This window comes from Leiobunum rupestre, chromosome 1 (assembly GCF_980474605.1).
Source record: "Leiobunum rupestre chromosome 1, qqLeiRupe1.1.hap1, whole genome shotgun sequence".
Taxonomy (NCBI): domain Eukaryota; kingdom Metazoa; phylum Arthropoda; class Arachnida; order Opiliones; family Sclerosomatidae; genus Leiobunum; species Leiobunum rupestre.
The window spans coordinates 66,321,152-66,393,240 of record NC_143384.1 but is presented as its reverse complement, the minus strand read 5'-3'; the positions used below and the strand labels follow the sequence as shown (position 1 = coordinate 66,393,240).

At 35.6% G+C, this 72,089-nt stretch overlaps 4 protein-coding genes across 4 annotated transcripts; all 4 read right to left on the bottom strand.

Moving 5' to 3' along the window:
• Positions 1 to 2,263: 2,263 nt before the first annotated feature.
• Positions 2,264 to 3,058, bottom strand: LOC149966175 (uncharacterized). The gene has a single exon (XM_090167473.1). It carries the CDS (start codon positions 3,056 to 3,058, stop codon positions 2,264 to 2,266), a length of 795 nt encoding a protein of 264 aa, XP_090023599.1.
• A 172-nt stretch (positions 3,059 to 3,230) lies between these two features.
• LOC149966174 (uncharacterized) lies at positions 3,231 to 7,739 on the bottom strand. Its single transcript, XM_090167466.1, has one exon. The coding sequence runs from the start codon at positions 7,737 to 7,739 to the stop codon at positions 3,231 to 3,233; it is 4,509 nt and encodes a 1,502-aa protein (XP_090023592.1).
• Positions 7,740 to 27,587: 19,848 nt separating this feature from the next.
• Positions 27,588 to 40,866, bottom strand: LOC149966173 (cubilin-like). The gene is made up of 10 exons (XM_090167457.1): positions 40,582 to 40,866; positions 40,299 to 40,464; positions 40,212 to 40,256; positions 39,477 to 39,682; positions 38,371 to 38,527; positions 38,120 to 38,295; positions 32,633 to 32,810; positions 31,510 to 31,754; positions 28,968 to 29,082; positions 27,588 to 27,682 (listed from the first exon to the last, which is right to left on the bottom strand). The coding sequence occupies exons 1-10, from the start codon at positions 40,864 to 40,866 to the stop codon at positions 27,588 to 27,590; spliced, it is 1,668 nt and encodes a 555-aa protein (XP_090023583.1).
• Positions 40,867 to 43,013: 2,147 nt separating this feature from the next.
• On the bottom strand, positions 43,014 to 70,525 carry LOC149966172 (cubilin-like). The gene is made up of 18 exons (XM_090167450.1): positions 70,335 to 70,525; positions 69,759 to 70,165; positions 66,238 to 66,447; positions 61,948 to 62,130; positions 61,075 to 61,256; positions 60,143 to 60,289; positions 57,719 to 57,921; positions 55,881 to 56,086; positions 52,603 to 52,812; positions 51,911 to 51,981; positions 48,523 to 48,691; positions 45,718 to 45,942; positions 45,456 to 45,578; positions 44,873 to 44,979; positions 44,297 to 44,707; positions 43,594 to 43,765; positions 43,109 to 43,258; positions 43,014 to 43,018 (listed from the first exon to the last, which is right to left on the bottom strand). The coding sequence occupies exons 1-18, from the start codon at positions 70,523 to 70,525 to the stop codon at positions 43,014 to 43,016; spliced, it is 3,372 nt and encodes a 1,123-aa protein (XP_090023576.1).
• Between the last annotated feature and the right edge of the window lie 1,564 nt (positions 70,526 to 72,089).

The following is a 72,089-nucleotide window of genomic DNA, read 5'->3' as shown; positions in this document are numbered from 1 at the left end:
CAGGTATTAGAAAGTATTTCATACAAACTAACTTCTAAGTTTGAAAAAAAAAAATATGGATTTAGTTCGTAAATAAAATCCTTTTAAAGTACTTTGAAGGACTCTTTATACGTTTTGAACTTTTATAGTATTTTTCTATGTATTTATTACTATAAATATCCCAATATTAAATGGGGACCATGTATGCGTAACAATTTCAATATGTAAATATAGGTATAAAAATATGATAATCAAATTTAAAACTTACGTGCTAATAATATTAAAATGAAGTTTAAAAATATTTCCATTCTACATCATTTTAACAACGAATATTCCATGACGTCAAAACACTCAAATCCGTGTTTTAAATTCAAATTAACCGCGCCGCGAAAACCACGCCCCGAGTAATCCACGCACGCGCGAGTTATCTCTCACCCAGTGAAATACTCGTGTGATAGGTTCAAGTGCCAAGCGTACTACAATGATATTAAAATGAAGTTAAAAAATATTTCCATTCTACTTTAACAACGAATATTCAATGACGTCAAAACACTCTTAAATTCAAATTAACCGCGCGCCCGGGCAATCCCCGCCTCCCAGGTAATCCGCGCACGCGCGCGCTATCTTCCTGCCTAGGTTATTAATCATACAACTTACATAATTTCCACTTATTTCGTACGATAAAACGCGATCGAGATATTCGTTTTAAGAAATACTCGTGAGATTGGTTCAAGTGCCAAGCGTACTACAATGATATTAAAATGAAGTTTAAAAATATTTCCATTCTACTTTAACAACGAATATTCCATGACGTCAAAACACTATTAAATTCAAATTAACCGCGTCCCCCGGGGTAATCTGCGCACGCGCCGCCTAGGTTATCAATTTTTACATCATTTCAACTTATTCCGTACGATAAAACGCGATAAGATATACGTTCAAGTGTCTTTCGCAATAAGCAGAGATAAATGAACAAGCTGGCCTGGACACAATATGTTGATATATGAGAAAACAAATCGTCGCGAGAAATACCCTAAATAAATTGACTTTTGGACGATTTTACCCTCATTTCACCTCTTAAATCCCGGACCCCGATCCCGAACCTGACCCCGACCCCGGGATCGGAGTGTCGACCTCACTTTCCTTCTACTTAGTATTAATAATTTAATTGAAAGGTGTTTTATCATTTTACATGCCTGTGTGATAAATATTTCTGTACTTGAGAACTATTTTTGGATTTAGTCCATATTAAAGTGTTTTTATGAAAATATAATATTGGATTATTTAGATGTAAATAAATAAGAGTTCCTATGGCACGCTATTCAGGGGTATTTTTTAAAATATAAATGCGTTTTTAAAATGTAAATGCGTTTTTAAAATAAAGGTGTTTTTAAAATATAGGGTATCTGGATTTGTCCTTTCTCCATTGGTATGCTTAGGAGAAATTATTTAGGGTGTGAAGAATACTTAGGGACTTTTCTTTATTTCCGCGCCCTAAATATTAATTTAACTTGTAGGGAGAGCTATGCATAATTAAACCCCCCAAACCGACTGAAAAATTTGTTGGGTTTAGTCTCCTAAATTTTCTAGATTGTAGATAACTCCTAATTGAAATTTGAAATAACGATACGATGTTATAATAAAAATGGATTTATTGCGGGTTGAAAATAGTGACCCTTCTCGTCGGGCCACTGGAGAATTCTGCCCGAAAGGAGGCAAACAAAAAACGTGGAAAACTTCGCTTTCCACAATATAACACAATACACAGTAGAAACAGAATAAAAATGGGTTTTATTTTACGCTAGTTGAAGGTCAGAGGGACTAGGTCGTGCTGGAGCTGGTATATAGTGGGGAGCTAGGGGGAAGTACCTGTTAAGAGGGGATTAAGAAAGGGGCTTCAGAATTCGGCCCAAGAACGGTTTCTCTCTTGGATTTTAGGCTATTTTTGAAGAAAAAAGGGGTCAAACACATTCCTTATAAAGTTACAAATTACACAAATATAAAGAAAAGAAGTACAAAAATTACACTAATAAATGAATATCAAAAATTATACACTGAACTTAAATTCAAATCTCCTTCAATTCACAATGATTTCACACTCCGCCGCGAAATACGTTAGTATTTACAACACAAATATTGTCCCGATTGTTTCACTTGAGTTTTCGATTTAATTGTCCGTTGGGTAGATGTTCAATTTTAAATTTAAAACACTTAATTTATGCACAGATAAAACAAACAAAAATGGTAAATTTCACATTTTAATTTTTTATTTTATTTTTACGATTCAGTGATCTGAATTTTCACGAACTGATATCGCGTCTTTCTCTAAGGGATACAGGAGTTGAATAGGCCTTCTAATTAAATTGCCATTGGAGGTTCTCAAAATGCAAGACCTCATTTGGCCGTCTCGGCCAACCAGTGTTTCTGTCACTACTCCTAATTTCCATAAGAATTTTTCTACACTTTTATCAAAAATCATCATTACATCTCCAACTTTAATTTTACATTCCTTGTTTGCCAATTTGATTTTATGCGCAGATCTTAATTCTAGCAAATATTCTTTTTTCCACCTGTTCCATAACCTAGTCATTAGAGCGGAGCGATATTTTTGTCGATTGTTAAATTCAAGTTGTGTTCTGGGTGCTTTTTCATTTCTAACAATTTGAGGTGGCATACTCGTAACACGTTTTCCAATTAGAAAATGGGAAGGGGTTAAGGGTTGGGGATCATTTGATTCGTTATTTACATAAGTGATTGGCCTGGAATTTATAGCGGCTTCCGCTTGAGTTAACAATGTCTCCATTTCTACAAAGGTTAAAGCTGCTTGGCTCAAATTCTTCTTTAGAATTGATTTCGTACTCTTTACTAATATCTCCCACCATCCTCCATACCAGGCGGCCCTCTCGACTATAAAATGCCAGCTAATGCCTTTTTTGCCATAGAAGTTTAGAATTTCTTCACTCTTCAGATTAGACCAAATTTTAGCTAAGTCTCTATTTGCCCGATCGAAAGTTTTCGCGTTGTCACTGTATATTTTGCGCGGTATTCCTCTTCTCGAAATCATTCGCGTCAATGCCATTAAAAAATCGCGCGCGCTCATTGACGTCACGAGCTCTAAATGAATCGCCCTAGTGACGGCGCGTGTAAAGAGACAGATGTACGACTTTTGCTTTTCTTTTTCGCCTCTCGCCGACTTGAGGTGGAAGGGACCGGCGAAGTCGACTCCGACCACTTCGAAGCTTAACGCTTGCTCAATACGATCTTGTGGGAGGGGGGCCGTGGGGGCGTCTCCTGGTTTTGCCGATTCGACATTGAAAGCAACCTTTGACTGATTTTCTTGCGAGCTGTCTTCCAGCGATTATCCAATAGTTTTCCCGAGATTGGGTTAACGTGCTTTGTATGCCTCCGTGCATCATTTGCGTGTGGCAACGATCCATAATTAGTCTTGATAATCTTTGTTCCTTTCGAAGGATGATTGGATGTTTTGTTTCGTAGGCCATGTTAGCTTCCGTTAATCGACCTCCCAAGAGTAAGATTTGATTTCCGTTTAATAGTGGTCTAAATTCGGCAATTTTGGAATCCTTCTGTATTTTCTTGTTATTTTTCAGCGCCAAGATTTCTTTTCCAAAATCTTCCATTTGAACGCACCTTATCCAGGTATTTTCCGCGCAGTGTAATTCTTCTGTTTTAATTACTCCCTCGTACGCTTTGTTTTTCTTGACGTAGTAGTCGATGAATCGGAAGACGTATGCCGTGATTCGAAGAGCTTTGTCCAGGTCGTTCCATCTATTGAGGTTCATGATTTGATTGATACCGCGTTTTTCGGTCGTTGCGACTGCTAAAATCGTTTTTCTTTTCTCCTTCTCCACCAAAGCCAGATTTGTTTCCGGTAATATGTCTTCTGGCCATTCAGATTTATCCATCTTGAGCCAGGTGGGGCCCTCCCACCATAATTTGCTTTTGGCCAATTCTTCGGCCTTAGCCCCTCTTGTTGGAATGTCCGCTGGATTATTGTTCCCTGGGCAATGCTTCCATGTTGCGGGGTCTGTCAATTTTTGAATTTCGACCGCCCTATTTTGAACGAACGGTCTCCAAACCTTTGTCGATCCCTTGACCAAGTTTAATGCGATGGTCGAATCTGACCACATGAAAATGTCCTGCTTTTCCGGTTCGAATACGCTTTTTATGTTGTTTACCAAACGAGCTCCCAGAACGCACCCCATAAGTTCCAGGCGTGGTAATGTTAAGTCATCTTCCGAAGGGTCGATCATTTTGAGTGGCGCTACCCTGGCCTTCGACGTCACCAGGGAGACTCCTATTTGGCCGTTTACCGTTACGTATCTCACGTACGCGACCGCCGCGTACGCTCTTTTGCTGGCGTCGCAAAAACAATGGATTTCTTTCCCTTTAATTTGATCAGCTTCAACTCCGTTGAGATAGTAGCGGGGTATCTTGATTTTCCTTATCTCTGGTAGCTCATTGCACCATTGTTCGAATTCGGCCGCAATTTCGCCACTCAATCTTTCATCCCATTTTGTTTTCTTCTCCCATAACGATTGAAGAATAAATTTTGCCCGGATGGTATATGGGCCCAATATACCGATAGGGTCAAAGATCTGAGAGACCGCGCTGAGTGCATAACGTTTGGTGAGCTTGATGTCCTTGATTATTTCGATTAAATTTGTCAGATCGAAATTGAATGTGTCCGTGGTAGGGTCCCATTGCAATCCCAAGATTTTTTGACCGTTAGGTGGCTGAACTTCAATTTTGGTGAGTGCTTGGGGATTGCCGGCTTCGTTTCCCCACATCTGACGTAATTCTGGCGAGTTGGTCTGCCATTTCCTAAGGTGCATCTTCGCTTCACTTAAAATTTCTGACATCCGCCTTGACAGCTGGAAAGCGCTCGCGACGTTTTGGTCTCCAGCTACTAGGTCGTCGACGTATAGGCTCTCGTTGAGAAGTTTCACGGCCTTTTCATCGTAAGTGTCGTTGTATTTTCTGAGGTGATGTTTGATTGTGGCTGCTAGTAGATATGGGCTTGAGGTCACCCCGAAGGGTACCCTGGTCATTCGTAACGGTGTGAATTCGTTCTCTTTCACTTTGCCGCTTGCCTCTTCTTGAACCCATAAGAATCTGCAGGTGTCGCGTTCTTCCCTAGCCAATGATACTTGAAGGAACGCCTTCTCAATGTCGGCGACAATAGCAATGGGGTAGTTTCTGAAGCTCAATAGTAACAGGAGTAGGTCCGGGTTGAGACTTGGTCCACTGGACAGACAATTGTTTAGCGATGGCACTCCATTTTCGTGAGCGGAGCCGTCCAGAACTGCGCGCAACTTCGTTGTTTGACTTTCGGCTCGACTGACGCCTTGATGTGGCATGTAATACGTTCCTGGTTTGCTTGCCTTTTCGTCTTCAGGGACGACTTCCACGATGCCAAGTTTGAGTTGCTCGTCTATGATGTCCTTGTACGCTTGGTAGTACTCTGGGTTTTTATTGAATCTTTTGGCTAAACTTGCGATTCGTTTCGTGGCCATCGGTAAATTGTCAGGTAGGATGTCCTTCTCGGTATTCCATGGAAACTTGACTTGGTACCTCCCTTCTTCGGGATCGAATCTGATGTCTTGTTCGAATCTGTCTAAAACCTCGTTGCCTTCCGATGGTTTTTCGGGTTCTGTTTTGATTCCGATGGCTTCCAAATCCCAGAAATTTTGGACGATTTTCGTTAATTGGGAGTCTTGACATTTGTTTGTCATTACTGAGATTAAATTGTTTTTGATTTCTAACTTCTTCACGTTTGTCTTCGGGGAGCTCATAGGACCTTCGACTGTCCATCCAAAAATGGTTTCCAAGGCCACTAATTTGTTTTGTAGCCTCTCCACCTTTCCGCTGACCACTTCCCAATAATAATCACCTCCTATCAATAGGCTGATTTTTGAACTGCTGATGCTTTCTTTACTTGGGTCGTCTGCTAGGGTGATGCTCGTTTTCTTCACGAAATTCCTGATTTCTTGACAATCCTCAGTTTTCGCCCTGCAAATGAAAGGTACCGCAACGGCCTCTACTTGAATTTGTTTTCCGCAGTCTGAGACGTTTTGAACCGTTAATCGTACGATTTTCATCTTTTTCTCCTCCGCGATTTCATTTCCGAATTCTGAGATGAGGATGTTAGTTTCTCCGATGACCGGAAGTTGTAGGTTTTCGGCTACCTCACTCAGGATGAAAGTCCCTTGACTTCCATTATCTAGGACGAGTTTGAGAGTACCGGATCCGCAGTTCCTTGGGTAATCCGGGTTTTTTACGATGACTTGAGCGGTCTGTAGTAAGACGTTTCTTCGTTCGAAGTCAAAAATGGTGTTTGTACTGATGCCTTTCGGTTCCTCGGCTCTCAGTTTGTGGGATCGATTTTGCTCGCAAACCGCTTTGTTATGTTTTCTTCGGCAGATCGCGCCGTTTTGATGTTGCGAGTCGCTGTTCCGCGCCTCGTGGTGGGGTTTTAAGCAGACGTAGCATCTTCTCTGATCTCGCAGAATTATCTTCTTCTCTTCGAGGGTGTAATTAGCGCAATTGAACGTCGCGTGGTCGGAGCTTTTGCAGAAAATGCAGAATAAACTTCGCTGATTAACGTTGGTTAGCAACGAGTTTGCCATGGGCGTGGAATTACGCGCGTGATCCGATCGGTGATTGGGGTAAGCATTTGATTTTCTCTCCGGCGCGCGTGATTGTGATTTTTCTTTGAAACGAGATTCCCCCAAAAGCGCGCAAGTTTCGCGGCCTTCCACTTCACTTTGCAAAAAGTCGGTGAACGCCTTTAAATTCCAGTCACCATCTTTAGAGTGTTTTCGACTATAGTCTAATCTTACGTCTTTTGGCAAGCATTCAATCAATCGAGGGCAAATAAAGGTACCACTTAAGGTGGCATCTACACCTAAACCCTTTAAGCATCTTACATTTAATTGGATCTTATCATATAAGTTTCGTAGGCCTGAAATATCGCTCGAATCCGACACTTGCTCTAAATTCATTAACCGCTTTCCATGAGTATGAATTACTAAATCCTTTCTATCAAATCTCTCTTTTAGAATTTTAACCGCCTCGTCATAATTCTCCTCGCTAGCTTTCATTCCTATTAACGCCTTTTTTGCATCACCTTCTAAAAATGAATATAAATAATTGAACATTTCTACCTTAGTGGTTTTCGGTTTGTCTTGAAATGTAGTTTGAAATGCGCTCCAAAACCCAGCCCATTCCGTGATGTCTCCGGAAAACTTCGGTAGATTTAGCGTCGGTAGTCTCGATGCTTCTTCGCGGATGACCGTAACGTTGCTGACTCCGCTCGCCCCGTTGTTTGATGGAATTGCCGATGCCTGGGCTCCGTTAGCTTTCTTCACCATCCTTTGCGCCTTTATTTTCAACAGCTCGAAGTTGATCTTGTCGTAGTAGCCTTCAATTTCGACGGCTTCTTTCTCCAGGGTCGTCGCGTCTGTAATTGTAGCTAGTACCGCTTTATCCAGATTGACCAGGATCGTCTCTTTTGATAATAGCAGCGTCAGTTGGTCTTCGATGTCTTCCACCGGTGTATTTGGATTACTGAATAATGTGGCCATTCCATTGGTTGCTTTGGTTACAGCTGTGCGCGCCGGAGTTCTTAATGACTTGTACTTTGCTACTTCCGCAGTCTCTGTTGTTTTGTCCTTATTTCCTCTCGAGTCTCCTTTTCCGTCCGCGCCGCTGGAGTTTTGCATGATTTGTTCGTTGGCCATTTTCGCTTATGACCGTCTCGATATTGATTCACTTTCACTTGATGAGTCCGTAATTGTTCACAATTAAATTGAAATCTAAAGTTCCGTATGCGTCCGTTTGTCCCGGGTTTCCGACACCATGAAGAATACTTAGGGACTTTTCTTTATTTCCGCGCCCTAAATATTAATTTAACTTGTAGGGAGAGCTATGCATAATTAAACCCCCCAAACCGACTGAAAAATTTGTTGGGTTTAGTCTCCTAAATTTTCTAGATTGTAGATAACTCCTAATTGAAATTTGAAATAACGATACGATGTTATAATAAAAATGGATTTATTGCGGGTTGAAAATAGTGACCCTTCTCGTCGGGCCACTGGAGAATTCTGCCCGAAAGGAGGCAAACAAAAAACGTGGAAAACTTCGCTTTCCACAATATAACACAATACACAGTAGAAACAGAATAAAAATGGGTTTTATTTTACGCTAGTTGAAGGTCAGAGGGACTAGGTCGTGCTGGAGCTGGTATATAGTGGGGAGCTAGGGGGAAGTACCTGTTAAGAGGGGATTAAGAAAGGGGCTTCAGAATTCGGCCCAAGAACGGTTTCTCTCTTGGATTTTAGGCTATTTTTGAAGAAAAAAGGGGTCAAACACATTCCTTATAAAGTTACAAATTACACAAATATAAAGAAAAGAAGTACAAAAATTACACTAATAAATGAATATCAAAAATTATACACTGAACTTAAATTCAAATCTCCTTCAATTCACAATGATTTCACAGGGTGTACTCCATTTTTCCTGCATTGTAGGAGAAAGTTTTTATTTATTTGCTGCTAATACATAGTTTGTAGGAAATAAACATAAAAGAACTATCCTTGTAGGCTGTAAGCAGTGGCGTAGCCAGAAATTCGTCAAAGGGGGTCGAGGAGGGGTGAAAATTTAGTACAGTCAAACGTAGGCCTAATGGGGGCGGTGACTCGGAAATCTTCCTTGTCTACACCCCTGACTGTGAGGTATGTGTTACTATAGTGCATTTCGACTACAATTTGCACCTTCCAGGAAGGTTGTGCATTTCTTATACTGGCCTCAAATGTCTTAGACGAATTCGCATTATATTTTCAAAAGTAATTTATATTTTAAAAATACCTTCACATTTTAAAAACCCCTTTATATTTTAAAAACGCCTTTATATTTTAAAAACACCTTTATTTTAAAAATATCTTTCTATTTTAAAAACACATTTATTTAAAAAAAAAACCTTATTATTTTAAAAACACCTTTATATTTGGAAAAAACTTTTATATTTTAAAAAATACCTTTATATTTACAAAAATATATATAAATATTTTTGGTTGAATTTTGTCCTGAACGGCGTGCCGTAAGTTCCTTTCTAAATTCTTATAAAAACGATTGAAGTTTTTAAAATGACAGACATAGTTTATACATGGTTTGGAGATTGTAAGACGCCTCATTATTGTGTCTAGATCGTAGGTGCTTCGAAGCCGGAATCCAACTACTAGAGGAGCTCTCGATTTTCTGACGGGGAGACCAACCGAAACTAAGAATAATCCCCCCTTGGCCCGGGCCGTATTCATTCCACGCATACCCATAATACTAACCGATATGCCATTTGATTTTAAACGCCTGCAATTTCCAATCAATCTTAGCTTCGCAATGACAATTAATAAAGCGCAAGGACAGTCACTTAAAACTGTGATATGTTAATATTGCACTATTAAACGTTTGCAATTTAAAAAATGCCTATTTACTATTTAAAAATAATTTAATTTGCATATTTAAAGTAAAGTGCATTTGGTTTTAAATGAAAATAATCATTTCCCTCAAAAAGATTTTATCATTGCTTTCAAAGAATACTTATCATTATTGCTACCCAGGCAGTGAAGGTGGTAACACAGGTCACAAAAGATTAAAACCTCCCTAACAGTGGCGTAGCCACGATTTTATTTGGGGGGGGGGGGGGCACACCATTGAAAAAAGTAAAAAATAAAAACTTTTGTACGTACGACCAAACGTTTCGGGGGGCCATAATTTTGAATATTCAGTTAGTCAGTTGAAGTTAAGCTGATCTAACTTTGACTTACTGCTAGTTTTACAAAACGTGATTGTTTTGTATAATTTGAAAAATGGTTCATTTTCGATTTTGTGGTTTCCCAATTACAAAACATTGTAACAAGTTATTTCTAAAATTCCTTATTCCGTTGAATGGTTGAAATATTTTTGGTGAAGCCAATAAAAATTCCCGTAAAGTATGCAAGTTATTTAGTGTGCGCTACTCTAACACAAATCATAGTTGTAACACAGTTTTTGGAGCTATTCGAGATGTCTTTTCTTTTGTCACAGGAGCTGGTCGCCAAAACATCAATGAAGAAAAGGATGTCCTAACGTTCTTTTTCTTCCGAAAACATTGGCCGCGATGTTTAATTTCAATTAATGTCTATCTTCTGTTCTTTTAACTCAAATCTTGTAAACATAAAATGTATGATGTTCATCAATCCGCTTCTCTAAAATGTTTTTCCTCAGTTTATTTCTGATGGAACTATGTTTACGTGATGTAGAGTTTTCATAATGATAATCCTACACTGGAAATGGAACTAACCCACAGAACACGACTTGTAATTTATCCTAAGCATTATCCATAATGCGTCTGGTTTTCCGTTTTTTTCGTGAGGCCATACGTTCATTTTCTTACGCGTTTCATTGGATAAAAAGAGAAAACCACTTTGTCACAATGAGAAAGAGAGAAAATGAAAGAAACAACGGAAAGAAAATGGTAGCGACCAAAATATCCAATAAACATGGGCGAAAATGAATTCCAAACCTTTAGGTCTTATAATTTAGAATATTGATTCCAACATGAATCGATTGTTCATGCATTCCAATACTCTAATTAAACCAGATAAATTTAATTAGAGGGTTTTTTATACCGCCGTTTTAACAGCCCAATCATAACGGTTCAACGCCGTTACTGACCCGAGGCCGGCGTGGAGACAGCTCCTAGGGCTTCATTTCAATTTGCCTTTGTGGACGTGGCAATCGAGTTAATTATTATTTTGGCCACCAATTTATAAAATAGTTACGATCATTTCCAAACCATAAAATCTCGTTTGGCCTAACATTTTCAGCCTTTACTAGGTTTACACGAGATCGGAGTTTTTTGACAGAGTGAAAATACCAACAGCAGTAACATTGTGGGAAGCCAATGGGAATTTCTGACATGGAAAGTGTTACCTAGTAATGCCTAAGAATAATTCCTACTAGTTGAATTACTTCAATTTCATGTCGGAACAGGACCTTTAAAAAGTTTCGCTAAGAAACTATCTTTAAGAATAAAATATGCCACCGAGTTAAGAATTATTTTTGCCGCCAATTTATAAAATATTTAGTACATTTTGATTATTTTCTGGAAAACCAATCAAAATAAACTAATATTAAAATTTCCAAAGCAATTTTATCGATAAATATGTTAAATTGATATCTGTGAGGCATCTATTTCTCGGATTACGATTAATTAAAATTAATTTCGGGTTTAAAATAACTGGTTTCCATTTCAACGAATCTAAAGAAAATCTGATCGTTAAAATCAAATAAACTGATATCTGATCTATCGTAAATATTAACAAAATGATCTCTTAGATTTTTTGGAATAATCTGTTTCCTCTAAATTAAAAGTATAAATATAATATAATTCTTGAGTTTGTGTATTTCGTTAACTTGTTGAAATTGCGCTTTATTTAATCTTATAGCTTAGGAAAGTCTCGAATTTTTGTAATTTGAAAATTAGTAATTTGGAAATATTAGACAATTATTGGAAAATTTTACTAAATTAGTTTTATGCAAATATTAGTAAATTAGTTATTTGAAAATTTACTCAATTAGTTTTATGCAAATGTTAGTAAATTAGTTATTTGAAAATTTTACTCAATTAGTTTTATGAAAATGTTAGTAAATACGTTATTTGCCAAAATTTGAAATTCATAATTTTAAAAAATCGGCCAATTAATTATGTCCATAAACGAGTCAATAATTTATTGACGGAATTCGTACTATTTTAATACCTAGGAAATTTATTATTTATGTATTTGAAACTTTGCTTCGTTAAAAAGTACTAAGAAATTTTGTAATTATTTGTAATTTTGAACTAAATTTTCTAAAGCCCGCATTTGCATTCGCAAGTGTAGGCTTTGTCCCTAACAGCCTGTCCCTTTACTTCAGAGAGTTATATCTTTGTTTTGGGCCAACGCTGCTGGGGAAGGTAGGGATGACTCATCGTCGCTCGTCTCGTCCACCTTCGGAATTCTCCGAAAGTGGCGACCTCTGACCCGAAGGGTTACGAGCTGGGTAAAGTTACCGGTGATACTTACTATTGCACCACAGTGAGACCGCAAAGATTTCTTGGCGGGCTTTCTTCTCACTCTTCTAGAGCAATTAACTTAGTAGACATGCCTTGTAACAATTATTATATATATATATAATTATAATATTATAATTTATATATAAAAAATATGAAAGTATCTTTTTTATCTCATACTACCAGAGGACTAAACGATCCAATAGAATTTGTTAAAGAATTACAATTAATTACGAATAGAAACATTTCTTTTTTTGCATGGCAAGAAACGTTCATTAATTATTCTCCTTTACCTCGTCCAATATAATTCCTGTTTTTTTACAAAATTTTGAAATTAATATTACCTTGTCAGATCTTAAAATTACCGCCTATAATTGTTACGTCCCTCAAAACGAAAGGGAGGCACTTGAACTCCTAGATAAACTAAGGCCAAAGAAAATGAAAATATTAATTACATTGAAAACCAATTAAAAAACATAAACTTACCTGAAAACGCACGGACTGCCTTGGAAGCGGAACTTGAAACAATACAACAAAAAACCGCTAAAGCTTTACTTGTTAGATGTAAACAAGAATGGAATGTGTTTTCGAACCTACCTAGCCATATTCTCCTAAATCCTGAAATCAAAAAGAGTGTAAATAATTTAACTAAAGTCAAGAAAAGAGATGGTCTACTTACCTTGGATCCAGTCGAAATTTTAAAGGAAACCCATTTTTATTATCAAGATCTGTTTAAGTCCGTCGAATGTAATGTTAGTAAACAAGCCGAATACGTGTCTATTCTTCCTCGTTTAAATCAACAAGATAGTGAAAAATTTAATTCGCCGATCACATTACCTGAACTATCAAAATCCTTAAAAAGTATGAAAAACAATAAATCTCCAGGGCGCGATGGATTAACATTTGAATTTTACGCCTTTTTCTGGCCGCTGCTTGGTACGATTCTCTTCGAGGTGTTGAACGTAGCGCTGTACACAAAAAAATTCCCAAAATCGATTAACGAAGCCATAATTACGCTTTTGTTTAAAAAGGGTGACCACACAGACTTGAGTAACTTGCGTGGTATTTCGCTTTTGAACTGCGACTTAAAAATTTTAGCAAAGTCTTTCGTTTTGAGACTGAGGGAGATAATTTTTAAAATTATACAAGAAGATCAAACTTGCTGAATAACTAACAGAAAAATCACGGACAATCTAAAGTGATACGCGATACAATACAATACTTCAATGACACAAATGGAGATTTAGCAATTGTGTCTCTGGATCCAAAGAAAGCTTTTGATCGCGTTAGCCACTCGTACCTTTTTGCAATTCTAGAGCATGCTGGCCTACATGGCCAATTTCTAACTTTCTTAAAAAGTATTTATAAAAAAGCCACGGCAAGACTGAAAATCAATGGCGTCTTAACAGCAGTGGTAAATATTAAAACGGGAATTCGTCAAGGCGATCCCCTCGCAAGTATCTTGTTCGTTTCATCCATAGAACCTTTTCTATGTCATCTGCGAGTTAAATTGAAATATTATAGCGTCAACTTGTGTTTCTTACATTTTAACTACAAGCGACTATGCGGATGACGTGAACGTTTTAGTAACCAACGAGAAGGGCTTCGCTGTGTTAAGCGCAGCATGCAGTAAATATGAGCAAATCAGTAACGCCGAGTTTAATATTAATAATAGTCAGGGACTGTGGGTTGGAAAATGGAAATACCGTACGGATACGCCTTTAGGAATGACTTGGTCCAGCGAAAGTATAAAAATTCTAGGTTTCACATACCACAACGACTCTGAAAAGAATTATGAAATTTTTAATCCAATTGTTAAAACAATTGAGGCAAATCTACAATCGAAAATGTTCTTCAGTAACCTGTCGCTGCGGGCTCGAGCAATTATTTGTAATGGTGAAATGTCGGCATTTTGGCATATCATACCTATAATCTCCATGTCTGCAAATGTTATAAAGAGACTCGAGGATGTTTTCTTGAATTTTATTTGGAGTAGTGGCAAACATTGGATGAACAAAGCTCAAGTACACGCTGCAGTTGAAAGTGGAGGTCTTGGTCTCTTAGACATAAAAAACCAAATCTCGAAAATGCTCGTCAATAAAGTCATTGAAATTTTACAATTAAAGGGAAATTGCACGGCACGTGATTTCTTCGTGTACAATTTAAGTTTGGCCAATGATTTATGTTATGATATCGAACTGTTTTTTTCAAACGATATTGATCTTTCGTACGACAACCTACAAAAAATGTATGAAGATATTATCAAGACGTGGAAAGCTTCAATAAGTGATATTCTCACAGTTTGTATAAATGAAAAATGTCTTCCGTACCAAGCTTTATTCTACAACTCTAATTTGAACATTGGTACTCTTTTAACACATAAAATTTGGAAAACAGTTGGTTTTACCCACGTTAACCATCTACTAGAACCTAAAATAAATTATAAAAAACACGAAGTAGCTCTTACGGAAAACAGAACCACGAAAACTCAGCTTTTAAATATACTTAAAAACTTGAAAAACCAATACCCTAAAGCCTTCAAAAAACAAATATCTCCGGAAAACGATATAAACCCAATTTCGAAATTTTCGAATTTGCCAGATATTTCGCTCCGTATAAATGGTGAGAACCACAACCTTGAAACGATTACAAAAGTACATATAAAAACAATAATATGCCAAATAAACGAGTCACAATATACACCAAATCATATAGCTGGTCAGTTTAATTTACAAACTACTCACAATCGTACAATATGCTGGAAAAATATTTGGCAAAGTAATTTCACTCCGAAAGAAAAAGACGTCATATTTAAACAAACATTTTTTAAAATTTTGTCTCCAGATGCGGGAAAATACGTTTACCCGAACCTAAACGGCTACTGTCCATTTTGTAATAATCCAAAAGCTTCAAACTTACATATTTACTCGGAGTGTGTGGTGGTTAGAGCGGTCGTCGTCGTGCTTAGTCAGTTTTTAAAGAAAATAAATCAGGATATAAATCTACAATGGACTAATTTTTGGCTGCATGACTTTGAAGAGTATAAACTTTCAAGGCATGAAAATAGACTTTTAACAACAGCGGTTATATGCTTAAGACTATCCATTTATTTTCACAGCTATGAACCCTTAATTCATGGTCCCCAGCAGAAACTATTGGCTTTTTTTAAGAAAAAGTTGTCAATTATGCTTACGTATGAAAAATATAACAGTTCCGATAGTATGTACAGTATCGCGCTAAATAGAAAAATGGTTTATGTGGTCAAAGAAGATATAAAAGTAATTCTAAGATAGATTAAAAAAAAGCAATTTTATAGAAAAGATATGCAAATGATGGTTTTTAAAGTTTTGTAAAAAAAAATATATATATATATATATATATTATTATTATATATATATTATATATATAAGATTATTTTATTATTTAACTCTTGTACATGGTTTATACATAAGCCGACAATTTCCAGGCTTCACAATTTTTTCATATTTTTTTTAAACTAGAAAATTATTAATGTCCTTAACAGTAATTTCTAAATTCAACAAAATGAATTAAAAGTTGTTATTAATTGAGAATACACTGTAATTAATTTTTTTTTAAATGAACCTCCTTAATGGGGCCCCGCATTTTAAATTTGCTGGCTTGGGCTAGGGTTCGATAATCCTAAAGCCTCTGCTGTACCAAGCATTTCCACCCTGTTCTTTCCGAAATTGTGAAAAGGTAAAAGTTCAACATATGAAAGTATAAAACGGAACAAGCAATAATCTAATCATCTACTAATTAGAATTACAAAAGTTTAAAAAGTCTTACAATTACGAAGTTGTTTTGGACAACATTCGATAGGACAGATTGCTTTGTGAAGATGATGCTGTCGTTAACCGACAATAGATGGCAGCATCTCTGCAGGTTTGTGATAGACCTTTTACCGGATATGTCCGCATTTCGACACATTTTGCAATAAGGGGCCAAAAGCCGCCTAATGAATGACCCTTCTCTGGTTCTAGAAGAGTGAACTTCAGAAAAGTAACGCGTACGAGAGCGGCCACATCCTCTCGCTTCGCAATGCTGAACGATGGACAACCATCCCGTTTTTGCTATAAAGTAGTTATTTCTTATTAATGTTCATTAGGCCCTTAAATAAAACATATTTCCTAAATCACCAAGAAACAAAATATCCAAGAGCCAGGACCTGCAAGTTACTTTTAATATAGTGCTTGTAGAAATAATGGAAAATTTCACCAGTAAATAGAACGCCGTGTTTTTGCTAAGCCTTAATATATCGACAAAAAGCTATGATTAAAAGGAAACAACACTTGTTGCATACCGTAGATGCTTTCAACAGGCACTATATAAGCAGTTCCATGCAGGTCCTCGCTCTTTGAAATATTACTTCTTGGCAATTTCGTTGAAGATATTTATTGAAGCGTCTATTAAATGTAAGCCAGTGTAATTCTTTGATATCGCTCGCCATGTGCAAAATTTCAGTGTAAAAGCTCTCCCACAATACGAGTGAAAACATTGGTGCCGAAACCCGGGAAAAGGACAATCCTAATAAGTCGCGGATGTCATCGAGATAAAGACAATGGCCGCTGGAAACGATCCAGCGGAGAAAGGTGAAAAGGAGGCACCGAAAGAAGGCGCTTTGAAGCAAGGCAAACCACGATGAGAAAACCAACAAAATCGAGCACCATCTCACGAACTTGGACAAACCAAAACTGGAGGACATCATCAGCGACAGCGTTGCCAGATTTTTCTGACCAAATTATTGTACAAATGGTTAAATATTATAGTACAACAACAATGGAAATTATGGTACCAATATACAATAGTATTGATTACTTTTAATTTAGAGTGTTTGTTGCATAATATGCAGATAACTGTTCTCGTGACGGCTCTTTATGTGGAGTTTATGTAGTCAATATCGACCAGAGAAATCGGAATAACTAACTAGAACGATTTTTGAAATATCTGGCAACACTTAATCGTGGGTTTAATATTTCATCGCCTGAAAGCAAAAACTACGTAACTTTAACTATACTTTTAATTAGTATAAATTTACGTGATGTTTGCTTTCAGGCGACGATTTTACGTATAGTTAATATGAAATTCTTATTATTTTAGTAGTAGAAATAATGTAAATATCAAAATAGTACCATTATAGTACAATAGGCTGGAAATATTGTTCATTTTTGTACTATATAGTACGCTCTCAAAATAATAGTACCATTTATAATATGATGCAAAATTATGGTACGTATGGCTACGCTGATCAGTGAGCTTCAGAGTACGGACTAAAATTTTGGAAAAATTGATTGCGAATTTGAATTATAAGTTTCGGCCCCAAACACCTATGCCAATAGCGTCAGAGGGGTTAAAGTTACAATATCAAGGTTCTTGAGCTTAAGAAGCGGTTCAAATCCAAATTGGCGGCATTTTATAGTGCCAGCCAATAGCCCTAGATCGAGTGGCTATTTTACGACGACTACAAGCGCCGTTTATTCGACGAGCATCGTTACTACGGTGACAGCGACCAGTGCCATTTTTTCCACGGTAACTATAACTCCACCGTCCCCTTCTTCTTTGAGCGGGACTGTTTTTCAAGGAGCGCCTGTTCCTTTGTCATCGGGAGGGAACCGAGGGGCTGCTCACTTCCTTGATTAACGACGCACCCCTCGAAAGATTAAATCCGATTATTTTGATTAAATTCAATTTAATCTAATGTTGATTAGATCACGTTTAATCATGATCAGAATGAATAAATCTGATTTAATCATGATTTAATGATTAAATCTGATTAGGATTATTAAATCCTGATTGAAACGATTAATTCGTGAAATCGCGATTTTAAATTAGAACAAGCATAAGAATGATTATATTGGTGATTGGAATGATTATAATTGTGCGTGATTAGAACGAGCGGATTAAAATAATTTAATATGAAAAAAGTAGTTCCCATTAAAATGTTATCTTAATTACTAAGCTGTGATAACTCACGTTACAAAATTGTGATAACTTGTTACAAAGCTGTGATGTTTTCGTATGTTTAGAATAATATGTGATAAGTTATTTTTTATTCATTTCAATCAAACTCAATTGCGATATAACCATAAATATTAAAAGTAATTATTAAATTATCGTACTTTAGTTTGGATTTTAATTATAAACTCTCGATTTGACCGAATATATTGATTAAATCATGATTCAAATGATTTAATCTAATTAAAATAATTAAATTGGATTAAAATGATTAAACAGATTATATCATGATTAGAATATTAAATCGTGATTAGATTTTCTAATCTTGATATGATTTTTTAATCTTGATTTAATCATTTTAATATGATTAAGACACACCCAAAATGGAAGTGACCTGCACCTCGGAGGAAACGCATCCCATCTTCATCTACTTCGCGCGGGGGTCTCAGCCACTCCCCCCCCGCCAAATGTTAACGGAGGAGAGGGAGGATCTACGATGGTCAACGCGCTAAACGTATTATCTCTAGGAGCTATGGGGTGGCGGAGTGGTTACCACTTTCACCTTGAAGCAAGAGCACGCGCCATGGCTGCCATACCCTAGATACGCCTCTGGGAATACCTCTGCGTATTTTTCCATACCAGAGTGACTGAGAAAAATCATATCACCTCGGGCAGGAATCGAACCTACGACATTTGGGTTACCGTCCCAACGCCACTACCATTGCACTCCCGAGGCCACGAATAATCAGGCCTCGGACATCCAATTTAAGAATGGCTCGATCTGGTTCACATTATTGACGGGATACATTTAACCCGTTGTTGACGGTGCCGTAGCATTTTTTACATCAACTAGTTTATAACAGGACCTTGATAGCCTGTAGTCATAACATTGAGAATTTATTTTTATTGTTACGCAGGAATTTATATAATTACAAGTATCATTTAAATCAAGGAATACCTCTGCGTATTGTTCCATACCAGAGTGACTGAGAAAAATCATATCACTCGGGCAGGAATCGAACCTACGACCTTTGGGTTACCGTCCCAACGCCACTACCATTGGACTACCGAGGCCACGAATAATCAGGCCTCGGACATCCAATTTAAGAATGACTCGATCTGGTTCACATTATTGACGGGATACATTTAACCCGTTGTTGACGGTGCCGTAGCATTTTTTACATCAACTAGTTTATAACAGGACCTTGATAGCCTGTTTTTATTCGCTTTATTATTCGATCAAGAAAAAATGCCGATATCATATATTCTATGAACATTGTTGATATACTTTTAACGATTAGATTATTCCCTTTAACAGTCTCTTCAAGTGGGTAGCGGAGTGGTTAGCACTTTCGCCTAGCAGCAAGAGGAGCCGGGTTCGATCCCGACTTGTGGAACTGGGTGAAAACCCGAAACCACTCATTCTGCATTGAGTTTTCATCTCCCCACTGTTTCAAAGGTTTTCCCCGAGCTCTTCAGTTTCCCCTTCCATAAAAACTTGTTGGGGTTAACGGTAATAGTTAGTGTAGGGGGCTGTTGGCTCGCGTGGCTTGAAGGGCTTGCCACCAATCTCCTACGGCCTTCTTGATGACTTAGGCCTAAGGTGGTGCCTAGTTGATTTAAAAATGACCTTTTCGATAAAAGTGACCCTTTCGGAGGTAAAGTCACGTAAAACTTGACCCACGCACACCACTATGTTGACAATGCTTTTTACCCGCATTAAAACGATGCTTCACGTATCATTTCGGAGGTCTGGCACCTTATTCGTGCAAAAGTACTATTTAGGACCGTGGCAGCCCAGCCTATGACAGGTGGGCCACACTAGAGACTTCTTTAGGGTATATAGATTACTGTAATATAAATATAATATAATAAAGAGTGAATGTTATTTTCCATTTCCTTTTTTTTCAGTTGAACATCGATAGCTTCATCATAATTATCGTTTTCATCAACATCTCTTATGTTTGTACACGATCGTCCTCAGCTATAAATGCCAACTTTTCTACCACCACAAGCCGCCATAAAGCCTTTTGAATATGTGCACGAAATAGTTTTGAGAAGCTTCTGTGGAGCCGTATTTTTGTAGAGGTAAATGTAAGCAAACCATATTGATATTTTCTCCAAACCCCAATCTGGCGGAAGTTTGTTTGTTCCATAGCACTTTTGAACTTGATGCCACGTTCTTAGAGAATGTTGAGGTGCACCTTCCGGAGTTGGAGGAAACGTCGCGAGATTGAAATCATTTTTTGATTAAGATTTGAAACCTGAGTTCGTTCAGTGTAATTACATAGCTTTTGCCTCCATAAAGAGCTGTAATAAAAAGTTTCCCACCTTGCCGATATCATCAGAATGTGTCTCGGGAGTTTGGAAAACATTCGCCGTTTTTTGTAACTTTTCATCTTTGCTCAAGTTCTTTGGGAAAATAATTTTACCTTGCCGATAAATACGAAGAAGTGGTATCCCATCCAATATATTATTTTGTACGGGTATTTTAAAATTTCTACTGGTGGTGCAATACATCTTTTGGTTTATTTTTTTCTTCACTTGGTTTCAACCAATATATGTTTGGTCGAGATGACGCTAAAGCGCTCAGCTGGACTAAAATGTCAATATCTACGCTTACTATAATTGAAAAGCTGTTGTTTTGCGATAACTCAATTGCATTTTTCACAATAAGCAAATCGGCATCTTCATCAGCTTGCATTGTTACAAAACTCTTAAATTCTAGTATTCCACGAAGCATGTTAATAAGTCGACTTTTTTAGTGTTAGATAATAATTTTTTCTTGGGACATAGTAGCGGTCATTGTCTCGTCGAACTGTACTTTCGCAACGGCATCTCTCTCCAATCATGGATAGTAGATTTTAGGGGATCGTTAAAAAGGCTGGTTTTTAGCCCCCGTAAACCAATCACACTAAGGGAATCGTCCAAGGTTATTTGAAAAAAAAAACAAGTATCGCTAAGAGTGGACGATACTGTTCGAAAAAAGAAAAAAGATAAACACAAAGTACATTTTTACGACAAAAGGTATTTTTCACGTTTTTATAGATTAAATATGATATACTAAATATCAGTTGATAGTTTTTATTGAATTAAAAAACCAAAATTAAAAAATACTTAAATGTAAAGCGCAAAACATTACGTAACAATATCAACCCCATTAGATTGCCATTTTGAAATTTTAGTATCACGTGGTGCAAACGACCTTGCAAGACTCCCTCGGAGTCTCTCGAGCTGATTGATACGCGGGGATAAATAAAATGCCCTGTGGAAGGGTATCGAAAACCGGTCCTCTTAATTTACTGTCGAAGTCGCTCAGCTGATTTTGTACTTTATTTTGCTGGTTGTCGGGATGCCCGTCAAAAACGATCTAGCACTGTTTTTAGTGAAGTATTTTTTAACATGGGTAACATATTTCGAAAGTTTCGCGGAAAAATCTCGTTTTGCTTCCATATAACTCCGAGAAGCAGATACCCACCATCCACAACATGGATTTCGTTGACAAAATTAACTACACCTGGCACAGTGGAGAGCAAGTCACAAAAAATGGATTTCGCTTTTTTATCGGAGCTTTTGTGTTCATAATTAACAAAGGCGCTTCGTTGCTCAAAGCTCTAGCGGGCACGAAAATTCAAAACGTTGCAACGGACGGGGTTTGTCGGTGCAGGTTGGCCGTGGGAAGAGAGGGAAAGTGTAGCTACTCAGAATGTATTTTCTCTGACCCTCTCTCTCGGTTGTGGTGTGACGATACCGAGAAGGCCTCACGCCCCGGCTGTACGCCGGCTGTCCTGCAGTGTAAATCAAGGCTAAATTGCGGGAACACGAACGATACACCCCTTTTAAATAAGGCCACGCGTCTCCCTTTGAAATGAAATAGTTAATGAACGTTTTTTGGTATTATGCATTTGTTGTGTTTGTTCGGAGCCTGGCCGTATCTGACAAGGCCAGGCCCAATCTTGTCAGCGGACCGTATCTGACCAGGCTAGGGCCCAATCTTGTCAGCGGACCTTATCTGACAAGGCCAGGGCCCAATCTTGTTAGCGGACCTTATCTGACAAGGCCAGGGCCCAATCTTGTCAGCGAACCTTATCTGACAAGGCCAGGGCCCAATCTGGTCAGTGGACCATTTCTGACAAGGCCAGGGCCCAATTTTGTCAGCGGACCGTATCTGACAAGGACAGGGCCCAATCTTGTCAGCGGACCGTTTCAACCTTTCCAGGGCCCAATGTGGCCATAGGATGGGCGGACACTCTCCTAAATTATACTTTAGCACGAATAAGATGTCAGGCCATCTTAATGATACGTTAAACATCGTTTTTATTGCGGGTAAAAAAAAAGCATTTTGAACATAACGGTGTGGGTGGGTCAGGTTTATCGCGACTCTACCTCCGAAAAGGTCATTCGGAACTTTTCTGTTGAAAATATCATAGGAAATAATCAACCCATTGGAAATATATCACAAATGTTAATAATACAGATGATATCGGCAAAACCCCACCGCCATATTTTCAAGATGGCGGGCAACGTCCTCTATTAAAGAGAACCTTCTAATAAAGCGATTAAAAAAATTCCAGATTACCTAGAATTATTTCCTTATTGGTCATTTTTGCCCCTGTCGCCTGGTTTAGTAGTTGCCCAGTAAGCATATGCCAAATTTCAAATCGAACCACTGACATAAATGACCTTGCAGTTACGATGAAGATAAAAACCAAAGTTAATGAGTTTTGTTTTGGGCCCTTCTTCTATTGTTATCTTTTCTCACGCAGTTGTTAAATTCTTTTTTTTTGTAAACATCACTTATATTTTACGTTTATTTATGATTTTCAATAAAATTTTTGCAAAAGCTTTTATACGAAGTACAAAAAGCTCACTAAAAGTTATCATAAATATTAGGCAATTGAATCTTATAAAAAATATTTAATTTTTAAATTGGTTTGAAAATCATACGATAATGCCAATTCTTTGTTGCCCAGGAAAGTGCCAACATTTTAACGAGAACGGGCCAAAATTAATATTATAAGCACATATCTTGTTTAACAGGCTGCGTCCAAAAAATACGAGATATAGAAAACAAAACACAGGGGTGCGACATGTTCTGTCGGCCTGTCAGGTTGACAAACAAGTATTAGTCCATGAGCCAGACACCCAAAATAGGACTTTCGATAACCAAAAAAGTGGCTAATTTTAAATGTTATTTTCATAAACAGGGGTGCTTTAGATATGCAAAAATTGGTGGTGTCGGGTTCTATCACCCAGCTATCCAAGATGGCGGCCATTTCAAAATGGCGGCGATAGAGATCATTAAAGTGATTATATCTCAACCGCTATTTAACTGATTGTCATGAGCAATACACCAAATTAGCGAGAAGTGGTTGTCGTAAATTTTATGATTTATGACGTTTTTCATAGATGACGCCATCTGGCGGCTTCATTTAATTAAAGATATTTTCGTTTTTTTGAAAACCGTTTTTTTACATAAATAATGAAAAAAAATTATACTTAATTTTTTTAACAAATATATATTAGTAGTTGAAGATTTTGTCAATCTTTTAACTTAAATATGAGTCACCTATCCTAAATAATAACGGAGATATATAGATAATCGTACAGGGGGCGATTTTCTAATTTTGAGACTTAATCGATCTAACATGCCATTAACGAAAGAAATTGCTGATAAAATGTTATATTTTATTTTTCTGCAATATCACATAGTTTATTTTATGTATTTGTTTACCCACTGGTAAACTAATCGCTAATATTCCAAATTGTTATCACGATCAGAAGAATCGGAGTCGCCAGAGTTTTGGAGGTAGTCTTAGTCATCCGTAAACCATATTTGTGCAATTAGAATTTTTGCAAGCGGCCGTACATTTTAAATTATTAAGTATGCATGTACACTCATTTGAACGGCAAGTTCGTGCGCATTTGCAAGCCATAAGAGTTAGAACTATATCTGGAGCTGGTGGGCCAGTCATCCAGAGGATTTCTAATTCTTGCCCTTCTATTCGCCATCCGTGACCATCTACGGGGTCGGGAATAACCGGAAACGCTTCGAGACTTCTTTTCCAAAGTGCAGCTTGGTAGTTCGCTCTCAATGTGTGCTGCTTTAGCGTATCAGCGCATGGTGGAAGATGTCCGGATTCAACGTTGCCCTTCTTGGCCCGAAAGATTTGGTATCTGAGTGTATTAACATCTGTCACCTTCGTGTTTTTGCAGTACATTTGGCATGTTAATTTTTGAATTTCATTAAAAGTCTCTTCGGACAGCGTCCAACTGGAACCGAGGTCATCGACTGCCTTTCGATATTTCTCATTTTTAGTAACAATCCTTAAGGCTTTTAGTTTTCCCTGACCGGCTATAGCGCTAACTGTATCACAGCCAGTAAGCGCGTGTGGCCCTATTAATGCGCTACTCGTTTGAGCTGCGATTGCCAAAACCAGTTTCGAAATATCTACAATTCTGGCTTTAGATTTTGGCCCTCCAATTAAAAATATATTAGTGTTTATTTGACCACTGAACGCGATAAATAAAACTAAAACATCTGTGTCATCTGAAACGCAAATTACATTATCGTAACGTTCGGGGCCACGGTAGTAATATATGCTGCGGAGTAAATACTTTGCCTGTAGTTACGGCGTAAATAATGTCTCGCGCGATGGACCATGAAAGTCGTTTTACTCGATCAGTTGATTTGGCGCTAGTACCACAAAGCAAATCGTTTAAAAATGTCATTAGGTTCTGAGGTATTGACAAGTAGTCCAAATTAAGTTCTTCGGGTTGGGGTGGCCAATGCTTCTCCGGAATAGACGTTTTAATATCAGTTCACAGGAAGATAGCTGTCTCTTGAAAATTTGATTTCGACATCGGAGAAATTAGGCATGTCTCGTATTTCATCTTGAGTTTTACAAAATGATCCAAAAGGGTTTCCAAAGATAAATTATCTTTTCTGACAAAGACTCTACGATTAACGTTAAAAAAGTACAAAGAGTTACCGAATTCTTCTTCAATGTGCCTTCGCAGATGATTTTTAGTTGACTCGGTCACTTCTTGGTTTGGAACTCCATTTCTTTCCATAAATAATATCATGTTGCCGGTAATGTCTTTCAACGAACACACTGGTTCATTTAAAAATAAATCATTTCGAAGACTTTGATATAATTTCTTAAGAGACGCTTCTTCAGCTTGTTGATAGTCATCAAGACTTTATAATTTCTGAGACTTTTCCGAAACTGTAACGGTAGTTTTCTTTGTGTAGAGTCTATAACACGTTTTATGATAATGCGGTTCCCTGGCGATTATGTCTCTGGATGTAATAGCTAAAATTCTTTTATCACACCTTTCGGTCGCGATATCTCTTACAGTTTATCCGACCTTAGCTCCACGGATTGTAGTAACGGTTCTCTCGTATTCTTTCCTTTTAAGTACTTGGTTTTTTGACAAAATATGCATATTTTTTCAAGAATTGTGGAACCTGAGGCAACTTGCGCCGAACTTCGTGATGAGCGTCTTGGATTAATTTCCAGTGATGAACCGTTACCTTGACTAGAGGATCCTTGTTCTCTTTCTATTACAGCAAGGTTAGTCTTCGACGTGAAACTAGCTCTACATTTCCGATGGTAGTATACGTTTGTAAATAAAGTAGAGGGGTATTTTGATGAAGTAAGAATAGGCTCAAAATCTCTAACTTTAGCAGCGTCCCAAAGGGTTTGCCACGATCTCTCATCTTGCGATCTACTCAGACTCTCACTTTCAGCTGACCGTTTGTTACATATTACACAAATCTTCGACATGTTTAAAACATGGACGGAAAAATCCAACCTTCACGCAATTGCTCATAGAAATAAACACTGTGGTTGAAAAGTGAGGGAATCCCTGAAAAACACTTTTTAAACCGTCGAAGCAAAAATAAATCGCTATATACACAAAAACACGAAACAATTGCCAAAGCGAGAGAGTTATGCAAAATTGACTTGAAAAAAGATCAGGTTAAAAGCGTCCAGTATATATGGGGCATCGTAGGCTGGACTTTGACAGTGTGACCTTCAATTTGGAACCCGGAAAACAACAAAACAAAGGAGAGAGTGAGTAGAAATATAACACCAAGGCGCTAATACGTAAAGAACGGAACAAGTGGTGGCTGGTAGAGATTATGTGCGATACAATGCTAGTAACCTCAAAATTAGAAAATCGCCCCCCTGTACGATTATTTATATATCTCCGTTACTATTTAGGATAGGTGACTAGTACTTATATTTAAAGATTGATAAAATCTTCAGCTACTAATATATAATTGTTAAAAAAATTAAATATAATTATTTTTCATTTTTTAAGTAAAAAAAACAGTTTTCAAAAAAACGAAAATATCTTTAATTAAATGTAGCCGCCAAATGGCACCATCGATAAAAAACGTCTTAAATATAATATGTACGACAACCACTTCTCCTTAATTTGGTGTATTGCACATGACAATCCGTTAAATAGCGGTCGAGATATAAGCAATTTAACGATCTCTATCGCCGCCATTTTGAAATAGCCGCCATCTTGAATAGCTGGGCGATAGAACCCCACACCACCGATTTTTGCATATCTAAAGCACCCCTGTTTATGAAAATAGCATTGAAAATTAGCCACTTTTTTGGTTATCGAAATATCATCTGGCTCGTGGACTATATCCTGAGTGAACTACACCTCTGCGAAAAGTCTGCCCTGGGAAAAAAAGCGAGGGCATGCCGCCCCCGCTGCCACCGTGGTTGGCATACCCCGGCTTTGGTGCCAAATCACGTTTATCAACGAAACGCTTTGCGAGCTATCACTTTTCCAAATTAACACTGCTTATCGTAAAAACACTTATCAACTAATGCTTACTGCATAAAAGGGTTTTTAAATTTGACCTGTACATTAATTATCTATAGTTTTTAAAAGTGTAGGCAAAATGTTAAAAACGGGCGTTACGAAAACCCCTCAGAATAGACAGGCTAAGCTATCGTCTTGAAACCGTGTAGGAGAAACTTGTAGAGGAGTATAGTTTCTACGTTCGTTTGTCGTTTTAAAGAAAGTGGCTTAGCCTGACTATTCTAAACCTTCTTTTTTCTGTGTACCGACTCGTGCTTACGGTAAGCTCTTGGCATTCGGTAAATTATTTTCACACTTTCACCCCTTCGGAAGGGTGGGGGAGGTGAATATCGAGGGTAAGCTGTACCCCTGTTTACCTCAACTCTCCTTATTACCATTTTTCTTCGTGCCATGGCGTAGAATCAATATCAAAGGTTCTCAAATAAATCAAAAATTATTTGCCAAATGAAAACGTATAAAATTGTAGGGCCCAGGGGTTTTATTATTAATAAATGGTGATATAATTAGAAACTTGTTCACCCGTGGAGAAACTGATTCAAAAATAACATTTCAATCACTTTCTAAAGCTCTTGGTATCGATTACTTTATTGATATGATATTTATAATATATTGAAAACAAAAATAAAATCCATTTTATGGTAGCGTAATGAAAATAAAGAAACGTTAGCTTAGTTTAGTTAGGATAATCAGAATCTAAGAATTCGCCGGCTGTTGGTACTGGAGTTGGCATTGGTGTTAACATATGCAGTACTGATGCTTTATCGATTTCTGAAAACACAAAAAAAATTATTAATTTTTTAAATAATTAAAGCAAACCCTTCAGAATCGTTTTTCATTTTTTAAGCTTTAAAAAGTTACCTATTGACTTTTTCCGTAGTATTTAAATACAATTAATAACAAAATATGCTAGCCTCTTATGGTAATCTGGGTTCTCTTGTAGAGAATAACGGTAATAAGGAGTGTAGGGAGCTGTGTGTTCGCGTGGCATGAAGGGCTAAGGGCTTGCTCGTTCCCCAGCTTTGGTAACGGTCTTTGCAACTATAACCTAAAATCACTCACTTACTAGGTTTATTTTTTTATTGACAAAAAATAAAACAAAATGTTTTTCATTGATATAAATTATGTATAACATAAAATTAAAGCTTCGATTAAAAACTTGTATCCTAAAATCTTTAATCAAACAGCCCCACGATCACGAAAAAATCTTAAAAAATTGTTCAGGTAAAGAAATGACCTTAGACAAAGGTCATTGAGATTATTGAAATCTACGCTATTTTGAACCCAAATTAGAAAGTTTGACAATAATCTATTTATTCAATGAAATGTTTTGGGGATACGAATAACTACTCTAGCCGCCTTTAACAAGTAGGCCCAGGCCGTAATATTAGTTCCACATCAGAGTATTAGAGTGGACAAACCTATACACCCTTAGAAGACACAGGTAGGCAAACTAATACAAAAGCTGTTGAGGCTACGTGATTTCTTATCGTTTAATATATAAATTGCCACCCTAAGTTAAAGAGTGGATGCCGTTATAAGCTAAAAGTTCAAGCATGAAATTCGGAGAGGACGGCGTAGCTTAATTGGTAAAGGCGTCGGTTTTGCAGATTACGCGGCCAGCAGCTATCTGGATTCGAATCCCGGTGTCGCCAATAATATAAATTATATAAATATTAATTATTTTTCGCAGCTCCATCTACCGTGTCGTCACTTTCCCACGCCAAACAAACAACAACAACAAACACTTAACGATAATCCGTCCATAGCAATAGTCCCACTTCGATATATATATATATATATATCGATGTGGAACTAAAAAGTGACTGAATTTGGAAAGGCTCCAGTTTCACAGCCGTTTTAAAATAAATAAATTAAATTTTAATAGGTACCATAATTTTTTTCATAGTATATAACGCTATTTAAAGTGACCATGGAGGCCTGACTCTTTGGCACATAGAAAAATTATATCTTATCTCTCGAATTTCGATAAGAAGACACATTCGTAAAAAAAACATTTAAAAAAGGTTGTTTAGATTACATAAAATAAATTTACCTCGTCTCGTATCTTGATGGAAAAAGGCTCTGAATCCTGAGTCTGTGTTATTTTCATTTGTCACCAGCTTCAACAGTGCCTGATTAGTATTCAAGGAAATATAACCAGGTCTTTCCTACGAAAAAAAATCTTCATTAGGTATATAACGTTTAAATGTTAGCTTTATAAATGAACAAAGTAACTTTTTGGATAATGCAAAATAAGAAATATACATCATGTCTTAAATGGAGCCCCCTGCTATTGTTTCAAAAACTAATTTTTTATTGCAATTGGGAAAATTTTGATACACAAATTCTTAAGCTAGGGAATTAAAATTGAGCTTTGCAGTTTCACCGCAGCGACACCAATTTTAAACGTTTCCAGTGGCAATATTGATTGATTTTGGGAATAAAAGTACCAAATTCGATTCCAACAGTCAAGCGGTTCAAAAATAAAATAAATATTAATTGGGTCATTTTCCATTAGATTTTAGACAATGGGTATCATAATTTATGCGCAACATATAAAGATATTATTTAATACTTTGTACAAATTTAATAATGTAGAGGAAGGCCTACTTGTAAATTAGATAAAACAAGAAATCTGTGAACCGACATTATTGTCATTACTGGGATAATGAAAATTAACAATTTATTTTGAGAAACTCACGCGCAACACCCTCAAAAACTAAATGTGTGGGCTGGTATTCTGGGACACCCCTTTATGTTTTGCCAATTTGTTTTATGAAAGATAAATCCAAGGTTTATTTTTACACGTCACATAGGATTATAAATTTTTATGGTGGCTCTCAACAATTTTGTTCAAAGTTCGGGGATTGTTAGACTTAGATGTTACGTGAAAAAAACTAAAGAGAAAAGTTACGCTGAGCTTCCGTTTTGCCATGGCCACCAAGTGTTTCTGACAAACTAAAATGAGAAAAATTCTACGTGAAAAACAGGGGTAAGTGACAAATTCTAAGGGTCTACGTTACTTTATCTGACTGAATTAATAAGCTCCTCATATTTCGATAGATATCTGACGCCATTTTGCAAAATGGCGGATATCAATATCTCATAATTCACCAATTAATTTGAAATTTTATAATTTACAATATCTTTGAAAGATAATAAGTCCTATTAATTTAAATAAAAATGGTGGATGTCAAAATTTATTACGGTCATAAACGTTCCCTAATTATCCGTCGATTAATCTGAATTTTTTTGTTTCATTAAATGATTGAATAAATAAGTTCTTTTTATTTTGAAAGGAATCCGAAGCCATTTTGCAAAATAGCGAAAATAAAAATATCTCATGTTCCGTAATTATTCGTAAACTATTCTGAAATTTTCTACGTTTCATTATCTGACCGAATAAATCAATTCCATTTTTTCTAAAAGAAATTCTGCGCCTTTTTGCCAAAACAAAACGAGTATAAATGTATCTCTTGATACAATAAATTCCGATTTATTATTGTTATTAGTAAATTATGGGCAAATTAATAAAACATGGGTAAATTGAATAAATTTCGGCCAGTTCAAATAATATTGTGTAAGATCTTATATTATTTGGTTAGCTGAAATTATGGTTAAATTAATATTAAATTGGGAAATTTCTTTAGGGTAAATTCATATAATTTGGTTAAATTGAAATAATATTAATTAAGTTCAAATTGCATTGTCTACATTCATATACATTTGGAGAAATTCAAATGACATTTTGTGTATTGGAATAATATTGGGTTAATTGCTATAATATTGGGAAAATTTAAATTATGTTGCTCAATTCATATGATGTTGTATACATTTGATTTTCTCTAAATTGTTATGAATAATACTCAATCACTCGGCAGAAAATCTCAGATTAATCGGATACAGATTACCGAACTTATCGCACCATGATTTATAATTATATTCGCCATTTTTAGAAAAGGCGTCGTATTTCTATCGAAATCTAATCGTCCAGATAATTTAATGTAAGAATTTTAATATTCATCGGCGAAAATATTTAGGCAGTTATCACAGCATAAGTTTTACAAATATTTTATATTACACTTAAAATTACGAGGTATTTATAAAATTTAGCTCGAATTCCCTCTTATTTGTGCAAAGCAATCCAAAAATGTAAATTTGACTATTTTCTTTTCATTTTGTTTTAAAGTTTTGTAATTTTCCCATGTTAATTTACGTTGAATATTTAGAAAGATTAGAATCGGTTGGCATTGTTAGGTAATTGAAATCTCTTAGAGAATATCTTAGCTTCATGTATGAGCCTTGGGTATTAGCCTAGCTGATTGTTATTACTACAAATCAACTTTTCGAATTTGTCTATTTGGAGAATACTAAATAATGTCTGGTAAGCACTGATAATGTAAGTGGACTGGCCAGTCATTTATAGGAAAAACAACATTGTAGACCATGCCGTGTATCTCAAAAAGGGATTCCTGGATATGACCACATTACTAAAGAGGAAAGGTGTTACCTTTTTGAGATTTCAAGTGGCGGTGTTAAAGGACTAAAGTTTGTTAGATTATCTGATGTAGGACCTTAAACTGCGTGTAACTTACGTTTCCGCAAAACCGGGCGTATTTCGCCGTTTCAATTTCCGCATTTCCGTTGTATATTTCGATGTAATTGGAATCGCATCCGCTTTCGGATGAGAGCCGGAAATCATATACGTAAAGTCTTAAATTCTTCCCGCTGGCGACGGATATTTCCCAAATGCAAGTCGCCGTTTTGTTGTAAGCGCTGGGGTAAAATGGACTCGTGAATGAACCGCGAGGAGCACGAAGCTTTCCTCCACATCCTTGACCTGGGAAGCAAAAAAAATTATAAATAAAGGGATATTTTACTGAATTGTGGGCCCCATGTTCCTCAATTGTGGGATCCCTGATTATTGACTTGAAAATTAAATTTGGTATAAATCAACTTGAGGAGGACCCCTCAAGTTGTGGGCCATGGGCCCCTAGAAGAAAGCAAACTTCGGCCTACCCCGGACGCCGTCCCTGAAGATAATTCTTTAACAAAACTATTGGTTTGAATGAGGTTTGTTGAGTTTTCCTACTCTCAGAAGGCGTAAAAAGCGCTAAGCATTTACGCATTAATTATGTATAGGATATAAAAATTTCCAAGATTGAAAACCATAAGATCCTACTCGCTGGCTGTTTACAATCATCAATTTAAGCACAATGGCCTCAAACCTACGGTAGTAATATCTCAAAGACACAATCTTTAGAATGTAATTAAAAATATTACAAATATTTTAAATAATTAAATTAATTGATGAAAAATCCAATTATTAAGATATATAATTTAAGAAATTTTCTGTTTACTACCACGTTAGCGCATTTGACCCTAATATCGATAGTTAGGAGTCACGCAAATGCAATATCTTTTCAAGTGCGAGGTCACGATTTTACTCATCGCAGCTTGTTGTGCCGATCACTTAATTCTAAAGCCATCCGCTATACACTTTTGGCGTTCCTCGTAGAACTACCGATGTCAGAAAAACTAATTAACAAATATATATTCCAAATTAACTCAGCTGTTATTAATGCTCGAATTTAACTAAAAAGCCTCGTCGCCTTCTCTAGCCGGGATAATAATTTAAACATTATAAAACTAAATTAAATCATTTCTATTTTAAACATAATGATTGAATGGCAAAGCGGCATTATAAATTAACAATACCTTTATCTGTGGAAGTATAAGAAATGGAGAAGGTATCGATTTGATCCAGCGTGCCGGCTGGTCTCTTGAAATGAATGAAGAGGCTTTCAGCAGCGGAGTGAACTGTTGGAGGATAAGAAAACCCACCGCATTCTTGAACTAGCAAATTGGACGCATTCACTGATGAGCCATCGTATACCTGAAAGAAACAATTGTTCACTGTTTAAACTCTATCCCAAGGGGAATAATATAACAAAATACAAGGAAAGTTGAAATTGAAATATTAAGATTCCACGATAGTGGAATCTTTATAAGGGGCCAACATGCTTCTCCATAGACTTTAAAGCAATATTAAGGCTATCAAAAACGTAAGCTTTTTTTTCCACTTTAAATTTTAAGCGATTTTCATGCCCAAGATTCAGTATTAGGGAGGCTAGCGATAGCTTAACGGGTTTGTTATTACTGTCAACTTAAAATTTAAAACACTTGATAATCGCAATACATTGCATGGTTTACTCGACAGTAGGTAAAATGCTACCGAAGGCTTTGCTTTATTGAAACATTTTTGACATGACGGCTTTACTTATCGGCTGGGAAGTTCATGAGCAACCCTGTTCCAAAGTTTGAAAATAAAATTTTTGGTCAGTACCGCCTTAAAAGTTTTAAATCTTCTCAGTGTTAATAAACGTATTATTTGTAAATAAATTTGGTTGTGGTGCATTTAATTATACATAAAGAATTATTTAAAAAAATAAAATAGCCATAATCTTGTGTAAATTAATTGTAATCAACATTTAAAAACTTAAGCCTTTGCACCCCTGTACGTATACGGTAATAGCTAAATTATACAACTTTTTTATATAATAATTAATCATTCTGGATCGAATAGTTTTTACATATTTAATGTTAGCTATCACATAGTACTAACTATTATTACTAAACATTTTTATTAAAGTTAATGGTATATTTGGTTGAGCTGCTTTGAAAGGAACGGATGATTCGCTGTTTTCAAAGTACATTTTGGCCAATAACTTTTTATTATTTAGCTTTTAGGTCGTATTATTGTTCAATCTCATTCAAGGGTTCACTTAAAGCCCTAATTCATAAAGCAGTAGTTTATTTAGTCAAATTGTAACTACAAAAGTAAGTTTTGAGGTGGTCTCCTTGAAAAGTAGCGGAACTATCACTGTTTTCAGAGTACATTTTGGCCAATAACTTTTTATTATTTTGCTTTTAGGTTGTATTATTGTTCACTCTCATTCAAGGGTTCACTTAAAGCCCTAATTTATAAAGCAGTAGTTTATTTAGTGAAATTGTAACTCCTAAAGTAAGTTTTGGGGTGGTTCACTTTGGCCCATTACATTTTATTATTTTTCACACTCAGTCAAGGGTTCACTTAAAGCTCAAATTTATAATTTATTGAAATGCATTAATGAATATATAGCTTTCAAAATTAAAATAGCAGAAAACATGTATGGTTTGCAATATTTTTTGTCATTCACAATTGTATGTATTTCAAATTTTAAATTATTAAATAAAGTTTCATTGAAAATTTTAAATTTACTGTGAATAAATTATTTTTAACATTAAATAGTAATTAACGTCCCTAAAATAAAATAAAACCCCAGATGAACTATTAAAAATGCAGCTGACATCACTAGGATCGTCCTAGAGGCCAGGGTTGTCCATAGGCTCTAGAGTCTAGACAAACCGGACATTTGGGCGTCTGTACGGTCTGTTAACGTCCGACAGACAGTGATATCAAGTCGCCAAATTGAAATTTCCCTCACAGGGACTTAAAACTTCCCTTTTTGACCAAAATTTCCCTAGTTTCTTTGTTAGCCTCCAGAAAGTGATATTTAATACATAGCGCCTTCTAGGTCACCAATATTAAACTATAATTTATATATTTATAATTTTCTTTTTATCTTAATACATTTCATTGCTTTATATGTTATAGAACAATTAGCTGAAAAACAGTACGTTATTACACGAAATAACGTTTTTTTTACTTTTCCCCATTAGTTTAATCAACAGAGTTAGATGACTAGAAACTATAAATTATTAGATCAATTATAATTGGTTATATAATTTCTCACACTGCACACGACCACAGTCACCATTCCGAGGAGCAGACGAGTCCTCGATAATAAAACGAAAAAGTGGAAAGCAAAATTGCAGGGGTGCCAGGTTAATAGAAAACATTAAGCTTTCTTGCTAAAATTACTCTTTTAATATTTTTATAAAATTAAATCAATTTTAAATATTGTGATTATTTAGATTAGTAACTTAACTTTAAAATCACCCTACGTGGAATTTCCCTAGATTTCGCAAATTTTTAGCCTGATTTCCCTTTTCCCTTTTTGCATTTTTAGGGGTAAAAATTTCCCTTGATCTGGGAAATTTCCCTCGACTAACCATCACTGCCGACCGACGTCAACCGCGGATTTTGGGGCGTCCTACGGACGAAGGAAAGATCCGAGTGTGACGTCAATCGGATGTCCAAAGGACGATTTTGTGTTTGCTGAGTTGACAATGTGGGTTTAAGAAGCAGCGTTGCCAGATCTGAAATTGTCGTATCTAGGCCAAAAAATTATCGATTTTCCTGGTACATTATCGTACATTTCTTTTTAGAAGTCAATTTGACATAAAACAATTATACATTGTTTAGTATAACATATTTAAAACTATTTTAAATACCGTTAATTACATCCAATAATATAGTAAAATATCCCACAGCAAAGTATTGATCTGTTCTATTTAAAATATTTTTATAAATTAAACTTTTTATTTTCCAACTTATGGCTTTCTTTTACAAACATTTATTTTAGGCAAAATATGCCCAGTGAGGCAGAGCAAAGGGACAGCTATTAAATAAAAAAAGCTTTTATCAAAGCAGTTGAAAGGTTGAAGTAAGGGGGAGTAGTTGAGATCTATGAAGGCGCAGATATTGAAAATGTTTTAGATTTAAAGAGTTTTGTTTTTGGAATTTTCAAAAGCGAAATATATTTCTAAAATAATTTCCATCGATTTTCCTCACCTTTTATATATTTTAAAACCCTTCCCTTAAATTTGAGCCTTGAAACTAACAGTAAACTGAGAAAATATTTAATTGTGAAGGATTACGTGTAAAATGACAGCATTTAACTTCTATATACACATATAGAGTAGTTTCACTCAAAAAGCATGGGTGACGTCGTATCACGTGACACTGAAATCACTGTATAAATACATATATAACAGAAACTGAACTAGAAAGAGTCATAAATAAAAGAGATTTGCAATAATTCTAATCAATACGGTGTTCAAGTTAACAGAGAAAATTTGGATGTAACTATGGCTTGTATTTTCACAATCAACAGATGACATTATCTTCCTATAGAGAGCCTGCAAGTGCAAAGAGAGCCGTGTGTCTTGCCCTGTGGCTTAGAAAAGATAAGTCATTGTTTTTCTTCCAATAACAATAAATTCTAATAGGCCTTTCTTGAAAGAAACAGAGAAACATGGCGTTTTAATGTAACTCTTAAGTCTCTTTTTTTGTGTGGATCTTCAGATTTTCATTAGGCATGCCAAAACTGTATAAAGCTCCGTGTTGTTATGTGTAATTCTACCATGGATTAATAAGGTTAATTAATAGAGTAGTATCGCTCTGTACCATTGGGCTATGGCCGCCATGTTGAGGGTAGTTTTTTATCTATAGGAAAAGCATGGGTGACGTCGACATACGTCACGCCGATATTACTCTATTCATGATTCTACTTTAAACGCAAAGTTTAAAAATGCAGACTATGATAGATAGAAATAAGTATATGACATATATAACATCAATTTAATTCATCAAGATAATTAGCTTACATAGAACGTTGCCAACTCCTTTAACCGTTTAATTTCTTTTATATTCATGCAACATTTTTAATTTAACACAAAAAGTAAATTAATTAGGTTATAACTCATTACGAGTACTAATTTGCAAAATAAATCTGCACGAGCTAGTTAGAACAACGTAGCAGATGTCTATCGGATTGAAATTCAACGCAAGAAGCCCAGAAATAAGCTTTTCATTTGAAAAATATGGTGCCGTATCATCTATCAAGCAATGTAGCCTACCTCGTATTTTTGTCTTTTTCTTTATAAATTTTGGTCATACAGCCCTATTAATTTATCCATGTCTAAATGCGTGTGATTTTAAAAATTGGTTTAAATATTTCGATTAGAATAGAAAAAATTCAGAACTAAACACGCGTACTCATTTACAATTTAAAATTTGGTCAGTTTACTGTTACAGTTTCAAGGCTCAAATTTAAGGGAAGGGTTTTAAAATATAGAAAAGGTGAGGAAAATCGATGGAAATTATTTTAGAAATATATTTCGCTTTTGAAAATTCCAAAAACAAAACTCTTTAAACCTAAAACATTTTCAATATCTGCGCCTTCATAGATCTCAACTACTCCCCCTTACTTCAACCTTTCAACTGCTTTGATAAAAGCATTTTTTATTTAATATTATCTAGGCTCGAAAATAATTGTAAAATTTCAAAAATCATAATTACCACGATATATTTTTAAATGTTTTTAAAATAAAAATTGTTTTTAATACCACGAAATATCCGTTACGTTCTTCTTATTCTTATTTTTAAACAATTTTAATTACTAGTCGAACAGATTTGATAAACCATTACTAAGGACTAATTAGAAATCTGACGCTCATAGGTGGAATTTTTCAATACGGATTCTTTAATCGCCATATAGCTAGCGCGGCTCTGAATTACCTTACAACATCACCATCGAAAATACCAGTCTCTTTCTCCTCTATGTATAGAGAGGATGAGGCTAAAAATGAGATGGAGTTCCTTATTTAACCTAAAGAATCATACGAAAAAATTCCATTTTCAAATTCAGGAACCTAATTCCGTTCTGTGTCTCATTATAACAGATTCAATTAATCCCGTTTCTGTAAAATTTCAACCCTCTACTTCACAGGAGACTAGCGTGGAAAATTCGATTATGTCACACCATTTTGTGGTATTTTAAAATGACTGACGATCTTTCACACGGAAGGTGTTCGAATTATTAAAACGATGTTCCATGAAGATAACTTTGGGTGCTAATAAATGAGGCTAAACATAGCGGTTGTTCATAATATCTTCATTAGCTGGAGATGACTGTCCCGTTGTTTTTTTTGGAGAATTGGAGTTTATTTATTAATTGTGTTTTAGGTTAGAAACTTTAGTGCCGAGTTGCCGACTCGGCAATCTCAAGTGTTGTTCTCGACCTTCGCCAGGTTTATTTTGAAAATGGACAAAAGTCTCTTCCTAAAAACAGGAGGGGTGATATCGAGCTTGATAATCGCGATCTTTACCCTCAAAATGGTGATCACCTCGCTAAATCATCATTTTAGACCAATGATAATTGGAAACCATGACTATTAGTCGCGAGTGAAGGTTGAAGGCCAAGAAGAGTTATTTTGTTGGTTTATTTTTAGTTATAGTAGGAAAAAAATAAGTTTTACCCTTAAAAACCTATCTGCACAGGCAATAGCACCACTACTACTTATTTGAATTGAGCCGAAATAAAGAGAAATAGTTCTTCCAGTTCTGGCGGTTACAGTGTAGTTGCAATCAATGGCAGCGGATGAGGACGGACTAAATATTGACCCGAAATCGTCGGTGAAATTTCGACTGCATTCTAAAATTTGAAAAAAAGGTTTATATTTTTCAAAGATTTAAAACATTTTGTAATTTCTTCTGAAATAATTGTTACCAGCGGCTTTGTAAGTAATTGAAAATCCTCTTCTGGGTGTTCCGGAACTGGTGTGTAAGGAAAGTTTGAGACTTCCGGAAGCGTACGTGTCGTTGAAGAAGTGATCTCCACAAAAACGATGCAACGACGATTCCCGTGAAGAGTAAATTTGGTTTGGCTACAAAAATTTAATAATTGTGCTTTTTTAAAAGATAGAAAATTTGGTGTTAGCAAGCGACTGTAATGCCGCTAAACCGTCAGGGAATATAATTTTATTTTAATACTTATGGTAATATATATTTCAAATAAAATTATGAATTTAAAATAATCCTAATTACAACTTTCATTCAATAATTTACCCAAAATATAAAATATTATATGACAGTCAGTGACGCATCTTTTAAAGGAATCGTATCTAAAGACCAAATAGTTATTGCATCGCCAAATGAGTTGTTGATATCAACCGGAATTAAAAACTATTGTTTTATTAAACAGTTATTTTCGGTTTTACTTTATTAAAAATAAAGTACGTTTTTTTAAACTAATTTATTATTTTAAAGGATAAATAATATTTATCAATTTAACAAATTTTAATTATCTTCACCAAAATTTCTTAGTTGACCTTAAAATCGATAAAATATCTGAGATTGAACTGGGAATTTACGAATTTAAATGTCCAATTTTTGTTAGAATATATATCGAATATTTAAATTGAAAGCAACCTTCTCACTGGTGTTTATTTGTAGAATACTATATTAATTTTGGTAAACACTGATAAAGTGAGTGGACTGGCAAATCATTTACCAGAAAAACAAAGTTAAAGACCATGCCATGTATCTCAATAAAGGATTACAAAAGAGGAAAGATGTTCGCATTTCATTTTGAGATTTAGAGTGCCAAACACCATATTGTTAGATAGATTGGAGTTTTCCCCTTTTTGTTAGAATATTTATCAAATTCATAAATTGAAATTTTTCAGTTTTTGTTAGAATATTTATCAAATTCATAAATTGAAATTTTTCAGTTTTTGTTAGAATATTTATTAAATTTTTGAATTGAAATTTCACATTTTCTGTCGGAATATTAATCAAATATTCAACTTTAATTTTAGGCGTTTTTAAACTCACCATTCCGAGGAGGTTCACCTCCAGATAGGCGTCGTTTTCGCAAGGAAGATCAAACTGTGCAATCCGCATGTGGACTCGGTCGATTAACGTTTTGTTCCAGACGAACTCCCATTGGCATCGAAGATTTCTCGGGTAGTTTTCTGGATAGTTCGGAGAGGTCAAAGTTTGGGTTGTGGTCGTAACATTGAGTAATCCACCGCATGAAGCTATGGTATAAAGGAAAAATTTATTTTCAGTAGTACACGAATCGTGTCCATGTAAATTAATTTAAAACCTATAAAAATACTTACGTAGTCTACATAAAAAAATTTGGTTTTTGTGTTTGTTGTTCGCTATTCACGACCTCAATTCTTAACCACCCTGGCGATAGCCCGAGGGAGGATTTTCAATTATTAACCGATTTCAATGAAACTCGCGCTTCAGCAATGTGACAACCCGAGGAAGCTTTTTTAAGGTGGTATGGATGGTTTAGGCTTGGAGCTGATTTAAGGAGGTTTGGGTGGTTTGGGCGTGCCACGACCGTTCTCGGTCTAATACCATTCACTGCCAGTTCTGACTGTCTTTTTACAATAAAAATATTTCATTTATATCCCCGTTTTTTTTAGAGCCCGTCTCCACAGCGTTTGTTCAGTATCTCCTACGCTGTCAGCAAACTGTGGGGAGAGGGCAAACGGGTTATTCTATTCTGTTTTTTTTGTCCGCCAATTTTTTGTTAGAGTCTACTCAAAGACAAACCAGCTAGTTGGACCACCAGCCGGAGCCCGGTTGCTTTAGCTTGTTCTAAATAAATAAGATACCAAAATACGAAAAATTAATACTTACGTGTTTCCGAGGTGTACGTGAAACTAAATCCCTTTCCTTGAACACCAGAAAAGTCCGAAAAGAAGTGAACCCACAGTCGATTCGATGAAATTATTATTTCATCTGGACTCACGGAACCACAAAATTTCCCAACTAATGGAGAGCTTCCCGAAAGACCATCTCTAAGCTGCAATTCAATTTTCTATCATTAATATGGAATATAATAGGCTCCTTGTACAAGAAAAGAAATGAAATGTGGTTACAAATTAAATCGAGAAGTTTGGATGGAATGGTGGTGAGTTACCTCGAGGAAATCTGCTATACAGGGTTCGGATTCATTACGATTATTCAATCCGGAAACTTTTTCAATGTCGAAATTGTTTTGAAATGTTAACTTCAACACCTTGTTTGGTTCACCTTCAATCCTCCAGACACAGTTAAGTCCCTCTTCGTATTGACCATCGGAATCAGTATCGAGAGAATTGAGAGTTCCTGTCACAGTTTGTCGCAAACCGCCACAACCCACTCTTTCTCCTAAAATGGGTTTGATATATTTTAAGATTAAGGTAAATCTGCATTTATTTGCCATACTTCACTACGGGAGTTCTTTTTTAAAGAGTATAAAAAATCGGCAAAAGGTTATAGCGTTTCAATATATGGTTTTAACATTGCTTTAGACTGACCAAGATTATAGCCGAAAACTGTTGAGTTTTATATTATGGTTGTGACCAACAAATACACAATTTTTAGTACAATAGGCTAAAAACTACAGCAGATATCACTCAAGGGATAAACTTTTTATCTTCTATCTAAAATAAAAAATATCCTCTCATTAATCTATTCACGAATGATTAAAAAAAATCTAATTTAACTTCACTATTGAATTGTAAAGTAATTTGAGCATTAAAGTAACATTACCGTAAGTCGTTCTGTATATAGCTCGGAAACCACTCCTTTGAACGCTGTTATCTGAGTAGAATAACACAACCATTTGGTTTAAACTTGATTTTACGACTGTATTTTTTTTATCGTAGCAAAAAGAACCGATTCTTTTGTTGAGAGAGGTACTGTTTCCATCAAACACCGACAAATAATCATTGCAGTAATTGATGGAACCTTCCAGTTCAATATCTACGACCGTTAGCTCTATTGCTCTGTCCGGTGCCATAGTGATATACCAAACGCATCGCGAGCCGTCATTGTACGGGTTAGGATAAAACGGCGATGAAATGACTCCATTTGGATCTGTCAAATTGCCTCCGCAATCTGAAAGAAATCAATACAGAATTGAAAGAATAAAAACCTTTCAAGCCAGCGGAATTTCGCTTGAGGTTCTGGTTGAATATTTGACAAGCTCATTTTGAAAGAAAATAATAGAGTTTAACGGTAGAAAAAGCAATTTATTTCCGTACTCACTATGCAAAAATAATTAATTTTCGTACCCGAAATTTGTCAGTTCTTAAACGGTCTTTCAGTTTAAGTGCGCAGCATGAAATTAAATATTTGTGCTGTTACAACAAACGATCTACGAATTTCAGTTTTCACATTGTGAAACTAGTTAAATTGAAAATAGTAAAACTAGTTACCATAATAGTTGATGCAAGAAAACGAGAACCACCGTGGGTCGAAAGGTTGAAGTGGTAAATAACCATAATAATTATACGCGGTTGATGCTCGGAATACTAAATTGGGAAAGACCCCGATGACGGAATTCTTAATAACTAAGGAATAAGACTAGATAATAATTTATTTAAATTTAAGTTGTGGTGCCATCGTTGAATGGTTCCCTTTTATTAATCAATTGGTGAATTCCCTTTAAAATTTAAAAAACATAACAACACTCCTGCAGTCAAAAAATCTCAAACTTAAAAGTTTTTTAAGTAGCAGAGTAGGATTCACAACAAAAGCGAAGCGATAAAACTAGAACCTCAAACGTGCTTGTCAGAGATCCAAAAGGGTACGTGAAACTGCCTAAATCCTTTTCATCGTGTGAACTCTTTTCTAAATTTGGCAATCGACGGGGCAGAAAATGATAAATTTAACATTTTTGAATCCTTAAAGCACAGAAATAAACTTAATACCTGAGTGGATATGAAATATTAGGCCTTCGTGGGCTATATGAAAAGGTTTGCGGAGAATTGATGATGACTTTTGGTGAACATTTCTAGCTTTTAACGCACCGTTGGTTTTAGAAAACATTGATATGAAACTAAAGGAAGTCGCATTTGCCCGAATTGTGTAACAAAAAAAAATATTTTCGCTTATTTAAAAATATGGGTTTAACATGACTGAATTTTTTTTTAATTTTAATTTCGTTCCTGAAAACTAGTTTTTAAAGGAAAGGTTAGTTAAGTTACTTCTGATATTCCTTACAATAAATTGCAAGATTAAATACACAGTAAAGCATTAAACACTAGAAAAAGGAGCGTAGTCAGTAAATATATTTGAAATACGTTTTTTAAAAATGGGGCAAATTATCATTCGGATATTTTATTTCTTAAATAAACTATTCCCAAAGTACCCAATTCGATCACATTAAAATATTCAGGTGAATTAAATATTTACTGGATATTGCATAACGCGCCAAAAATCCACGGGCTTCGGTGTTGCTATCTGTCTTCAAAACGACCAGTAGTTGTCCTTGGTGCCTGAAATACCGCAAACGAGGAACTTCGTCCTCTTTACTACAGTAAACTGCCAGTGGACTGTTGCTACTGGTATTTCCGGAGAATACTTTCACGCTGTCGTAAATACAATTTTCATTATCTGAAAAGGGTAACAATATTATTTATTTATTAAGTGCCCAATAATAATCTCGAATAATATCTTACATTCAATACGAAAGTCTTCGTCAAAAGCAAGAGATACGTAATCACCAGGGCGCCCAATCAGGTAAGAGCACTCCAAGTACGAACGGTAGTTTTCGGGATAGTTGGGTGAAGTGAATGTCCCGGAAGCATCTGTGTATGCACCACCGCAAGCTATAAAAGCAAAAGATGATTTATAAAAACATAAAATTCTTCAATAGCGTTTTACTTTTAGTTGCATCAAAACAATTCTTAGATTAAAGGAACAATATAAACCTTTAAACTTAAAATACATCTCTTGGCAAACATTTAAAAGTTGTCTGACAAAATTGTAAGAATGCTAAAGCTATTTTCATTACTTGTAGGAAATGGGCATTTTCCTAATTTTTCTAAAATCCTTAAAATTATTTGAAGGAGAGCTATTGAAAAGGACGGAAATTTCCCGTTCGAAAAATTCAGAGCAATTTTAACTTGCACAAACATTAATTTATTTGAAAGGTTTTGCATACCTCCGTTATAAGCTAACATAAAACCGTCTCCAACGATATTAGCATCCGTCGTGAACGTGATTCGTAATCTGTGTGAATTTCTGACAACTGGTTTCGGAGTTTCATGTCCGCAAAGCCGCGTCAATGGTTTCCAATGTTTGATCTGGTCATCATCTAGGGTTTCCTCTTCAATCTGAAGAATACAAATACTAATTAAGATTCAAATTTTTCAATTTAAAGTTATTGAAAATTACTGCAAAATTTAATGTTTAAGCTAAATTGATTTTGGATAAAATCAAAATTTATTTGAAATTAAATTTAACTAATTTTAACTTTTGCCATATATATTTTGGCAAAATTTTGAAGTACAATATCAGCTTTTCATCGAGTTCACTATAAAGGTAATAAAATACAACGATATTTTATTGGCCGATTACTCAATTATAGAGCCTCTGCTAGTTATCGTAAAAAAATTGAATTTTATTTTCTATTGATTGAAATTATTTAAAAATAATAAAACAATTCAGCTTGGTCTAATATTCAAGGCATAACTTTAATCCTAAGTCATCTAGCGACTTTTGTAATTTTAGGTAGGCGGGTTACAATGTCTTCCGTGCAACGCGGGCCAACATTACGATGGCTAGAACAAAATTCCGTAAATAATGATATGTCTTAGCAAGATGGCTGTACGCACCGTGATTTAAATGGTAAAATAATATCATACCAATAGATAATCCTTCGTGCAATTGTCTGTCAATTCGATATCAAATCGTCCACTGAATGAAACGTTAACCCTGTAGGATGGGTTCATGTCGATGATCCATTCGCACTGAATGTTATTCTCGTACGGTTGAGGGTATTTTGGAGATCGTATGATTGCTCGGTTGCCTTGGTAATATCCCCCACAGCCACGACTGATTTTCGCAAAAGAGATGTTGAACCCTCGACCTGACGCCGTTCCATCAGCGAAGAAAACTACTTTTACGCCGTTGGACATGGAATGCAATGTCAGATTCGAGTTTTGTCCGGTGCAGTATTTCCCGAAAACCGGTGACCGAACTTCGACCCCGTTTCTAATTGTCAAATTGTTGTGCTCGCATGTGGATCCTAATTCCGGGGTCTCGTTGAAGGTAATCTAGTTTTAAAAGAGTATTAGAGAAATATTATTATGGTCTTTGTTTCGCATGTCGATAGAAGGAGTATTTATTTACTAATATCACCAAATAATAAAAGTAATTTTGTTTTCCAGGAAAAGGTTACGATATGTTTGGAAGGTTAATTTCAAGTTCTGTATAGTTACCTCAATTTTATCCCTGTAACTGGTTCTTACCATCCAAACGCATCTAGTGTTGTTTGGAAAGTTATTATAGAAAATTGTACTAGGTACATCGAGCGTTCCTCCGCAGTCTAATTAAAAACAAAAATAATTTTAAATGCGCTAAGCCCTGAACTCATTTATGAACATTGTGGCCAACGAGGTCTTATTAGGGCTTATTATACTTAAGAAGTGATCTTGCGATATTTCATGCCTTTACACATATTATTTTGGAGAGCTTTTTACATTTATAATTCAGACTTCATAACCAGAGTACGACTTGGTCTTCACTCAATAATTACTTAGAAATTAAATATTCAGAATATAAGCTATCAAATAAAAGATGAATCAATGGTAACAATTCCAAATTTAAATAAAGGTTCAGTTGAAAATGAATATTTTCGTAGAAATCGGGTTGTAAGAGGGTTCCAACGACAGGTAATTTTATTTTCATGAGGCAATACATAATTGGGACTAGAATGGTATGTCCGTTTTTGGAAAAATAAATTTAACTTTAATTACTAAGTCACAAGGACTCGTTGGCAGCACTGGAATTTAAAAAAAATACCGTATGTTTTGTAGCTGATGTTGTAGCGAAGTGCGGCGTAGTGAGTGTAATCTCTCACTGCCACATTGAAACCCGTTACTAATATTTCTGCCGGTGGCATTGTGCATATCTGATAATTTTGATCTGAAATGATTAGATAAGGAACACTTAAGAATATTAAAAATTTTCTAGGATCAAGATAATTCAAACACTTTCAGTCGTAAACTATTAAGTTTACTTTTTGAAGCAATACAAAAGGATTAAATCAGTGAGATGTACTCACCACTGTAATCGTAGTAGGGATAAATTTGTAGACTGGCATTGACACACTTAGATTTGTTTTCAATATCAAGCTCAATGAACTTTAAAGCAAATGTCACATTGCTTCTTCTGTCGGGGGTCTCAATATTATGTTGACAGACAGTGTCAATAGCATATGCTTCTCTTGGTTCAAGGACCAATGATGAAATGTATCCACTTCCTTCAGTTATTGTTTTGCTCCCACACACTAAAAAATAATTTATTTGGTGAGTTAAATTTCCTATTTAAAAACAGTGTTTTCTTATATTAAATTTATGTTACTGTTATATATTTGATTCATTAATTTTCCAAAATTCAATTAGTACTGCATATACAATTCTTGCCGCAGTATATTATTTGAAAACATGGACAACAATATATATTATTCGACAAAACAACTTTCATTTTTAAACAATACACTTTTTAAAATGATTAATCCTAATGTTTATTTACTCTTGTTATGTAGGACAAATCCCTGGTAACCCTTACAAATTCTAACGCGGAATGACCCTAGAGGAGCTTGCCGATGGGTTTTTATAATAAATCATCTTATTAAAAATGTGGAATTTAACAACGAATTAAGAATCACGATAAACCTAAATAATGCATTTAATACATTGACCTTTAGGCTTTAGTGTTCTTTCATATTGCTTGTAACTACACTCTTCTTACATTTTCGGTTATTCAACTTCACTCACTTCTCATCAAAATGCACGGATCATAAAATTATATGCTCAAATTTTCCACTACTGACCGAAGTTGCGAAAGTACCATGGAACATTTACACGGTTCTGCCCCAAATCATACGAAATCCTTCTAGGTTGGCATTTTGATTAGAAAATCACATATCAGGTGTGATCGCTACGGATCATAAAATTATTTTCCAAGTTTTCTTGCTACTGACCAAATATGAACATGTTTGCCTACAATATTTGCACGCTATGCGCATCGTTAATTGGCATTCCCAGTTTGCTTGCTGTTGTTCAACCAAAATCGAAGGATAAGTTAACCTAGTTTTCATATTGTTCAAAATCTTCAAAAATTATAAAAATACCGGCAATACTACAATTCAGTTTTGTTATTTTCAAAGGAACGGCCGACTAAGTATGTGATCAAAGAATGTGAAGTCGCATGATGTTACGGATATTTTTACGAAGTTCATATGAAGGACAACCTTTGAAATTTGGATAAGCTCTTGTCTCTATTGACCATTTTGTAATTAATTTATTGTACTGAAATTTTAGATTGTCTTCTCAATTTGAGAAGAAATATTGATCAAAGCTTGTAGTTTTTGCAAAATTTTGTCTATTTAACCAACTCTAGGAACTTTTTTGTTCATAGTTGATGGCTCTTTGATCAAATTTTGCCAAATTTATCCTTCCTGTTAGACACGTCACTATTATTCGTAAGTTTTCTGATCAAATATTTTTTGGTTTATTTTTACGCTTGGACAATTTTCTGTACAAAGATAGCTAGTTATAAGTTACAATTTTACCGTTATAATGTTCAACGGTCCCACTATTTTAAGAAAAGTTCGGAAGTTATGAGGTACAAAGATATGGTAAAATTTAACGACTATGCGTTGGAAAGCGCTTAAGAGATTTATTTAATCTAACTTAGAGTTTCTAACGCCTGAGAAACAATATGTACGGTAGTGTACAACACATCAAACGACCCACCACACTCAGAGACACTCAAATGCACTATACGCTTTCGAAACAGCATCTAGGTGGCGTAACGGTACAAGTCTCTCCGAGGAATCGCCTATGATCTCGCGTCTGCCACAGTCGAATTATAAAGTCATAAGAACGATATTGCTTAAATACACTTATCCAAATACAAGAAAATTAAGCAAAAACTATATAAAAAAGTATTTGTAAAGTCAAAATTTCTCCTAACTATAAGCAAAAACTAAAAGCGTCTGCTTCAGCCGCATCCTATCAAGGTTTCAATGGCAAACCGAACGCGGCGTAGCGATAGTTTTCGGCAGCGAATAGTGCATCTTCCACCTAATTCCTTCCATTTGAAAATGATAAACACAGGCACATTTATTTATCACCGGCCACTAGACACTAGACATTGGCCCTCAAGGGGTCGGAGTGTGCAATAACTCGTGGCTGTACCGGGGAGTCGGGGTCCGGCTCTTGTAACCCGTAAGGGCGGTGGCGCACTGGGAGATGTCAGCTCCGTCCAAAGGGTCCTATCTCCAACCTCCGACTTCGGTCAGGTGTGGGCTGGGTACTGGGCTTCGGCCCAGGCTAATGGAGGGGGGCCGGGCAAACTGGCCGCCTCGGCGGATTGAGTAGCCTGCTGTGGGGCTGCGGGCCTCCGTATGAGGGCGCGGCGGACCCATCTCCTGGCCTTTTGGGTTCCCACCGGGATCTCCGGTGCCAGCTGTGCCGGGTTATGCGGGCTGCTGTGTGCCCGCCGTTCCCCTTTAGGAGCTCTCTCCAAAGGGCTTGGCTCCCTGCCTTTGTAGGTGGGGTGTCGGCCGGAGTTGCTAGAGCATCCGTTCTCTATCCCACTGCTGTGTGCAAAGTGGCGGGCTGGTCGTCCCATTGTTGCACCTTCTGCTGGGTTGAGCGGCTTGCGTCGAGGGTGCGACCATCAGTAGTGGGGTTCTGCTACCCATGCTGGTTTTGTCACCTGTCCGGGCTTGTGGACGCTGGCGTAGGGCATTCTGATGATAGGCCTCCGGTGGTGTGGTTCTTTTCTTACCGGTACACCGGGCTATAAATTCTGACAACATGGCCACTAGACATTTAATTTGCGTAATTCAATGACTTACGAGGGTCTAGGGTGGTTGTGTACGAAGCTTGGAATCCTTCGCCAGCCGCCAGCCCCGATGTGGTTACCAAAACTATCACAATGGCTCTACTAATAGACTCGATGTTTGAAAGAGAACTTCCACACAGAGGAATCTGAGTTACGTTCCTATACAGAGATCCGTAAGTAACCTAAAACAAAATATACAGTTTTATTTGTCATAGAAAATTTTTAAGATATCGCACAAATTATATACAATTTTAAAAATCTTGAAGAGTTAATTACCATTAAAACACAAGGATAAATTTGAAGATATTAAAAAGGAAAAGTTTCGTTTAGGCTTTAATTGAGAAAGGCCAAATCAAAATACCCAAAATAGTACTCTCTATAAAAATTCTTAGAGGAATTGTGTTAAGGACGATTCTGTAGCACATATAGTCTTTTATTTTAGTGTAACGCGTAACTGATTGTTCGAAAACGTTTAATATCGAAAGCCAGTTTAAAAATAAGTCATGTAAATATTTGAAACCGTATAGTGCAGCGTCACGCTATGCGCTTTATAAAATGTTGGTATCTTCTAGAGTATTTGTGATAGAAGACTGGCTTTTGCCACTGAGGTCCGAAATTATAATTTTCTATTTCGAAGAGGGATAGGTAGAAATTCTTTTTCCTTTAAGGGGATTCTAAACGTCCCTAAACGGGAATAGTCTCGGTGAAGGTAATATTTGTCTTTTGATCGAAGTCGTCGCGGAACTATTGTCATTGAGAAGATTCTTATTACGCAGGAAAGACCATACCTAAATTCATAAATGTTTTTTTTTCTAGTCGTTCCCAATTTCAGAGTATTATAGAACTCGGTTAATGTGGTTTTGTCGGTTGATTAGCCGTAACATTTCAAAGTAAACCCTAAGGTCTGAGTTAACCAGTTGATATGATGATTTTGAGAATTTGTTAATACGCAGGAAAGATATAATTAAATTGGTTGGTGGTTCGATTCCACCTCCAGGCAGTAGAACGTTTTCCAGCAAACAAATATTCCAATTAATGCTTAGGGCATTTGCGAGTGCTAAATGTAAGATATAATGTAATTTACGTTTCTGTTGCACGTTTATCTATACTTTTGAACATCTGATCTAAATTCACTCAACAATTCGTACGAACATTTATTAGGATTTTAACTTTTTCCCAACTATTTTTCGTCTTCATCGTAGCAGTTCCTAATGAAACCCATACAGTTGTTTAAGTTCATAATGTTGATATAGCAATATCAAATTTAATTGTCTATCGCTACGCTTCATAAAAGCAAAGTAAGATATAACTTAGTACTAGTATAAGACAATCGTTAAATTAGTCAATTATTCTTCAAAGTATCAATTAAATGTTTTCACAATTTAAAACTTTGAGAATCACCCTAATTTAATAAAAATCAGCTAGGCTAATACCCAAGGAACCACCTTACCCTAAGTCATCAAGCGACGTTTAAATCCATTAATTCAGGTGGCCGGGTTACAATGCGTAGGAGGGTGGTAGTACCACGAGAGCCAACAGCTCCCTAAACTAAATTATTACCGGTAACCTCAACAAGTTTTAATGGAAGGGGAAACCGAAAAGCCCCAGAAACCAGTGGGGAGAGAATTTGCAAACTCAACGCAGAAAGAGTTGTTCCGAGTTTTCACCCAGTACCACAAGCTTAGATATAAAACGGGTCCTCTTACTGAGAGTCGAAAGTGCTAACCACTCCGCTACCCAAATATTCTACGACTTCATAAGCTCCCACTTTTGATAAAAGACCACCAGAGTTTAATCGAAGTCCAATTATTTCTATTAATCTTCACTATTTAAATCTAAAAATAACCTCCTATAATACCTACAAGAGATATTAAAATAATTATGATAACTTGCTTGGAGGTATTTTTGGCATTCTCCAGTGACGGCATTTCTTGGAAAATTGAAGTGGTTGAAAGTAATTGAAATTCTCTTGTTCCGTGGCGAAATAATCCCAAAGTAGCACTTTTTGACATAAGGATAGGCTGCGGGGAAATTTGGACTGCTGAAAATACCAGATGGCGCGTACAATCGGTTGTAGCAGACTAAAGTTGGAAGAAAACCGTTTAGAATATAGAATATAGGTTTATAAATTTTAATTTAAAACAAGTACAGCAAAACAATTTGATATCATTGACAAGGTATATTTAACGTTAACTATGCAATGGAATGTCAACACTTTTCAGCTCAAACGTCAGTTTTTAATTACCTCTGACAAGTGACAGAGAGTGGATTTAAAAAAATAATGGTTTATTGCATGAAAACGGTCACACTGTGTTAACCTTACCATATTAGTTTTCTAATTTTGTTTAAGGTTATTTTACGTGATGTTTCCATCATTGGTTTTGGAAATATCAGACATTGAAAAATTACCCAGCTGTGATTTACTAGTTAGAATTTATTTCTAATAAAATATTTTTAGGTTCAGAGGAAATAGTAATTATGATAAGCCCCATAACATAAAATATTATCTTTTTCTTTTACAGGTGCCTATAAAGTGTAATCTTAAGCAATCCAGTTAAAATATTTTTCCTAAGTACCAACCAATAGGCTCTTGGCAGCATGACGGAGATAATACTTCACCCATGCTTATTCCAAGTAGAAACAGTGTGGTAAAATTTATAGCCCGGTGTACCTAGTAACAAAGACCATACCACCGGAGGTTTATCATCATAGTGCCCTACGCCAGCGTCCACCTAGCCCGGACAGGTGACAAATCCAGCATGGGTAGCAGAACCCTACTACTGATGGTCACACCTTTGACGCAAGCCCCTTAACCCAGCAGAAGGTGCAGCAATGGGCGGACCAATTCCCACCTCACACACAGCAGCGGGATTAAGAGTGGATCAACAAAGCATACCAGCATTGCAACCATAGCCAAAGGTACGGCGTACAGTCATTCTGATATTTCCCTATTAATATTCTGAACCTCAGGGGCCAATCATTACTTCTCTTTACCGATACTATATTCTATCGCAAAAGTACTTCAATTTTCCTAACTATATATATATATATATATACACAAACACTTGATTTCGTTTACGCGACGGATACTAACAAACGTTCACATTTCGACAAGGATGGCAACAAATAATTAGTGTTTTTATTAAACTAAATAAACGGAAGTAAAATATAAAATTATAAACGTTTTTTATTAATTAAGGAAAGCTGTTGGAACATCACGCTTGATGACTTCAAAATTTGTCAGAGATTAATTAATTAATTATTTAATTAATTAACGATTAATATTCCATATAAAGAGTTAATGTACAGAAGTTTAAAAACTTACGTGGTGGATAGTTTATTGACAACTTAAATCCAAGTCTAGTCTCATTCCCGTTAGAATGGAATTTAATGTAAATAACCGCCAGATCCACATTGAATTCAATTTCTTGACTCTCGTTTAGTTGTCCACAGTATCTCCCGACCAATTTTCCTGTATTATTAATAAAATAAGATCAATCATTGAAACAACTTCAATACAAAGTTTATATACAGGAAGTATCAAAGCGATCGACAAGGACAATTTTCTCAAAAATTAATTAATCTAGAATTGTGAAATTTTCATTTTATATTTTTTTGGCCAGGTAGCTTATTAAATTTGTAAATTGCGCAAAAATTTAAAAATATTTCATAGTTTGCTATAAATAATTTTTTCACCGAAAGGTATACAAAAATAAAAAAACCCGTTGCTCAGCGGCCCCATATTATACATTTTAGGGACGAATGTTTTACGCCTAATATGTGCTTATATTACCAAAAGAACATATAAGATTTCTAAAAACATTTAATTTATTATCTTCATGAAAACTGCAGAGGGTTTGGGTTTGAAAGCAATGGCCTCGGGTGGAAAGATTCGGAACATTCATTAATCAGCTTAGTACAGGACTCGTTAAACTAAAAAATTGCTGCAGAAAGTATCGTCGTCTAAAGAAAAACTTTCAGAATTATGTTACTCAGTTAACTTTCCTAATCTTTATAACGACAATGTAAAAGTTAAGTTAATTCACAAAGCAGAATATACTTGACTTTACAGAATGACTTGATGGTGACTTACCTGTGGCGGACTCCTCCCTTACTTCAACGTAGTCTGTCGCTGAACAGTTCTCGTTGAAAGGAAGATTCAGTTCTGAGAAAACTCCGCGTACGCCCTCGTTTTCGTACGGGGATCTAATTATCCACTCGCAGTCCAAGTTGTTCTCGTAATTTGCAGGATAATTTGGACTTGTCAGTTCGTTCACTCTGCGCAAAACACCGCCACATTTCGCTGCAGTGAATTTAAAATAATTTCCAGTTTCAAAACAAAATCGAAGAGGTGTTAAATTTGAGTGAAAATTTTAGACGAGACTATCCAGTAACGACAATTAAGACATGGTAATTTTATTTACTAAATTAATAAAACAAATACGATTGATGGATACCACGGCCAACTTCGATCTTGCGCTATAGATTAAAATTGGCCGTTTCCAAAAAAAGCGCCAGCTACAGTGATTGCTGATTGGTGGTTTCGAACTTCCGATGTCGTCACGTGGGCTTGGGACTAGCCAAGAGCCACGGAACTCTGCATTTTTTTGTGTAAACTGTAAACGAATTCTAGAAATTTCTTTAGGGTGCGGTAAATAAAACTAAAACCAAACCAAACCATACATTATTCGCGAGATTAGGATACGTGGCTCGCCCTGCAATAGGCGATATAATAAAGTAACGTGGCCTTCTTGTTTTGATGGGAAAGGCCACCTTCCACTATGCTTCCATTAGCTTTCCCGCCAAAGGACCTATGAATTCATCCGTAGGCTTTAACTGTACGTACTATTTCGTTATCCCTATTTAACAAGTTGAGCAAGCATATTACTTTATTATATCGCCTATTGGAAAGCAACCATTCTGAAGTCGTTTGACTCGTCTCAAATTTAGAATTTTTGTTTAAAGGGTAAAAATTATTATCATAAGTTATAACTTACAACTTGATGTGAAACTTAAAGGGCTTTAGATAAAAATTGATAGGGATTTGATAGTGGTGCTTTCTAAAAAATTTTGAAAGGTAAAAAAATACATCAGGTAGGAAGTACTAAGATTTGATTTTAATTTGATGTTTAAAGAAAGTGATCGGGTATTGAGGTATTGTTAGAAAATTTGATCGGAATAGTGATAGTGGCGCTATATTAAAAAATTTGAGAGGAAAAAAATTGATCGATTTAAGTTATTCATCTTTGATTTGAAAATTATGTTGAAACGTTGCGGAATTTAAAAAAATTGATCGTGATAGTGATATTGGCGCCATCTTGATGATTTTGAGAGATAAAAAGATAGATAGGAAAAACAACTGCCCATCTCTGCCTTAGGAAAGGGTAATTGGAGCAAAATTCATATACACCCACAAATATAATTTCCAATGAATTTATTCAAATTGACCCGCAAATATAAATTACCAATGAATTAATTAATATACACCCACAAATATATATTTCCAATGAATTAATTTAAATCATATACATCCACAAATATAGATTTGGCTATACCATTCACAGCATCAGCCTGTCGCAAGGGCTGGACTTTACGCTCCACCCTACCACATTTTTAGGATTGTTTAAGGGAAAAAACCTCGTAAACAGTAAGTGTGGCTGTCAAATTGGCCCTACAGCGACGAAAGACAACTCGGGCCAGCTGTGAAAATCGGGGATGATGCCGTACATGTAGCTAGACCGATTGTCCACTGGCTATTCTCAAGGAATAGGACAACGTAGTTTTAAGCTTTAGTTCTGCATCTAGGACAACCACATCGTAGAAATGAGATCTACATGTAAACTTTGTTTGTGGTAGAATATAGTGACTTTCCGAAAATTGATGTAATGGTAATAATAGAATTTATGTAAAATAAAGTTCTTGCAAATTTTTTAAATGATTGAATACCGACATTTGATTAAACATTATCATAACTATTAACTACAAACCATATTTTAAATAAGCACCCACAATTTAACATTAAATACTTTATGTTCTTGAACTAAATACGTAGTTTGAAGTATCATAGTTATTAGACTTTGCACGAAAGTTTCTACAAATAAAATGCTTTGAAAATTGGTAAGTCGCTTTGAAAAACGTTTTAAGCAGATTTAATTTCTTATGAATCACGCGTCAATGAAAGACTGACCATTTTCAATTAGTTAAAAAATATATAAAATCAGATTATTTATTAATTTATTTAGTTCGATAATTTACAACGTCGACCCATCTTGAGATTCCGTAATTAGAATGTTCAGAGATTTTAAGGATATAACTATATTTACTATAAATTGGAGAAACAACATAATATTTAAACGCGAACATTAGTTAGATTATTTAGTGTTGAAAAGGAAACTTCTTTTTTACCGAAAATCGTAAATTTCAATACAGTTTTTTCCAACTTCTAATTAGTTTAAACTTCAAAAATATCCTCCAAATATTTTTGAGACGACACTTGAAGGGTGTGGAATTCTCATTAATTTTTAAAAAGCTTGGTAGATTAATTCTGTATATACTCCTAAGTTCAAAACTGCTGTAAAATCATAGCTTTGTTTATTATTTTTGATACCACTTTAGTTTTAAGTTTTAAAGAAATATACTTTTTTATATAATCTTGTATTATGTCCGATTTATAGCTCCAGACAAAAGTAAAATTTAAAAAATAATTATTTCCGGAGAAAGGTTGATTTCCCATTGACATCTTTAAATGGGCTTCCTGCAGCACACTGTAATTTAATTAAAACAGTTTTAAGGCTCTCTTGGACCTGGGCCCGTTCCTGCAGTCGCCCTTAATTGTACCCTATTTTAATTTAACTCATGGACTAGATCTGAGCCTACTAATATAACAGATTAGAAAAGATACTTATTTTATAGAGGACCCTGAGGCAATGTACAGTTTTTCACAGTTTATGAGTAGTTATCCTTAGTGATACAATTAGTTAGACAGATTTACGAGCCTAAGCTATAAAAATATACCCACCAAAAGTTTTAACGGAAAAAAAATAGCTTAAAACTAGTAAAATCTCTAAATACTGGCTGTTTCAATATAAGGTGATTTTATGGTGTCTAGCTTGAGCTTGGTGCCACCCAGGAGCAACAAATACAACACCCCACACAAGGAGAACGCAACCCGTCAAAAGTCGTAGATTTCCTTGTGTACATTTTTCATTGGCTAGACGCTTTAGCGCCTGCTGCCGTCGGAAGGGGAAAATTCGGAAATTGTCTTCCCCCCGCCCGTAAAACGTTCAGCTTAAAGGCTCGTGACGCTCGTTCAATGAAATTCGTACACAACCCTCCGTTACCGTGTTAAAAGGCTAGCTGCGTTCTACTCACCGATAACAACATTAGCTGTGAAATGAGCGTAAGTCACGTCAATAGTGCTGACAAATCGTAGTAGGATAATATTGCTCGTAGAATGAATGCTGGAGTGGTCCAAGTGCGAACAAATGCGCCGGATTCTGTGACTGTTTAAAGTTCCGCCGTCGTAGACATCCAAATAGTTCGTTGTGTCGTTCCTTTCCGTATAATACCTTTGGCATCTGAAAAACAACATTAATTTAAAATATTACGTCGACGTTTTAGCGAATGAAAGATTATTAACTCATGTTTCAAAAAGTAGTGTTTCCTTCTACACAATTTTTTTATCTTTAACAAAACTACGCTTAGTTCGACAACGGCAGAAATGATTTCAAAAACTGTTAGCAAATTATAAAGCAACTGTCAGATTCTCACAAGCCAAATAATACAAAGGTATATTTGCATTCTATTGTGTTATCAACTAATTTCAGATGACGTTTTTCCAATTATAAGGAACCTGATAAGGTCGGTACTTGGAATGTCTGAGTATAAATGAACCCCGTGGTTCAAAAGCGGATCGAGAAATGGCCGGGGTTTAAAATACGTCGAATGTAAGATGTAACACGTTTTATTCAAATTAACTGGCTGGCTGCCTTCGCTAAAAAGACGCACCACTTGAAAAGAAAAAGACTATTACTCGGAAACCGACTTGCCAGAAAATGAAATCATTATCTTGTGGAATTTATCATGTTTGCAACGAAACTGATCTAGTTCCGCATTTAGATGGTTTAAGCACAGAAAGTAAGTGAACTTATATTCGAAACAAGACTTAACCTTAAGTACGCGCCGAGTCGCCAGTTTTGAGCGAAAATCTACTTTGTAAGCCAAACCTTTTTTCATGTGAGCCACCATGTTCTTCCTAAGACATTCCAGTGTACAGTTTTAGTTTCCTGGTATTTCATAAATGGTTTTCGATATTTCAATGAACGCGATAGTTGGGTAGGCGTCATACGGGTAAACACCATATTTTGATATAAATCCAGTTGGTAGATCAATGTCTTGGTATAAATGTTTTGAATTATAAATATTTGAAGACTTCAGAACGAATTGCCAAAATAATGATAACAACAGTAGAAATGAACGTCCCTTTGGTACAATCGCTTTCACCATCATAAAATTGGAAATGATTCGAAAATTGTACCCAATATTCGAGTGATTTCGAGTTACACTAACAAGAGTAGGTACTACAGTCAGTAATCAATGTAAAATTTGCATGGCGTCAATAAGTTGGGTAGGTTAGAAAACTTAGTTATCAGAGTAACATCGTTCCTGTAAAACTCATTTTCGCGTGCTCCGTACGTGATTCATTGCAACGAACTAATTTATTTTGGAAAACCCTAGCTATTACCATATGTAACATAATCACTCATAAGTACGCCATAAAAGTATTTTCGTGAATGAAACCTTGTCACGGGATATGACGTAAATTACGTCACTTACAATTCCGTGACGAAATACGCGTCATCAACTTTACTGATTGGAAACGGAAGTTAGTGAGAATTACTCGCGCGTTTCTGGCTTTGCTCATGTCAAGTTTAGCTCGTGCCTCGTGATCACATGATTTCATTTACATGGTAACCTTTTCAATAGCGCAAGGATTAAAAGCATTTTTGCAGTTTTGGGTCCGCTTAATGTATGTTCCGCGTGAAACAAGGTCTCATTGAATTTTTTTCAATGGAAATGTTAAGAGGCATACTTATGAGAAATTATGTTACATATGCTATTACGAACTGATTGTATTTTTTTTGCTTCTGAAAACTGTTTCTGTAATAACCAAAAAATAAATCAAAAGTCATGGATTAGAATTGACTTACTTCTCGCTGTCAACAAACATATTTTGCAAATCGACTCTGATACTAGTTCCCAGAGGCGACGAGACAATCCACTCGCATTCCACGTCGTGAGGTGGGTCATTCGGATAATTTGGAGAAGAGATATTTACTTTCTTTTGCTCATTCGTAAGGAACAGCCTTCCCCCGCAGCCCTCAGAACGTTCTTCGTATCGAAGTTTAAAAATCTGCAATGGAAGATGGTTTCTGTCACGTTCAAATATATACCAGACTCCTACTTATGACCCAATATCATTACTGATACCAATGCTATTCTACATCGGTTTGATATAAGTGGTGATACCCCTTGCAAGGCCTGTCCGACTTAATAGGAGGGTCTTTGTATGAACCAATTAGAAACCTTAGATTTATCTAAAGTCTTGACCAAACGGATTATCTGTTTCGTGTTGGATATTAGACTCTGAGTTTTAGCTTTGGGGCTTCAAAATCGACCACAAGCCGAGATAGTTAGCTTGTTCTCTCAATATCTTTGAACCAATATTGAAGCAACACAAATGCTTTGAAATACGAGTATTCCCGGAACGGTATCCGCGAGCCAAAGGTGACCAGCCGGCTAATCGTAGTAGGCCAGAGATTACAGAGGAACTTAACTTCTGTTATCGTTAGCCAAAGCAGTACCGGGTGCCCGCGTCTAAATTCTGTTGCCTTGTGGCTTTGTTAAGGAAAAATATATTGCGATAAATTTATTACCATAACTTAACTGAATTTTACCATAGAACGCAGTCTAGTGATATTGTGAGTAATTAAGGTTAGAAATAAAAAGCATGATAAATATGCCGGTTTCTTGATTTGATAGCGACCTCCAGTGGAATGTTTTTCAATCCGCCAAAATAAACTTAAAGGGGAACGGTCAAGCTTTAACCAGTTAGATATCCCTATAGCCCGTTAAAAACTAAAATTTATGGCGAAAACCGCATTAAAAATATTAAGTGGTTAATTTTTAATAAAATAAAGAAATTTCGAAAAATTGAAAAGCGCGCGTCCGCCGCGAAACCTGGTGAGAAATCGGTGAGACAGAAAAACAACGTAGTAGCGCGCGCTGCTGAAGACGCGAAAAAAAATTTTTGCACGCGCGGCGCGTTCCAGTTATACGAGACCGCAGCCTAAATTGCGCGATTTTAAAAGTTAGGATAGTTCGCAAATCGCGTAATATGGTCCTGCTGGCGCTGGCGATACACCTTAAGATGGCGGCGAAAATTCAAACCCAAATACTTGGCGTTATTTTGCATTTCAACTTTTCAGGCCAAACACTATTTTATTAAGACAAAGTAAGGTACGTGTAAGTATTTTAAACGTCTTGTTGATCTTTTGATATGCAAATAAGGCGATATTTGGAAAAGCTTGGCCGTTCACCTTTAATAGAAACGGAACTGAATTAAAATTATTCAAGTCGTAAAAAATAGTTGCATTTTCTCATATTTACAGTAGTGTTATTTCTAAGCACCCGACACCGTGGATCAAATTTGTTTCAAAAATTAAGAACCAAAATTGTATATAAAGGATCAAATTACAATGATTAAAATTTAACTTAATTCCGATTGCAATAAAATTATTTGATCCAAACAGAATTAGATGCGTGATGAGTTGTGTGCAAATTAGAACATTGGCTACCATCCATTTAGTAGGGTTTTACAATTCGCTTTTTAGAGAAACGGCCACTGGAGGTTTCCGTCGAGTTGCGAAACAACTATAGTCTAAAATAGAGTAGAACTCATTTTAAAAATTAATTATTTTACAGATGTTTAAATAAACATAAGTTTTAAATGACTTTTAAAAGTACTGAAAACAAAAAAAAACTAGTTGAAGAAGAACGCATCCTTCGAAAGCAACAAAAACGTGTTTCACGTGACATTAACGAAATCTCTTCTAAAGCTTAATTTTAAGATAAATATTAAAATATTAAAATTGTATATAAATGTAACAATTGAAATAACTCATAATTGACGAATATAGCTTTATATCACGAGCTCTGAATGATAGTGTTTCTTTATGATAATAATAATAATCAACAAGGCACCACCTTAGGCCCAAGTCATCTAGCGACTTATAATGCCTTTAAACAGGTGGCCGGGTTACAATGCGTAGGAGGGTGGTGGCAAGCCCTTCATGACACGCGAGCCAACAGCTCCTTACACTAACTATTACCGTTAACCTTGACAAGTTTGACAAGTGTGGACATAGGCTCCCGCTTCAGTTTTAAATTTAAAATCGGGCTTCGTTATGCCAGAGCTGGAGAAAGATCTACCTGTGTTCAAAATATCAATAAAACTGGTTAAGGTTTAACTACGCCAACGCGAATACCGACCATTTCATCATATTAGTCTGGGCGATGCTCCCATCGCTGGCTTAACATGTTTTCCTTCAACCAAAATCTGGAGCTATACTCACCGGGACCGTGAAAATAATATTTGAAGAAGCCCTATTGAGTGAAATGAAGACTTTGTTGGACGACGATTCAGGAACCGCGGGGATTTGGCCTCCGCAAAATTTCCCTCTTCCCAAAGGAGGCGAATCCTGATGTCCGCCATTTCGGATCTACAACATTTTCATTTAAAATTAAATATCAATTTCATTTCTCGGAAAATAAAACACCTTTAACGATGCATTCTTCCCGTAGTTATAAATATGTAGAATTAAAAACCATTTTTTTAATATATAGTATAACTGAAGTACTAACATAATTTTTCAAATTAGGTTTGAAAAACAAAACAATTAATATTTTACTAATTTATAAGCCCTTGAAAAATAGACAAATTTGGGGCGAGCGGCCAAATGCCATAGTTATTGAACTGAAAATAGAAATTGTAGGCTTATTATAAGAAAATATAGAAAACGAAGGAAAATTTGCTAAAACATTTTTCGAGCTTAAGTGGATAGCATCTAATGAAGATAGGTAGCAAAAACGCATTGTAGTTAGCAGTGTCATCTATTACATGACATAGTAAAGAAAATATTTATACATTTTCCAGATTTTCAAAATAAAATAGAATATTGAAATAAGAATTAACTTTTAAATTGAGTAGACGGTAAAATTATATAAAAATGCAAAAAAATAAAATATAGGTATTTATAGAAAAACAATGAAAATAATAAACAATTGTGAATTCTCGTAGCCATAATTAAATTATAAATGTAAGAAAACGATAAAAATTTTCATTTTTATTTGTGATATGGTGTTTAAATATTGAATTCTAAAAATATCATCTTAGTCTCACTAAGAGATATAAAGTAATGGCCATGTCTGGATGGGGTCTAGACGGTTGTTAATCTAGCTTTCACCCACGCCAAATAAATAAAACCTATTAAACACGAATTTTTACCTCCAAATTTGTCGATGAACACGAAGCCAATTCGGACATAACGTTAAATTCGTCGAAATGTATTTGAATGGTCCTTCCTCGGCGGACCTGAATGATCCAATGACACGAGCCAGATCCGTTGCTGCGAATTCCGTCCATGCTATCGATCATTCCATTTGGCGCAGTCAAGTATCCTCCGCATTCTAGTTTGAAATACGATATTTGACTCAGCCGAAATTAATTTTGACGGCAGCTCTACAAGATAAGAGTATTGCACAGTCCTTCCATCGTAGAAGAACACGCCATGAAAATTGTAGCGTTCGAAGCGAAATCAGTTCATTGAATTTTCTTAATATCCACCTTTACCAGGGCCCCTTCTATCACACTTAATTATCGCAGGAAAACGTGAAAGCATTAAGTAACATAATAGAAAAAAGTAGAAAAAGTAGGCCACTTCCTATGGTCTGCTAAATTCCTGACCGAGCCTTTCTTCGACACGGTCACTCTCGCCCAGGACCAATTTGAAAAGCGTTTTATCATCCTTTCTAGTTGAATATTTCGCCTTCAGCGTATTAAGACACTAGGGGGCTCTGCGCTAAGAACTAAACCTAGATTACCAATAGCTCCGAAAATCAGTTCCTAATTGACATATTTATAGTTATTACGTTACTTATGGGTAAAAGAAATTATAAAAATATGAGCTAATAAAAAGTTTTCGTAAATTTGTTAGCGACATTTAAGTTCTTGACAGAAACCAATGAAACATTAACTAAACAAGTGCGTATCTCTTTTGATTCACCACCACGAACCTCCTCGAGTAGGATGAATACTCCTATTTTGGTGAGCTCCTGATTTTAATGGTAGGGTAGTTGTTGTTATTGAAATGATACTCACCGTCATAGGCAAAGGCTTGGAACTTCGTTGGGTAGTAGTAATATCTGTTGTGATGAGGTACGATGTAAGCCATCTTCCTGACACTGGTTCCAGTAGAATAAAACGAGGTCACATTGAGTGCTGGCGCGGCGCCACACATTTCTCGTTCCGGAGAGAGTTCCCATTTCCCGCCGGGAGAAACGGCTGTGGAAGAAGAAAAATAATCACGGAAATATCATGAATATGTTACCACATTCACTTCATTTTATTCTAAAACATTTGGGAAAAAACATGAGCAAATCAATAAGATATTAGAACGCATAAACAAGAACCAAATAAATTTTAATAATGCAGAATCAAATAAAATTTAACTTCTAAATCCAGAAGGGAAAAATATACCGATAATGATAGTCGTTTGAAACCAACCACATTCACGAATTCCACCAGCTTAGTCAAAAATTAAAAATTTAAAAAAAAATAGTTATTTCCCAACACAGTGTAATTTTGGCATTTCATATTGTCAGGCTAAGTGCATTTCGTACATTTTCAGCCGTAATGAGCTGAAAGAAAATGCGTCTATGGTTTCGCTAGAAAAACGTATTCATTGCCCTCGCGTCAAGCCAACATGTTTTATTTGTATGGCGTATACGGATACTTTGGAAGAGATATCTGATAAAAGCTCTTCCCTTTTAATATATTTTTCTGAGTTTCGCTCGTAAAATGTTTGCTGACCAGCTCTGATATTTCGAAGTCCCGAAAGAGTGCAACTTCTGAATTTCTACCTAGAATTTTTATTCGCGGGTGAGGCTTTTAAGCCAGACATTAGAAAAATTCGTCAAATTTCCGCTTAATTCTTAAAAATATTGGTTTAAATTGATCTTGAAGAACGGAATTAAACTTTATACTAAACTTAATATAAATAAATTATCATTAAGATATAAGTGACCTTGTATACAAGATAATTGTAATAAGTTATTCAGACTAATAGAACTTGTAGAACTAGCTCTCGTAAACAGCGGGATTTCTACTGCACACATTTTGTAACTTCAAATTTTGGCCCGTCTGCAGCCCGAGACGATAGGGCGTCTAAGAACCGGAAATATTTTTCTTCAAGTTGACTTTCAACGCCCTATCCAATTCATATCAGTACGCATCTCAGATGGCCTCCGATTAGTCCAAATAGTATACAAACTTTTCAAGGTATAAAAGGTTTCTAAAATAAGATTAAACGTCAGCATTAAAGCTATACTGTGTACTGAATCTGTTCACTAAAAGTAGGCTAGCTGCATAGCACAGGTGTCATGAAATAAGAAATATGAGAAATTATACATAGTGTTATTTAAATAGTTTTTTTTTCAAAAACTACAATCCCTAGAATATTGAAATTTTTAAGATTTGTTATTCATGACGGGGAACACGGTTTTCTGAAAACTCATAGATTTCTGAAAATATCTTAACACGTTTGAAAAAATTATCATCCCCCCCCCCCTACGTGCTAGATCAAATTTGACAACAAAAAAAAGAGGTAAGCGTCATCAAAAATGTTCGAATATCGTTGGTTCGACGATTAAAGACCAATTTTTCACTGAAAAACACGACTTGAAAAATGTGCAAGTTAGGCACGCCAAAATAACTTTCGATTCTTTTCGATTCTACACTTTTACCAAAAATGACTTAATAATTTTTCAAACTCCTTTTACAAAATTTAATTTCTTACAACAATAGTTCAATATTTTTCCCATCGGCTGCCAGACAGGCTGGAGCTCGAACGATCATGTTATCAAACTCACGTTTGATCCTTTCTAATGTTACTTCACGGCGAGCATTTATAATTGGTTGACCAAGTTAATCTTGACTTTGAACTGGTGTCGCGTAAACACTTTCTTTGATAAATTCCCAAAAGTAAAAATCCAGAGGTGTAAGATTTGGGGAGCGTGGTGTCCAATAAACGGCAATGTTTCTGCAGATCCAACATTGAGGGAACTCGTGGTTTAGGAAGATGGTCAAGTCTCTGAGACAATGAGGCGTGGCACGATATTGTTAAAACCAAAGTCTTCTCCGTTGAGCTAAAGGAAGGCCGGCGATTTCTTTTATGCACGTTCGTTCTGTTAGAAAAGCAAGTGGTTCTGGCCGTTGAGGTTTCCATGTACAACCACTTCACCATAGAAGCGATTTCCCACGAGTTCAACCCAAACAGTGTAGCGTTCAAACTTTATCGTCCGGCCGTATTTGATTCTTTTTATGATTGAAAGGTTCATGTCTTGTAAATGAACATTCATCGGTGAACAAAACGTTGCGGATAAATCGGGAAGCGTTGTCAACAGCATTGAGTAACCAGTAGCAGAAGACTAGACTTTTTTCGAGATGTTCATCTCCTAAGCCTTAGTGCAGCGTAGATCTGTAGGGATGGTATTGTTTTTTGCGATATATTTTCCAAGAACAAGATAAACTTCAGTCAAAATCATTACTTGCTGCCGCATAGCTTCTGCTCGCCTTATTGTCCTTACAGATGGCGTCCTATTTGGATGTGGTTCTGCAAACAATCTCGCACACCCTAGTTAGATTTCTTTCACTATCTCCATAATACAAAACAACGTTTAAACAATGGGTTAAGCTACCATACACTACTATATTCTTAGTATAAGTATGCAACCAAATAGAATTGAAAGGCTATTTTGATATGCCCAGCTTTCAATTTTTTATTTCTTATTTTTCAGTAAAAAGTATTTTTTTTTCATCGAACTAAGGATATTCGTACGTTTTCGATGACGCTCTACATTTTTCTCGTTGGAGAAATTGATCTAGCACCTAGTGGAAAAAAATATTTAGAAAATAGTTATTTCTATAAAATAATATATACGCATATATGTGTAAAAAGTGTTATTTTTTGGAGCGCGCGCTTCCTAATATTTCCGTGTAGAGGGTCTCGAGCGTTTTCACGCGTTTTCGTGCGAGCTCAACAAAAACAAAAATATGCGCACGCTCTCTAATTTAAACTGCACGATGAATTAAACGTAATCACGTGACCTCTCGTATTTTATATAAATAGCTATTGTGAAACTATATTCAGAAATCAGTGAGTCCCCTGGCATGAATAACAAACCATAAAAATTTCAAATATCTAGCAATTATAGTTTAAAAAAAAATTAACTTTTTGAGTATAAAACACCCTGTATATGAAAGCCCTAATATATCTAAATACCAACTGCTTGGGGCCCCAGATAGTTGAAATAGTCGTATCAATCTCTGATGGAAGAATGTATTCCTAAACCGCTAACTGAACAAAGGAAAAAAATTAAAAGCATCAGGCACGGCAGACCCGAGAGAGTGAACACATAATATATTTTTGGATTTAGTCTGTGCCCAATACAACAACGTTCACACTCTTATATAAAACATTATTCTTTCAGTTTTCGAATGAAAGTTCAGGCAGCGTAATCGCTAGGGCGCCAATACAGTCGCTGATTGTTTTAATGCAGAGCCTATTCGTCCGATCGTCGTGTAAATGTTATTTATACCGTCCTCTTCACACCGTTTTCGTCGAAAATAGGTTGCGTGTGATAGTTGCAAACCAACGGAGCCAGGGTCCCCCTCCACAAGGTTCGAAGCTTCAATTTCTTTGTGAATTATTATTATTATTATTCATTTTCTGGTTGCGTCATTGGTGTTTGATAAGAAATTGCTCAAAGAAAGAAAACTAATGAAAAGGGAAATCTACAATAACTAAACACAATTGTTGCAACGTCAGTCCGTCGCGGTGCTGTTTTAATAGGCTTCACTGAACCAAAGAGTGGAGCCGGTCTAGATTTGCAGCGAAAAGGCATCAAGGAGCTGAGTACTGAAATCATTTCGAAATTGACCCTCTTCAAGCAACGTACTTTTTCATGAGTGCCTTTAAGTTTGTAGCTGCCTCTTATGTATCCTAATTCATAATTTATTTAAATCTATAAGAAATAATACAAACGAGCTCGCGACTTTCGATGTTTGTGCTGTTCGACTAAAGCCATGGTCAAACAATCTTTCCAATTCAAATAACATGGCCAGTTTCCAGAAATATTTTGGTCAAATCTGATATTCAAACACATTTCAATTGGTATTAAAGGCGTGAAATAACCGACCCCGTTGTTGTTACAAACCGTTAATTGATTCTGATTTATTTAAAGACTTAACCGTTGACCGAAACAACAGCTACTGTTTTGGACAATCTGCCTTCTTTTGGAAAAAAAAACACGAGGGATAATACAACAATCTTAAAAAGTACTGTATCGCAATATTCTCATTGACGATAAAATATCTAAATTTAGCACATACCGTCGTAAACCGAAATGTAGTCGTAACATCGTTCATATCGTGAGCCGCTGACCAGCGTCATATTAATTTTCAAGGCGACATGACGAGCAGGAACTGTCGTGAATATCCAGGTGCAGTTGTTGTTTCTGTAGTACGACTCCGGATATCCAGGTGACGTCACAGTAGCGTTATTGCTTCGATTTAGGAATATTTCTTCGCCACATTGAGATCCTTCAACAAAACACAACCATTACCGGTCAAATAGTAAAACATATCTTAATAAATAAACAATTGGGTCAAATACAAAATTCTGGCTGATGGTTAATTTTAGGTTATCTATCTGAATTTAATTTTTTTAAACTTCATCTATCAGATAATCGTTTGGAAACACAAGACAACACCGATATATTTTATTTCAAGCAAATAAGATGTGATAATAGATGATACTAAACATTTATCAATGTTAAAGGAAAAGTTTGGTTCCAAGTTTTCTAGCGCTAAAAGTATAATTTACACTCTTAAGAAAATACAAGTGAATTAAAAATTTTAACGCACCTAAATAATTAGTTATAAATTAAATTAAATTCATTAACGCTGAAATTTGGGTGCCGCCATTACCGATTTAAAAAAATTATTGATCAGTCGCCGAAGACACCAAGCTCGAAACTATAGAGCCTACTCTCTCTTTCTCTATCCGAATAGAGTTAAAAGTAGGCTTAGCGTTGTACATGCTGCATTTTCAACGTGATTCTTTTTGTCGTCACATGACTCACAGACTCCTCAATCGTTGGAGAGAGTTTGTTTTAGACTGGCCAATAAAAATACTAAACTATAAATCGTCCGCTGTGTTTCTTAAGCCTAGGTCTAACAGTCTCTCTCTAATTTTTTGCAATTATATTTCATGAACCGGAATATACAGAAGTAGAACTCAGGAAAATAGAAAATCAACGAAGAAATGAGATAGTTGGTAATGCCCAAATTCAAATCAATTTAGAGGAAATAAAAAAAATGCACTTATGGGAAATGTGTCCCTGAATCGGTTGGCCTAACTGGTGATGATGAATAAATTTAAAACATAAAGATATATTTAAGTTGGAAGGGTGTAAGGAGGGGGTTCATAACAAATTGAGAAGGTTATTGAATACTTAAATGAATATGATGGAGATGAACCAGCTCAGTGTGTAACTAATTATAATTTTTGTGCCAACGAAAGCGTGCTTTGAGAACCACTTATAGGAGCTATTTGCATGCTCGTCAAAGACAATTACCTGAAAATTTTACAAACAGGTAGGTAATTTTATATTCAAATTTACATGTTACTTTAACTAATTAAATTTTATATTTTAGAACATATCGTTATACAGCATATCCAACGTATACGCATCTCATTTTTCAGAAGCTGGAGAGAGGTATTCGCAACTATGTCCAACTTTGCACAATTCTTGACATACGAAAAAACTTTCCTGAAGATGATGTAAATGCATATACAAACTACGAACCTGGAGAGATTTAGGGCTACTTAATAAGTTTTGTACGCTACCAACATTTTTATGATATTATGATGATGATTTATAATATATTCTGATTCTGAATATCTATTTAATCACTAATAGTTTGTCATAGAAATGTTGTGATAGTAAATAACCCAATAACTTGCTACTTTAGTTTTGCGATGTTGATATAAATTCTATAGGCTATTTTTATTTCTTTACGATTTTAAATTTTCAAGTTCCATCATTTCTCTGCTGCTATACATTATTGACCCCATTACCCAGATTTACAGTTTTAAATGTCTAGATTAAGTCAATTTATTATACTGTAATACTAATTCAACTTAATCACACCGTTTTATGTTAAAAATTTTGTTTTTCACGTTCAATAATACTAAAGCTAATTCTTTAAATATTACATTTAATAATAAATAAATAATATACTATATTATTATTTCATTAACAAAATTAGTTCTACTAATAAGGAGATAATATAGATAGTCAACTAAATATTTTTTAATGGTGAAATTAGAAAAATGTTTGCACCAGAATAATGACGAATAAGGGAAATACATATTAAGTAAATTCTTTTTAAAATTTGCTTTCAATTCTCTTTTTTGCAGCTTCGATTAAACTTTGTTTGTCTGGACGTGGAATCGGAGCCATATTTGGTCTTTTACGAGTTGCATTCATCAAATAAGCCAATGATATTTCAATATAAGAGGGTTAATTAAACTAAAGAAAGTTTTAATTAACAAACGACACCTGTGTATGATGTAAGATAAACAAGTTGGCAAACCAAAATATACCTCTCCTCGGAAGAATGGTCCCTAGTGGTATTAATTTCTCGACACGACCCCCAAAGATATCTCCGCAATTCAGAGTTATTTACGAAAAACGTATTCTCGGCTCAAACCCTGCCCGGTATAAAATTTTAATTTTAATTTAAATAATTGAGTCGAAACAATCGAGTTCAATTTATTCAGAATATTATAAATTAAGTAGTTACAACAGCGAGTTAGACTTACTAAAACAATGCACAACTGAATTTAACCCTTTTTACAGTACATGTTTATCAGTTGAATATAATACTAAGCAAATTTTAATGAAAGAAATATCTACAGATGGTATTTGTATTTTTCTCGCTTACGAAATACTTGCTGCATCTTTAACGCTCATTTTATTTCAACACTCGTACATGTAGACTTCCAGTTGACGTTGTGACACATACCGCATGAAAAAGACCAATGCCGTCCAATTTCCAATATCATATAATGACTCGCACACCCAGGAAATCATTGACTGCGTTAGAAATCGTAGATATCCAAATATCCACACCAAATATATTTACAAGAAGCAAAAACCTTACCATCAACAAAGCACAGAGAGCCACTTGACTAACCGCCAGCTCTTAAAGCAATAAACGTTAAATTATCAACTTTGAATTAACACAACTATATATAGGTCGTTAATAATACCCGTAAATAAATAACAAAAAGTAACAAAGTGGACCACCCACAGGGTCTACCCTTTAACCCTCTTATCTCGGCTGACTGCGCTAAAACAAGATTTAACCTTTAAAATTTCATTCGTAAAAAAAAACAGATTAGGCCTTCATAAATTCATTAATAAAAAAAGACTTTATTACCTATTATGCTTACGATGCGTGTCTTAATTTCAGTGAACCTAAGCAGCTATCGGTGGCTCTGTGGTAGAGCACCCGACTGCCAAGCCGAATGGCCTGGGTTCGAAACCTGGGTGGCGCATTTGTTTTTAATCAATAGAGAAACGCTAAATTAGAATTTCTTCGATGCAAAAATTTCAATTCTATTTCAATTAAACCAAAATTTCGTAATATTAAATAAGCTTCCGATAAAGCTGAAGGTCTAATTTTCAATAAAGCGTAACAAGGGTCGGTGGTTCTGTGGTAGAACGTCCGCCTGTCAAGCAGGAGAGGTAAAAAGAGTAAAACTGCTTTAGTTACACTGTGTAACTAAAGTAGTTTTACTCTTTTTTATCTTAATGGTATTTCATCTTCATTAGTTAGTTTACGGTTGGAAATATTTTTGATAATATCATAAATGAACACGTAAGACTTAGGCTCTTTGCGGGGTCTCGCATGCCATTCGCCAGTGGCTTTGGAACAATAATATACAAATTCCTCTTTATTCGAGTGTTCGGTTGTAGATTCGACTTCTTTATCAAAATAAAATTTTCTGTCTACATTAAAGTTGTGATCTAAAGCGGCTAACATTGTACGCGCTTCCATAACATCAAAGTCAAATTCTTGCTGCTTAGGACAATATTTTAGAAGTAAGCTGTGGTACGATTCCAATTTAGACGTATGAGAGAGTCCGCTTATTTGTTTCAAGTCCCGTAAAAGTCTCTTTTTGTTAATAATCTCATACAAAGCATCGTAAGCCGGAGTATCAGGTTTGAGCCATTTCTTTTTCTTGATTCTTCAGTAGAGAGAGGACCATGAATTCAAGTTTGGTAGTGGGTCAAACTTGCGAATGAATGAACATTAGAGACATGATAAATAACAGATTTCCACATATCAATTAGAATGTTAGGGTCTCCGTTACATTGTTCTGCAGCGAACCACATGTGACGACTAAGAGATTTTACCTAGGGTTGTAAATCTTTGTTGGCCTTTTTCTTACTGTAGCTACAGCTGTAATTTGTTTTGCAATACTTTTTGACCAATGCCAAACATCAAAATGATGATCGATATTTGGGTAAGTATCTCTTAAAAATGCTCTTATCTGAATATGACTGTCCGATGTAATTCTGGTGACTTGAATTCCACATTTATCCATTTTTAAGAGGCACCTTTTTAAGCCTTCCAGTTCCATATTTGTTGATTTGTATTCCACCTCATTTTTGCTAAGTATTTAAAAATGAATACATTTGTCAGTATCTTGGTCAAGGAACGTAACACCAGAGTATTTTGCCAAATGGCCTACCGAATCAAAACGACCATCGACTGAAACTTCTACTTTAGGGGAATTGCGTAATTTTTCTATAATATTTGTTTGCTCTTTTTCCCATGCAACCCGAATTTCTGGTATTATGTAATTTCTTTGAAAAAAGAAGAAAGTAGGCTTGTTGATACACTCTAATCCCATATATTCAAAAATAGAGAACATTCTTTGAAATGTAGCACCAGAAAGAAAAATACTCCAAGCTAATAACAAATTTCCAGCCGGTATTCTTCCCAGTAAGGGTTGAGAAGACCAAACAAATTCATGCCCACTAATACATGCCATTTTAACCGTTAATTGACTTCCACTAGTTTGCAACTGAAAATTTTCTGTTACATCAAAAGCACTTTCGCAGTTACTTTCCCCACATCGTAGCCTACATAGCAACAATATATTTTCTTTCCTCAACTATGTCCTCGGGAATAGATTTTGTAAGTGTAGGTGAATAATGGACTATGTTGAATGTGGACTAGGTTCATATAGTGAAGCAGTACCTGTTGAAGATTATATAGATTCCTCAGAGATTCCACTTAGGGCTGCGGGTGATGAATAAGTTTCTTTAGAATATCCTTGTAGTGAAGCGTAGTTTCTTTTTGGGTACTATTATTTGATGGTGAAGGATATTTAAAATCAAAATCTGGTAAATCGTCGTCTATATTCTTAGAACTTGCAGAGAAAGAATGATCTTTTGACACTGTAACAACATTTTTCTCTTGTAGAGCTAAAATTTCCATTTCTATATCGAATTGCGTACAAGTTTCAGTGAAGTTGTCAATCTTAAAACAGTCAGTCTGAATAGCAACTTCTTTTCTATTTTGGTGGATGTAGTGGGTTTTATTACTTATTTCTGGATTAGTTTGTATTAATATTTCTATGGTTTTGGGAAATGTAATATAACTTGCCTCATTGGCTGATTTTTCATGAATTTCTTCCCCAGATGAAATATTTATCATGTCTTCTACTACATTTGGTAAGTTTAGTGTTGGCACAGAATCCGACTTCAGCGTTAACTTTTGCTTCGAAAATTCTTTGCCAAATTCAACTGTATTGAAACACTCTTGAGTGAAATTTAATTTACATACTCGAGAAGAATCAAAAAATCGGTTTACAATTATTCGCCTGTCAGCCCTGTTAATATTTCACAGGCTTAGCCTCTAATGTTACTATAACTTCTTCGAACTTTTGTTTCACCGATTCTTTGGCATATTTAATCCACTTTTTAGCTGATTCTAAATGTTCTTCCACATCAGGAATTTTGAAGCGACTAACACCAAGTTGTTTTGAAGTTGTTTTACAACCTTCAATCATACAATTAGGCATTTTGGTAAAATTCAGCAAGCAACGTTGGATTTTTCTACTCTTTAATTTTAATATTTTCCGTCAGATGGCAAAGGGTTCG

Excerpts from the sequence above, each read along its gene's own strand:
- LOC149966173 (XM_090167457.1), bottom strand. The coding sequence starts at position 40,866 with ATGGCAAATAAATGCAGATTTACCTTAATCTTAAAATATATCAAACCC. Across the intron at positions 40,257-40,298 it reads CACGTACACCTCGGAAACAC|AACAAGCTAAAGCAACCGGG; the intron begins GTAAGTATTAAT and ends TTATTTATTTAG. Across the intron at positions 32,811-38,119 it reads GTGCAGATAGGTTTTTAAGG|GTATACGATGGCTCATCAGT; the intron begins GTAAAACTTATT and ends TGTTTCTTTCAG.
- LOC149966174 (XM_090167466.1), bottom strand. The coding sequence starts at position 7,739 with ATGGCCAACGAACAAATCATGCAAAACTCCAGCGGCGCGGACGGAAAA.
- LOC149966175 (XM_090167473.1), bottom strand. The coding sequence starts at position 3,058 with ATGGCATTGACGCGAATGATTTCGAGAAGAGGAATACCGCGCAAAATA.
- LOC149966172 (XM_090167450.1), bottom strand. The coding sequence starts at position 70,525 with ATGGATAAATGTGGAATTCAAGTCACCAGAATTACATCGGACAGTCAT. Across the intron at positions 43,766-44,296 it reads GCACGAAGGATTATCTATTG|ATTGAAGAGGAAACCCTAGA; the intron begins GTATGATATTAT and ends TGTATTCTTCAG. Across the intron at positions 43,259-43,593 it reads TATGTTAGCTTATAACGGAG|CTTGCGGTGGTGCATACACA; the intron begins GTATGCAAAACC and ends TTGCTTTTATAG.